We start from the raw sequence: 72,089 nt of genomic DNA, 5'->3' as shown, positions 1-72,089 counted from the left end.
CAAGACACTTACTTCTAATACATTACAGTTTGTAAGTTGCAATCATCTGGGAGATGCAATCTCATAGTTGAGAAATCAATGGAAGATTGAAAAGAAAAATTTGACAATACAAATAGTTAGACATTAAATAGGACAGTTTATGAGACTAAATTATTGTATTTCAGGAGCTATTTTAAAGACTATAAGTCTTTTTTTTTTTTTGGAAAACTGAGATATATAAGTTTAATTTATACATGTCACTAACGATAAGATCTAGTTTTTTTTAATTCATTAGTAAAATATTCAAAGGAGTTACTTTTCTATGCTAAAGTTTTACTTTAATGCAAAAAGATGAGTTTAATCATGTATATTATTTCATGCAACTATTAAACAGATAAAAAAATATCAGGTTTAAGCATAGCATTAGAGGTTCAAATGCCAAGGATTGAGGAAAATTAACTCGAAACTTGGAGCTTTTATGTGAATTCACAGAAGGCAATAGTTTATAATATATGTGCATACATTGCATTTTGGTAGTTCGTACATTAGCAAAAGCTGTTTACTATAGTGTACAAGACATGCAACTTCAGAAACTCCCAATTGCTTCCACGTAAGCTAACAACACCATCGTATCTGTCTAACACCCAAACATCAAAGTGAAATTCCATAATTAACCACCTATTGATGGTGCCCATACGGGACCATCACTTCTTATGAGATATCAGCCCAACTCCCCTTTTTATACTTCTTAGGATATATATATATATATATATATATATATATGTTAGCAAAACAATTACTGCAAAAATCAATTCTCGTTTCTTCCAAAGCTATTCATTCATTTATGGACTAACCTTGACGAGTAAGAAGCGGTAACCAGGAGTAAATTAATGAGCATCACGGGTTAAGTTATTCATACTAGCACAAGGCTTTTTAAATTAACAGTGGATGAAAAAGATTAATCTTAGATTGTCCTCACCTCTATTAAAAGCTAAAAGCAATAGCAGTTTGTTATGCAATGTGCAGGTGCAGTTAGGTGAGTCGATGAAAATTGTTGTTTTCCTGAGAAAATGTGCAGTACAGCACAGTACTGAGCATGTTTCTCACAGCTGTCGGTGTTCTGGAGTTTGAGGTTTTTGCTACTTGTGGTAAACTGGTAGGGCGTCTTTTCTAAGTTCTAAAAGGTGTTATTATTAGATACATGCTGATTCGAAAAATTTGTTAGTTCAACCATGACTATAAAAGCCGTACTTAGCTTTTTTAAACCATGTTTAAATGCAACATAGAAATATATATATATATATATATATATATATATATATATATATATATATATATATATATATATATATGTATATATATATATATATATATATGGGTTTGTTTGGATAGGAGTTTATTTGAATGATTTATTTGAGATAATTACTGTAATATTTTTTGTGATGTGATGTATGTGAGATAAAAAGGTGATTGAAAAGATAAAAATATGATTGAAATTTGTGAAGCAAATTATGTTATCTGAAATTATTTCAATCCAAACAAGCCCTAGATTTTCTTAGGGGAAACAAAGACTAAGGGCCTGTTTGATAACATAAAAAAAATGTTGAATCTGAATTTTTTCAGACATTCAAATGTTTTGAATATTTGATAAATAAAAATCCATTTGCTGAACTTGTTAAGTAGTGTTGAACTTGTGTATATTTTTTCAGCACAAAAATCCTAACTAAATGCTTAATTCTGATAAGAATTAATAGAATTATTTCAATTACCTTATCTTATCTACCAAATCTACCCTTGTTAGTTAATTATGTTCAAAATTCTTATCTAATTAAACAATCTAATATTCTCTATCTAATGATTTTCTATTTCTTTTTTCTCCCTTTTGAATGATTTTCACATTTTCTCCATACTCCTCATATAATATATTTAATCTTTTATATTAATTTGATTTAAAAATAAATATTATCATTTTCATACCAAACATTTTTAGCTAATTAAATCATATGTTCTATTTCTTTTTTGGATGAAAAGATATAAGGGCAAATTTGTCAAATTTAACATATTAAGCATTCAGTTATAAATGTTTATCAAACAGTATAAATAAGTTTAACATTAAAATTCAGACATTCATATATTTCTTTTCAATACTTAAAATTCAACAAATTAATTGTTTCAGTATTCAGATTTCAAAATTCAAATTCAGTTTTACCAAACGGAACCTAAGTCGCACATTTCAGTGGTTGAACTTGCGCATTCTTCCGTACTTGGTCTTCAATGTGTTACGACTCGTGTTGAAAAATGGTTTATTAGTCTCATTAACCAAAGTTGACAAATTATGGTCATTTTGTCAACTATTCAACTTCATTCCTCTTTTCTATATATGTATATATTTATATATAGAAAAGATTTCACAAAAATTTTGAAATGCATGGGTGGCTTCAAACATAAAAGGGACTACTATTCTAGGGAAAAATAAATAAATAAATCCGCAGATAATTGATGTCTTTAAAATATCGTTTATTTATTTTTATTTTTTTAAATAAATCCAGATGGTGTATTTTGAAGTTCTTTCTAAAAGGTTCTTTAGACATGTGAATTTAATGTCAAAACGATCAGTTGGATAGCCGTGTTGAGATATTATTAAGGAGCGATTAGGACAACATCATAAAAAATTAAGGGTTAATTACATTTACCTCCCCTAAGGTTTAGCCAAACTACCAGTCAAACCTTGAGGTTTAATCAAATAACAGTCTAATCCCTTGACTAAGCAAAAGTTTATCAAAGACCCCCTTGCTATCCTAAGACGTTAGTGAAGGTATGAAGTCAGCAACAAAACTATTATGAGAGGCCAAAAATGCCCTTATAGACCCATGTGTCATCACTAATTCCTTTGACTTTTTCCTGAAGTAATAGTAACATTTTTTTCTTTTCTTTGTTTCCTAAAATATATTAAAAGATATTGACTACCCAAGAACCACAAGAGAAAAAGAAAAGAGTTGCAAATTTTTATGAAAAGTCAATTTCACTAATTGTTACCTCATAGAAGAAAGATTTGAAATAACATAACAATAATAAAATATTAGGAAAAAAAGAGCTTTGGAATAACAAACAGAGGAGAAATTAATTAAAAATTATGAAAAAAAGAAAAAGAGAGTATACCAAAATCAAGAAAAAATGAAAGTGCTTTCGAGTTGAGAACTTCACCTTGTCGTGGTTTAGATTTAAATAGCCTTTTAATTTAATGGCTAGAATTGAAGCTAGGATTGTCAATTGGGATAACATATAATTTACTAGCAATCTTCGCTCGAAAGACTTCTTCATAACCAATAAGTGTGTACAGGGTTCAATTGGGATAATACCATGTGTTAGCTTTCAAGCACAAAAAGGCACATAATTGCATGGACGATTTGTCACTTTTCTACTCCAATGGGTACAAATCAATAGTTGCTATATGCCCCGTGCCAATTTTCTACATGGTAAATATGAGGAATCTGCGAATCTAAAGTGAAATGAATTCTTTTTGTTATTAGAGATCTATAAATTTAAAATGAAATGGCTTTCGTCCCTTTGGCTCTTGAATAGAGGGATCTTGATGTTTTCATGTTGGCTGGTTTGTGTTCTATTTGTCATGAACATAATTTTCATACAAATTTTGTGGAATATGGTTTGAGTGGTGATGAGAATAGGAGATGCAGCTTTTTGGTTTTTATTCTATTTATCATAAATAAATTTTTCATAAAAATTTTGTGGAATTTGGTTTGAGTAGTGATAAGAATACGAGATACAGCTATTTAGACTTGTTTGGTGCTTTTGTGGTCACTTTTGGCCAAAATTGATGATCAAATCATAATTTACACAAATTTCAAGTCCCAGTTGCAAATTTGACAAAGATCCACCATTGAATGTTAGTGGCCGGTAGTGCTGAGCATGGCCAGATGGGCTGGACAGCCTTCGACTACTGCTGCCATGGTTGCCATATTCAAGCTTTCAAAAAGTTAGAGATGAAGAAGATTAAAATAAAAGGAAGAATTATGATTTTCTTAGAGTATAAAATTATATCTGAGTTTTTGAAAATTCGTTCCTATTATAAAATACAATACAGGCGCTATTCCAACTAATAATGCTTATGGTTATCTTGTCTTTTCACCAATTCCATCTATGATACTTAACGGAAGTTACTAATAAGGGGGCATTTGTTATTTGACCAAACTTCAAGGATCATTTGATAGTTTGGCCAAACCTTAAGGGAGGTAATTGTAATTAACCCAAAAATTAATTGTTTAGTCAGATTTGACTGCTGTTTTTTCCAAAGCTGAAGTGACTTTTTGGCATTTTACATACCTAATTCCACAGGAAACCACAAAAGCCGGCAACTCTTGTGGTTCCTGAGGAGACTTATAAAGTACGTCAAACCCCCTCCAACATTCGATGTGGGATAACAATCTTAAGCAGGCGAGCTGCTACTAAGACCTAAAGAGACCTCACTCAACCCGGACAGGCTGTTGTCTTTTTTTCAAAGCCGAAGTGACTTTTTGGTATTTTACAAACCTAATTCCACAGGAAACCACAAAAGCCGGCAACTCTTGTGGTTCCTGAGGAGACTTATAAACTACCCCAAACCCCCCCCCAACATTCGATGTGGGATAACAACCAGGCGAGCTGCTACTATTGCTGTTGGAAACTGAAGACTAAGTCGCACTTTTTCAGTGGGGTTGCACATCTTTTCCTTTTCTTCCGTGCTCGGTCCACTGACTCCTCCTTTAGAACTCCAAATTAGTTAATGTCTCCGGTTATTGACTATAATCATGGATGATTAAATCATACTAATGGAAGTTATTCAATTAGTATATATTTCAGTTTGGACAACATTTCTCTTCTCTTCTCCTTTTTTTTTTTCTCTGATTAAGGGGATGAGAAATCTCTTTTATTTGGGAGAAAGTCAAACATAGAGGGAACACTTGGCATCGGATTCCTAGTCAATTGAAAATTCTTTAATAGAACTGCCAACCAGCCAATTTGTGGGCAATCACATCTTAAGTACACCTTGTTTATGATCTGTTTACGCAGTGCAATATTATAATACTGGTGGACTAAATCATTTAGCTAACTTGATTAGGTGGTTTCATAAATTTGATGGAACCTGACTTGGTACTTGGGAGGATTGAGAGAGACGTGGAAATAGTTGTGCCAGTCAGTGGATTCCACTGCCTCTTTGCCTCCATGGGATACCAAATGCAGATGCGGTTAATTTGTGGTCCGAATCTGTTTACTACTGGGATAGACAGTTTTGTGAAAATGGTGGTGGTACGTTGCTATTTAGTGCAGTTTTGAAACCCTTGGTCCCTCCTGCTAGTGCTAGCATGGTTCAAAGACTCGGCCGAGGAGTCACTAGAACGGGGCTTTCCGATTTGATACCGGGACGAAATGACTCCGAAATAATGAATCACCGAGAACTTGGCCGAGACGTCTCTGAGACGGATAGAAATGTCTGAGTCGTCCTGAGTCGTCTCGAGTCATCCCGAATCAGCTCGAATTTTTATTATTTTTGCTAATTTTTAAATTATTTTTTTATCATATATTTTTTTTAACTTTTAGAATATTCAATATTTCAAAAATTTGCGTCTCACCGAAACTGCGACCGATATGCCGGGACCGATATGGAACGATCTAGACCGCGACCGCAACCGCAACCGCGACCACGACTTTGAACCATGAGTGCTAGTGGTAGCTGGGGTGGTGCAATCTGTATATTGTGGCAGTGGCCCAAAAGCTTTTGCTTTTACCTGATATGCAATGTGACTTATTCAAAAGGAGTACCAACCTTAGATCGAGAAGTGGTTGAATTATTGAAAAATCATTTCTTGGGCTGGCTAGCTTTCTATTTTCCTATGCCCTTTCTCTAATCCACGTCATGGAGTTGGCACTCTGTTTTGTTCAGCACCAACTGATCATTATTGGATTCCACATCATGGAGTTGTCTTGATTAAATTTGGTACTTACCATTTGTTTCCTCTCGGAGAAGGCATTAGAAAGATGAAACAAGGAAAACAACCCCAAAAAAAAAAAACAACACCAATTGTAATTTGTGTTCAAATTCCTATGCGATGTGATGTCTGCCGCTCGTAATTAGAAGCCATTATGCTCCACAAATTTAAAGGCATTGTACTGAAGAAAGTTTCAATCATGTTACATTTAGCCTAAAGTTTGCATCGGACTAGAGGACTTAAATTGATTGATGTGAAATACCACCACCTGATTTCCTTGTAGTGGTCCAGGCGTGCGATGTTTCTGTCTTTGTATTGTATGAAGAAAACTGAGGAACCTATGCAGAGAATGACAGCATCTCGTTGTAACACAAAAGTTATCATACATGAAAGTGCTTAACCTCTAATTTGAGTTGTGATAGACTAAGAGACTTTGAGAAGTTTTTGGAAGAAATGGAAACAGAAGGCATTTTGTTGCAGCAACTTTACTTTGAGTACTACGTCTTGTTGAAAGCATATGCTACTGATTATTATACTAAAGCCACAGGAAAACTCTTGAAGAAAATCGAGATGGAGGCTCTAGTTCACGCGGGATACAACATTTCTTTTTCATGGTAGCAAAGGAATGCTTAAGAGCTAGCCTGGTAAAAAAGTCTTCTGAGATACTAAACAAGGCAGAGACACTCAAGGGGGGAGCAAAGTGTACGGTATACATTCATGAACTTCTCCTTGGTATGCATTTGCATTCGACTAGCAAGAACTAGAATAAAGTCGTCAACTCTGGCATCTGTGCAACAAGAGGGGCTATGTAAGCACCTCAGAGCATCATGACATGATACGATTTTCAATCAGTTTGGATGACATTCAAGGAGCTGAAAACATTTTCCAGGAAGGTGAATCTGTGAAAAACCACCGCTTATGACTTGGATATTTTTTAGGACAAGTTTAATGCTTATGCTAAAATGAGACTGCTGGGAGAGGCAGCAGCAGTGGTACGAAGCTGTTGTGAGTGGAATGAAGGCTCCTGCGGAGGCATGGGACCAACTAGCATATCTATACTACAAAGATAATCAGATCAAGAAGCCTGTTGATGCAATGACGAAGGCCTTTCTATTGTGAAGGCATTTCTATTGTGAAGGCATTTGTTGGACATCAAACCGCATTAACATGTATTGCATGTTTTGAGTATTTAAAAGAAAATGGAGATGCAGAAGTTTACTGATATTGATGGGGAACGATATCATGATTGCCAAGGAATTGGGTAGATTTAAAATTGTTACCTTAGTCCTAAAAAAGGAAATAAAAGACTAGCTATCTGTTACTGTGTTTGTATTTTTATTCTATCTTGGTTTTCAGACATAATGTTTCATTATTTCTGGCGGTAACCTACTATAGCTAACTGAAACTTTAATCCTTACCCAAAAAAGGATGATTTGGTTGTTGAATTGCTTTGAGTGTATAATGCAAAAGGATAAAAACCATTTCAGGCCAATGGACATCTTTGGGGGTTATGAAGAATTGCGAATGGATAAAACCATTTCAGGCTAATGGACCTCTTTGGGGATAATGACCTGAAACTGCGTGTTACATAAAAAATTCTTGATATTCAGAACATGAGGTCATGCAATGAATCATCTGGGGGCTTTCCTCTGGTCGGTGATCACAACTTACAAGTTACAACCGTAAGTAGGCACAAAAACAATAATAAATATTTTTTGTTTTTAGTTTTTGAATATTAGACTTACCTGCCTTCATTTGAATGCAGTAACTTCATGGCCAATAACTCCACATAATTAGATTCTAACAGCAGATGAATGCAAGAAATCATTCATAATGACCTGAAACTGCCTGCTACATAAAAATATGCTTGATATTCACAACATGATTTACTTGCTGCAAAGGCCTGTCATGCAATGAATCATCTTGGGGCTTGATTAGTAGAGTAGCAGGGTCAAATCCCTTTTAATCAGCCTAGGGGCCCTGAAATAGGGGAAGATAGGGTTCTAAAGCGGTTTCAAAAGTTTTCTCCTCCCAAGTTTCTTGGAGGATTAGATCTTGAGGTAGCCGAGAGATGGCTAGAAGCAATGATCAATATTTTCGCTGCATTGAATTATACGAAGGAAAGACAGGTGAATTTTGCGGTATTTCAAGTTAAGGGACCAGCCAGAGCTTGGTGGAGTGTAATTAGAGCTAAGTGGGAGAGGGAACGGACAGTATGGACTTGGTTGAACTTTGTGCGAGAATTTAACGAGAAATACCTTCCACCAATAGTTTAGGAGAAAAGAAAGAATGATGTCATTAGGCTACGTCAAGGAGGCTTAAGTGTATCTGAATATGAGACTCAGTTTACCCAAGTTATCAAAATTTGCTCCTGAATTGATAGCTACGGAGCAAAGAAAGGTGAGGCGGTTTGTGTAAGGGTTGAACGTAGAGATACAAGAGGCTCTAGCGGTGGCACAAATTAATACTTTCACGGAGGTTCTTGAGAAAGCCCAGAGGATAGAAATTGCACGGGCTCAAGTGAAGGCTTTTCATGCAAGAAAGAAGGGTGCGTCTAGTGGAGACCAAGGGCAATAACAAGGTAATCTAGGTATGCCACCCTCTAAGGTAGGTCGAGGAGCTAGTGGTGTGAGAATTTTGGAAATATCCAAGGGAGTTACTCTGAGAGGAGCCCCAGGTGGAGAGGACAACAGAGAGGTGTCTCACAAGGAGATCAAACATCAATCCTTTATGGATATTGTGGAAAATCAACCATACTGAGGATAATTGTTGGAGAAAGACCCGAAAATGTTTATGATGTGGTAGTGCTGAGCACTAGCTTGCAACCTATCCCCTCAGGTCAAATCTTAAATAACCAAATGTAGAAGGAAATAAACGCAGAGTGCTTGCCAGAGTATACACCTTAAACCACTAGTCAGTACTTAATCCGTCTACAGTGGTAGAAGGTACGATTCGTGTTTTCCATTGTTATGCAAGAAAAATTCCTTTAGTGATTTCCAAATAAATGTATGAATTTCGAGATCGAAATTCTTTTAAAGGGGAGAGTGTGTGATGACTTGAAAATTCATCTATATTTTTCTTATAATTCCCTTTTATTTTGATTAAATTACTTTATATTATCTTTACTACTCATTTACTCCCTCAATAGTTGTAATAAATAATAGAATTAAGAGTTTTACCCTTAGTTTTATAGTTAGGGTAAAATAGGATTTTTGCATATTTTGTTAGTGTGATCACTTGGTGAGGTACGTATACTAAATTTGGTGGATAAGAGTGAGTATTAGATAAGAGGAAGTGTATAATTAGAAGTACTAATAATAAGTTAGTGAATCATAAGTTAAAACACAAGTACGAGAGAGTTAAGGAAAATAAGTTTGAACCGACGTGTACCGTTTGTTGTCGATTGAATACACCACTTGACGACTATTTTCTTATCCTAATCCTCTTGTTTTTATTTCAGCTAATTAACTCTAGATTAAGCCCTAAACCAGCCGAAAATGTTGACTAAAAAAAGGGAAGAAAGAAAAAAAAAGAAGAAATCTTGAAGTGGCAAGTGTTGGCAATCCATGGAAGCTTGACCAAGACATTTTCTTTTCTTCTTATCTTTCCTTTTGGCTAATTTTTCTTCCATCTCTTCATGTCTTGGCCGTGAGTTTAGGAGAGAAAAGAGAGGAAGAAAACCTCTAACTACAACCTTGAATCTTGTCTTGTTTGAGTTAAAACTACAAATCTAAACCGATTAAACTTGTGTCTTGGCGCTTAGGAAGCTAGGTGTGGTGAAAGTTTTGAAAGAAATAGTTTGGTTCCTTACTTTCTTCAAGTGTTTTGGAAAATATAAGTCCAAAACTCCCTTTTTCTTTCTTATTTTAGCAAAATATGGGATAGATGCCTTGAATCTTGAATTATGTTGAATGATACTCTAGTTTTGGTGAAGATTAGCGAATTTCAAATAGGGTTTGTGATTTTTCAGTTTTGATTTATGATGTTTATCTCTAATATGTTAGTATTGAGCTTTGATATGGATTTGTGAGGTGATTAGTAGCATGATTGTGCTTTTTTAGCTTCAAAAGATGAAATTTTAGCATTTGGTGGCGAATTTCAGTCAATTTCCTGAGCTTGCCGGTAGTTGTAGGAGATGAACTAGAACCTGATTTTTATATCGTTGGAACTGTGACGGTCCCATCTCCTCCTAGGGTGTACCCCAGGGTTTAGCGGACCGCTTGCCCAACTCTCGCTAGAATTCACTCACTCGTATCTCAAGAGAAAAAAAAACTAAGAACGTACATCCATAGAAAATGAATAACACATCCACTTAATATATACATTGATACTCAAATCCAGATACAAAGCTTCTACACACCAAAATACTCCAAAATTTTTACAAATCGAGTACAATCAACCCTAGTCGGGTACTAGCGTGAGTACATATTCAAAATTCAAAACAACTAGACTATGCTAGTCTGTACATGTCTCATGCCTCGCTCGTACCCCCTGTAAGGAAAACAAATGGCGTGGAATGAGCTAAAAATCCAGTGAGGTTCCAAATAACAAGTTGACCATTTTGAAAGAACGAATATCAACGTAGCAAGTTAATGGCATCAAAAGTTCATAAAAGTGAACAATAATATTTCAAGTAGCAAATCTCAAAGTGAGTGAGTGTAAAAGTTTTTCAGAAGAAACAATAATCCAATAAACAATAATCATTCCAAAGTATAAGGATACGGATGGCTCTCAGGAGCCAAATTCCCATCGCATCACCAGAGTTTGATCAAGTAATAGTTGACACTCCGACAACCTTCAAGTAAGTAACCAATCCAGTAGAGCACCACTTACACTACTCTCCGTCCACCATTCACACCCCCTACTGGGCCCAAAATCCTCAATAAACACGGATGGTAATACTCGAGTATACCGATTAGTCGAGAAGGTATCACTCCACTCGACATAACTAACGACCCATGGTTCGTTATCTAATCGACCAAGCTCTTGCCGGCTCGACTCGATTAACTAGCCAATGGGGTTTGGGGTCCCCAAAAATCGATGAAATAACACTCCAATCGACTGAATTAAAATAAAAGTACGGAGACGGGAATGAGAGGCACCTCCCACTCGGATTGAGTGTGGTACATACTGCCGCTCCACACTTACAACTTAAGTACAAGTATATCAAATTAATTGCAACATTAAACAAGTATAGATCATGTTAGGGCAAGTGCGATAAAGTACACTCTTGCCCGATCAACAAATCTCATATCAATTATGTACAAGTATTGGGAACAAGTGCCCAGATCAACCAGATATTTGGAAGCACTCACCCAAAATGCGGTGCCTTTATGAGTTACGTTTGGGTATTACTCCGTGTGCGGAGTCCAAATCTGCGATAGAACATTGTTTAAGAACTTTTAAAAATAACTAAGGTTCGAACTTAAACGTTTCGTTCAATAAGAATCAAGAAATTGAAATTCACTTGGAGAATATTAGTTAAACACTCGCTCGCTTTTCAAACTATATAACTTTGTAACATTATACTTGGAAATGTTATTTGAGTCAAAAGTGCAAGAAAAACGTATTCGGAGCAGTCATTATTTTATTTCTCAATGGTACAAGTTCGGCTAAATCCTTACTGATATACCTCGATAAAAGAAGACGCAAATATCCTAGATGGTTCAAGCAGTAATCACTCTTAACCCTTACTCAAGTTGCAGGTATGTCTACCTAGCCCTTGAACGTAAATTTGGGCAGCACACCCTTTGTATTTTCCTATTTTTCAGCCATTTATGGCTTCATTCTTTTCCTCAAATCTAACCCAAAGTTACACACTAAACAATCTCATTCCAATAGCCATTTAATAGGCTCAAGGTAATCCAAGTACAAAATCAAACTAACAACATGTGCGGAAGTGAGGTTTAGCAAAATACAGATTTGACGCATTTTTGCGTAACGAACACAACCGAAACTACGCTTATCGGTTTGGGATACAATATATACCGTTTCGAAGCTAAGACAAAGGACTAAAATTTTGATGAAGATCACTTTGTCCAAATTCCAGTGCAACCTAGTCAAATTCCCAATTCATAGAACCAATTTCCAACTAATAGACCAGTTAACCGCACTACCTTCAAATGGCCATATCTCAAGCTACCAAAATCCGTTTAAGACGTTCTTCGAGGCGTTGAAAAGCTAAGAAAAGTACTAAAACTTTCATGTTTTGACTAAAAGCTAGTTCAATATGTATCCAGGTGAGCAAATGCAACCAACTTAGTGTACTGGCAAAATTGTTCATTGATTTTACTCCTAGGGCAGTCAGGGTATTTTCATTTTTTCACAGGCTACGTTGCTCCGATTGAGTTGAAATTTTGTAGGCAACTATAAAATGTTATTCTCTACAACTTTCATATTTTGTGCCAAGCTGATTCGGCCTCTAACATGATGAAATAGAATCGGGCAGAACTGAAGCTAAATTTTCCAGAAATCTGGAATTTTTGTTATTTCAAGCTATAATTCACATTTTCACCTTGAAACTACCACTACTATTACCTTCACAAGATCATATACTATACATATACATCATACCACACCTAACTCACAAGAAACTCTAACTCAAAAGTCATTCATCTAATCATCAAAATCACTTGAAACAAGCATCACAAACACAATACCAACATTAACACCCAATTTAATCATGATTAATGGAGAAAGAATGGTTGATCAGCCATTATACCTCAAGACACAAGCTTGCAAGGATGATCTTTCACCTCTCCTTGAAATTCTTGGCTCTTTAAGCTTCCCAAGCTTCCAACTAGTGATTAATCGGTTTAGTTTTTCTTGGTTACACTCAAATGGTTGGATTCAAGGTAGAAGATTGAAAACTCTCCTCACTCTCTTCCCTCTCCTTGCTCTCTGCCAAACCAGAAAAAAAATGAGGAAAAATGAAGCAAGATAAGAAGGCAAGACAAATGGTTGGTCAAGACACCATAGGTGGTTGACACTTGTCACCACCAAAGCCATCCAAATTTCTTTTTCTTTTCCTTGCATTTTGGCCACAATTTTCAGCCATATGGATGAGGATGAGGGGGGGATATTTTTGCAAAAATATCAAGGGTATGTGGTGGTAAAGAAGTGGTGGTCAAGTGGTGGGTTTAATCGGTAGTGATCGATACCCATCGATTTGAGCCTATTTTTCTTAAATCGCGTATACTAGGGTTTTTAACTTCTAATCACTAACTTATTATTATTACTTCTAATCATATAATATTTCCTCATCCAAAAGTCACTTTTACCTACCAATTTTTATCCTAACTCCGTACTGAATAATCATACTACGAAAAAACGTGAAAACCCTAATTCGTGCTAACTTAAAAATCGAAACGTGAAACCCTATTTTCTAGGTTGATTTGCACTTATTGTGGGGTGATTGAGTAATAAGGCTATTATAAATTAATAATTTCCAGATAAAAGAGTATTTTTAAGAAAAACGTGAGGGTTTTACAATTCCATAAATTGAATTTAGGATTTCGGTTGAAATATAAAAAATTTGAGAAAACAGTCAGTCACAAGTGAAACTAGAGTTTTGATTAGATTTTTAGGGTTTCTAATCTTTTAAAACAAAACAAAATTTTAAATCAAACCCAAAGAAATAACTTTAGTTTCTTCTTTAAAACAAAATAATATTTTTTTAAAAAAATAAAAATAAACTAAAGAAACCGTAATATCCTCTTTGAGACTAAACAAAAGATGATCCTAAAAGTTGGGGTATCACAATCTCGCTTCTTTCAAAGAATTTCATTCTCGAAATTCATACATGCACTCTTAAATAACGTAGGGTATTTTCCTTGTATATCCGTTTCTAACTCTCAAGTCTCACTATAGCCAAAACTTAGTTAAACAATAGAAATCATGAATCGTATCTTCTACGTTCTCTTCCCCCTTCGACGGTCCAGGGTTGGTATTGGTCGAGTTTTGGGCCCCTTTCTTTTCCCGTAATAGAACTGGACAATCAGCAATCCAATGCTTGGTGTTCCCACATCGCAGGCATTTTCTCCCTCTTTTCCAACAATTTTTCTTAGTATGATTGGTTTTTTCACAATAGCCATAAGATAAGTGGAGGATTGAAGTTTGATCTCCTTGTGAGACAGCTTTTAATTGCCCTCCTTCACTTGAGGCTCCTCTCAGAGTACCTTCTTTTGATGTCCCCAAAATTTTCACACCACTAGCTCCTCGACCTACTTTAATGGGTGGCCTACTTCGTTCACATTGTTCTTGACTTTAATTTTCACTAGGTGCACCCCTTTTCCTTGCATGAAAGCCCTTCACTTGTGCTCTTGCAATTTCTATCCTTTGAGTTTTTTCTGGATTTTTCGTAAAAGTTTTACCTTGTGCCATTGCTAAAACCTCTTCAGGAATCCCTTCGTATTACCTTTTCAGTTCTATGTTCTCGTGCAATAACTTAATTTTCTCCGAATATTCGTGTTTCCATCGTTCTTCCCAATACTCGGCTAGTCTCTTTTGGACCTCTATTTCATTTCGAAGAACCTCGATTTCCTTATATATATATCATCCAATTGTGCCATCTCATAGATTCACTGGAACTCAAGTGATAGCCTGTCAGGCATATCAACGGATCAGGGTAAGTAACTAAGCACAAGTAATAATCTAACCATATACCGGTTGGTTGAAAAATCGAATGAAATGGACGGGAAGGTAGTACATAATTAGGGCAATATCTTAAAATGACATCAAGGGAGCATAACCAAGGGGAGAAGAAAGAAATCGGTTTTCGAGGAGACTTTCTCGACATATACTACAACCTAATCATCCTCTATAGGAACCCTGACCAGACTATTACTCGATTCGTTCATGATAACACTCCTGGGTGTTCAGGTACAAGAATATATAATAAGGTAATTCACAACTCGAACCGGCCGGTCCCAAGAGTAAATCACCCGTATTAGAGATTCCTACCCAGCATACATATCTAAGATCTCCAACAATAGATCTTTGTTTCACACTTAGTAAGCCAATCCCCACAGTTCGAGAACCCTCTCCCAGCACGAGCTCAATAAGAGTTTCGATACCATCTGTGACGGTCCCACCTCCCCCTAGGGTGTACCTCAGGGTTTAGCGGACCGTCTGCCCAACTCTCGTCAAGACTCACTCACTCGTATCTCAAGAGAAAAAAAAACTAAGAATGTACATCCATAGAAAATGAATAACACATCCATTTAATATATATATTGATACTCAAATCCAGATACAAAGTTTCTACACACCAAAATACTCCAAAATTTTTACAAATCGAGTACAATTAATCCTAGTCGGGTACTAGCGTGAGTACGTATTCAAAATTCAAAACAACTAGGCTATGCTAGTCTGTACATATCTCATGCCTCGCTCGTACCCCCTGTAAGGAAAATGAAGAGCGTGGAATGAGCTAAAAGCCCAATGAGGTTCCAAATATCAAATTGACCATTTTGAAAAAACGAATATCAACGTAGCAAGTTAATGGCATCAAAAGTTCATAAAAGTGAACAATAATACTTCAAGTAGCAAATCTCAAAGTGAGCGAGTGTAAAAGTTTTTCAGAAGAAACAATAATCCAATAAACAATAATCATTCCAAAGTATAAGGATACGGATGGCTCTCAGGAGCCAAATTCCCATCGCATCACCAGAGTTTGATCAAGTAATAGTTGACACTCCGACAACCTTCAAGTAAGTAACCAATCCAGTAGAGCACCACTTACACTACTCTCCGTCCACCATTCACACCCCCTACTGGGCCCAAAATCCTCAATAAATACGGGTGGTAATACTCGAGTATACCGATTAGTCGAGAAGGTATCACTCCACTCGACATAACTAACGACCCATGGTTCGTTATCTAATCGACCAAACCCATGCTGGCTCGACTCGATTAACTAGCCAATGGGGTTTGGGGTCCCCAAAAGTCGATGAGATAACACTCTAATCGACTTAATTAAAATAAAAGTACGGAAACGGGAATGAGAGGCACTTCCCACTCGGATTGAGTGTGGTACATACTGCCGCTCCGCACTTACAACTCAAGTATAAGTATATCAAGTTAATTGCAACAATAAACCAGTATAGATCATGTTACGGCAAGTGCGATAAAGTACACTCTTACCCGATCAACAAATCTCATATCAATTATGTACAAGTATTGGGAACAAGTATCCAGGTCAACCAGATATTTGGAAGCACTCACCCAAAATGCGGTGCCTTTATGAGTTACGTTTGGGTATTACTCCGTGTGCGGAGTCCAAATCTGCGATAAAACATTGTTTAATAACTTTTAAAAATAACTAAGGTTCGAACTTAAACGTTTCGTTCAATAAGAATCAAGAAATTGAAATTCACTTGGAGAATATTAGTGAAATACTCGCTCGCTTTTCAAACTATATAACTTTGTAACATTATACTTGAAAATGTTATTTGAGTCAAAAGTGCAAGGAAAATGTATTCCGAGCAGTCATTATTTTATTTCTCAAGGGTATAAGTTCGACCAAGTCCTTACTGATATAGCTCGATAAAAGATGACGCAAATATCCTAGATGGTTCAAGCAGTAATCACTCTTAACCCTTATTCAAGTTGCAAGTATATCTACCTAACCCTTGAACGTAAATTTGGACAATACGCCCTTTGTATTTTCCTATTTTTCAGCCATTTATGGCTTCATTCTTTTCCTCAATCAAATCCAAAGTTACACACTAAACAATCTCATTCCAATAGCCATTCAATAGGCTCAAGGTAATCCAAGTTCAAAATCAAATTAACGACATGTACGGAAGTGAGGTTTAGCAAAAGACAGATTTGACGCATTTTTACGTAACGGACACAACTGAAACTACGCTTATCGGTTTGGGATGTAATATATACCGTTTCGAAGCTAAGACAAAGGGCTAAAATTTTGATGAAGATCACTTTATCCAAATTCCAGTGTAACCTAGTCAAATTCCCAATTCACAGAACCAATTTCCAACTAATAGACCAGTTAACCGCACTACCTTTAAATGGCCATATCTCAAGCTACCAAAATCCGTTTAAAACGTTCTTCGAGGCATTAAAAAGCTAAGAAAAGTACTAAAACTTTCATGTTTTGACTAAAAGCTAGTTCAGTACGTATCCAGGTGAACAAACGTAACCAACTTAGTGTACTGGCAAAACTATTCACTGATTTTACTCATAGGGTAGTCAGGGTATTTTCATCCTTTTCACAGGCTACGTTATTCCGATTGAGCTGAAATTTTGTAGGCAACCATAAAATGTCATTCTCTACAACTTTCATGTTTTGTACCAAGCTTGATTCGACCTCTAACATGATGAAATAGAATCAGGCAGAACTGAAGCTAAATTTTCCAGAAATCTTGAATTTTTGTTATTTCAAACTATAATTCACATTTTCACCTTGAAACTACCACTACTATTACCTTCACAAGATCATATACCATACATATACATCATACCACACCTAACTCATAAGAAACCCTAACTCAAAAGTCATCCATCTAATCATCAAAATCACTTGAAACAAGCATCACAAACACAATACCAACATTAATACCCAACTTAATCATGATTAATGGAGAAAGAATGGTTGATCAGCCATTATACCTCAAGACACAAGCTTGCAAGGATGATCTTTCACCTCTCCTTGAAATTCTTGGCTCTTTAAGCTTCCTAAGCTTCCAACTAGTGATTAATCGATTTAGTTTTTCTTGGTTGCACTCAAATGGTTGGATTCAAGGTAGAAGATTGAAAACTCTCCTCACTCTCTTCCTTCTCCTTGCTCTCGGCTAAACCAGAAAAAAAATGAGGGAAAATGAAGCAAGATGGGAGATAAGAAGGCAAGACAAATGGTTGGTCAAGACACCATAGGTGGTTGACACTTGTCACCACCAAAGCCATCCAAATTTCTTTTTTTTTTCCTTGCATTTTGGCCACAATTTTCAGCCATATGGATGAGGATGAGGGGGGATATTTTTACAAAAATATGAAGGGTATGTGGTGGTAAATAAGTGGTGGTCAAGTGGTGGGTTTAATCGGTAGTGATCGATACCCATCGGTTTGTACCGATTTTTCTTAAATCGCGTATACTAGGGTTTTTAACTTCTAATCACTAACTTATTATTATTACTTCTAATCATATAATATTTCCTCATCCAAAAGTCACTCTTACCTACCAATTTTTATCCTCACTCCGTACTGAATAATCATACTACGAAAAAACGTAAAAACCCTAATTCGTGCTAACTTAACAATCGAAACGTGAAACCCTACTTTCTAGATTCATTTGCACTTATTGTGGGGTGATTGGGTAGTAAAGCTATTATAAATTAATAATTTCCAGATAAAAGGGTATTTTTAAGAAAAACGTGAGGGTTTTACAATTCCATAAATTGAATTTAGGGTTTCGGTTGAAATATAAGAAATTTGAGAAAACGGTCAGTCACAAGTGAAACTAGGGTTTTGATTAGACTTTAAGGGTTTCTAGTCTTTTAAAACAAAACAAGGTTTTAAATCAAACCCAAAGAAATAACTTTAGTTTTTTCTTTAAAACAAAATAATATTTGTTTTAAAAAATAAAAATAAACTAAAGAAACCGTAATATTCTCTTTGAGACTAAACAAAAGATGATCCTAAAAGTTGGGGTATCACAGGAACGTCTATGAATCAAGTTTTAAACACCACTGACGGAGCTCAATTTTGATTTTTCTACACCAAGTTATAGCCATTTTACCAAAACTGTTCAGTTATCCTGTTTTGGCTCCGACAGAATTTTTATGTGTCTGTTTTTGCCAATTTCGACCATGATAATGTTTGAACTGGTGTTTGATGCCTTCATTAAAGTTGTAGGCCTATGTCTTATCTTCGAAACGCCATAAAATTTACCTCGATCCGATGTACCTAGCTACAGTTATGACCAAAACGCCGAAGTATGACAAATCTGCCACTTATAATTTCTTCTTTAAATTGGTTTCCAGCTTTGATATTGGATGGTTACTTGTTGGAAATGAGTTATCATTTAATGGTTTTAGCCTAGTAGAAGGGCTATCTTGATATACTTGCTTATGTGTTTGAATTAAGCTGATTTGAGGAAAAAAATGAAGCCATAAATGGCTGAAAAATGGATAAATACAAAGGGCATGCTGCCCAAATTTTTGCTCGAAAGATAAGCAAGTGAACTTGAAATTTGAGAGACGATTTGAGGTCGAAGTGAACTTGGATTGGCTATGGTATTCAAGTTTCTGTTAGTAGAGGTATATAAGCTGAAATTTTGCCAAAACCGGTACCCTTTAAAAGACGAAAGTAGCGACTGCTATAAATATGTTTTTCTCGTCCTTTAAACCAAGTTGTGAACTTAAAAGTGTTAATCGCTTCTTTATCGAAACCAAATGAGCGAGCATGAATTTTCTAGAGTTTGATAAGTGAAATTAAATACTACTTTAACGAGTTTCATTTACTTGATTTTCTTTAAACGAAACTCTTATGTTTCGAATCCTAGTTGATTTCAAACTCTTAAATGATATTTTATCGCAGATTTAGACTCCAACTGAGAAGTTGCACTTGAGCGTAATCTTGAAAAGCACTAAGTCTTTGGTGAGTGCTTCCAAGTGCATGATTGAATATGATATTTGAAAGAAATACTTGATTTGTCTGAGCGGGTAAGAGTGTACTTTATCGCACTTGCCCTAATGTGATTTCTTACTGTTTACTGGTTATTATTGACTTGATATACATGTTTATAACTTGAATACTACTTGAAATTTTGTACTTGACTTGTAAGTGCTGAGCGGTAGCATGTACCACACTCAACCCGAGTAGAAGGTGCTCTCATCCTGTCTCATTTCTTGGATCCACACCCTATTGGTTAGTCAGTCGAATCGAGCTAATAAGGGTTTGGTCGAGGAGACTGGCGAACCATAGACACTACTGTTTATTGTTTATTGTATAATCCTTTGGATTAGATCCACTGGATTCGGTATACTCGAGTATTACCATCACTTTTACTTTGGATTTCGGGCCTGGTAGGGGGTTGATTGGTAAATGGAAATTGGTGTAAAGTGGAGATCTACGGTCATGGTTTACTTTTTCAAACGTTGACGGAGTGTCAACGGGGCAGCGGGAATTTGGCTCTTGAGAGCCATCTGTATCCTTATACTTTGAAATGATTGTTACTTGCAGTATTATTGTTTCTTTTCAAAAACTTTACACTCATTCATTTTGAGATTTGTTAGTTGAAGTGTTATTGCTCACTTTTATGAACTTTTATACTCGCTACTTTGATTTTATATAATGGTCAACTTGCTACTTGGGTCTGCATGAAGTTTTGGAACCTCACTGAGTTTTGACTCATTCTATTAAAATCTTTTGTTTTCCTTACAGGGGGTACGACCAAGGGCGTGAGGCTGGTACAGACTAGTATTGTCTAGTTTTTGAACTTTTGCTATTGTACTTGCGCTAATGCTCGATTAGGGTTGAATGTATCTGGAATGTTAAAAATTTTGGGATATTTAGGAATGTATGGGCCTTGGAGCTTAACTTAAGCATCAATGTACATTTTAAGTTTGGAACTGTTGTTTTATTTACTTTCAAGGTTATAACTTGTTTCATTGAAGTAAGTGAGCGAGTCCTGACGAGAGTTGGGTAGGCGGTCCGCTAAACCTTGGGGAACGCCCTAAGTGGAGGTGGGGTCGTCACAAAGAAGGCACTATAAATACGCGAAACAACAGTCGTCAAGGGGAGCCAAATAGGGAGATGGCCTATGGCCGCTATTTTCTCATATTCTATATTCTTAGGAATAGATTAGAATAAGTAGAAGTAGAGTTTGGTTATGAACTGCTCTGTTTCTCTCTTAAAAGAAATATCTAACCTGTTCTCTATTCAAGCCAAGGATTGAAGTATTTATTCCAACGATTGTAAGGGTGGGTTTGATCTTTCCAATCTTTAATTTGCTATCTGTGTTTTCTTGATTTTATTCTATATTGATGCATGTATAGTAGAGTAAGTGGCCAATTATTCTCTCTACATGTATTCTTCATGTCAAAATACTAATCTCTTGATCCGTTATTGTCATGTATTGGTATTTCTATGTAGCAAATAAGGGTAACAACCCTTTTGTGAACCCTTAAGGCGGATTATGGTGTTGATTAAATAACTGCATGTGTCATGGGTTATTGTCATCTTTGACTGATTCTTGGTTCTTAATGCTATTATGAGAATAATCGGAATTGCATCAATATCTGGATTGTCTAATAACAAGAATACAATTTGAGTGCGTCATTCTTATTTTTGAATTCAGAGAATCTACGAGTTATTATTGGCGTCCTGGCTAACTTAGGCCAAATAGTTGATTAAAGGTTGAGTCTTTAGGAGTTGGTGATCAATTGGAATAAAGATCTTCATGTCCTTGGTTTGGTTTGTTATCTATTAATTTTATCTTCTATTTTTATTGTTCCAGTTCTAGAGGTAGTTGTTTTAGTTCTAGCAGTAGTTTTAGGTTTGGCTCATTATCTATTAATTTTATCTTCTATTTTTATTGTTTTATTTTTAGTGGTAGTTTTAGTTATCCCTGTTTACTATTTACTATTTTAACAAAGGAAATTGAAAGTTTCAACTGTTCCCTATGGGTTTGACCTGGACTTCCACTACTACAGATTTTGGATTTCTAGTAATTAATTTTTGACACTCATGACAAGTGATCATTGCCCCTTGTAATGTTTCTTTAGTAGCAAATTGCCCATGTGTTCATAAAACATACAAATTTCCTCATATAAATTATGAAAATAAAGTCATGCCTGCATATACTTATTTCTTTGATAGTTTAACTTTACCACACCAAAAGAACTAAATTTGTATACCAAACTTGTAAACCAAATTTAATCTTTCTACTCCAAAACTATGTTCTTTTAAATTTTATTTTATTTTTTCATAGTAATAATATATGATATGTTTCTTTTCTTTAGCATAGTTAGTCTGTGAGGACTCGCAAATTTCTTGTATTTTTCTTTCTCAAAAATACCCTTTTATTTGGAAATTATTATTTATTAAAGCCCTACCACCCAATCTTTTCACAAGAAGTGCAAATAAACCTAGAAAGTAGAGTTTCACGCTTCGGTTTCAAGTTTGGAGCAAAATTAGGGTTTTCGCGATTTTTCGCCGGATGAATTTTCGGTATGGAGCAAGGATCGAATTTGGTGATCGAATTTGATATTTGAGCAAAATATCTCCTAAATTCCAGCTAAGCTTGACCGAAATTAGAGGCTGAAAATACAAGAAAAGAAAAGGAAATTTTACTTGGTAAGGGTTGTGACAAGTGTCACACCATTAGAGGCCATTGACCAAGACATTGTCCAACCTTCTTATCCCCAAAACTGCACCATTCTTCCTCATTATTTCTGCTGAAGAGCCGTGAGAGAGAGAGAGAGCAAAAACAAGAGAAAAGCTTCTCCTTTTCTTCTTGAATCAAGTCACAAAGTGAGGAAACAAAGGAACTAAACCGATTAAAGGCACCCTTGAGTGTTTATTGAGTGAGCTATTGGTGAGATTTTGGAAAGGGAAAGCTAGGGATATACTTGGTGGACACTAATCAAGGTAAGGATGATGATTTCCCCAATTTTTACTCTTAATCTTGTTTAAATTAGCTTAGCATCTCAAGATTGTGATGAATTACGGTTGTTATCATGTTTTGGGTAATTTTTCCTTTTGTTACATGAGTTAGGGTTTAATAAATTTCTGCCTAAACTTGATGTATGATGAATATATGTTGTATCCAAGGTTATATAGGGGGTTTTGGAAGCAAGTGGAGTAAGAAATTAAGAAAGTTATCATTGAAACCAAAAGATTTCAGATTTCTGGAAAATTGTCACTAGGTTCTGCCTGTTTTTATTGCCCTAGGTTAGAGGCCGAACTGGACTTGGAATAAAACATTAAAGTTGTAGAGAATGGTATTTTATAGGATCCTACAAAATTTCAGCTCCATCGGAGCAACGTAGCCCGTGAAAAGACCAAAATACCCTCCCTATTTTAGGAAATTTCCAGTGTTCCGTTTTGATCAGTTTATCCAGTTTATCATGTTTATTCACTAGGATCCGTACTGATTTAGCTTTTTTCTAAAACATGAAAGTTTTAGTATTATGTCTTAGCTTTTGAATACCACCAAGAACACCTTAATCGGACCTTGGTAACCTGAGATATGACCATTCCAGTGCAGAGCGGTTAAATAGCCGACGAGTGAGATTTTGGTTCTGTAAATTGAAGATTTGACTAGGTTGCATTGGAAACTGGACTAAGTGATCTTCATGAACATTGTAGCCCTATGTCTTAGCTTCGAAATGGTATAAGTTGTACCTCAATCCGATAAGCGTAGCCTCGGATGTGTTATTTCCGCAACCACACGTCAAATCTGTCTTTTGCTAGATTGTATTTCAGCACTTGTTATTACTTTGATTCTTATTCTTATGATATTATGAGCCTATGGAACGGCTTTTGACTTGAATTATGATATGTGTGACTTTGGGTTGTGGCTGAGGAAAAATAATGAAGCCTAAATGGCTGGAAAATTAGGTAAACACAAAGGGCGTGCTGCCCAAATTTTCGCTCGAGGGCTAGGTTCCTATTTGAACTTGAATACTTTTGTTTGGCCAATACCATGACCGGCTTTCCATTTTAAAACATGATTTTTCATCCTTGGGTTCAAACAACCCTCTTCTTACTTGAAAGTGATCTTTACACGTTTTATTCCTAATTAGTCGGGTTTCTTTGTTTCTCTTAAATGTTTTGCTCGATAAACTGTAATATGTTCTCTTGTTCAATCTTAGGTTTCATTGGTGACTAAGGGTAATATCCGGAAGGATATTTTGCACGTTATTTTGCATAACTAGGTGAGTGTTCCTTGTTTGTTATATTCTCCTTGACTTCATGACTTGTTGTTGTTGTTTGATAATGTGTTAAGTGCTTTCAAGGATTTCTAAAACGAGTTTTCTAGGCGAGCGTGTACTTTATCGCGCTCGACCTTAATGAAACGTGAAATTTTCAATGATTTAATGATGGAAACATTAGTTGCGCATGATGTAAGCCTTTTGGCTGAATTGGGCCCTGCCCTTCGTTACCGATCGACTCGAGCCAGAAGCGGACTCGGTCGGGCGATATGGTGACCCTGGGTGAATTTGGTATACTCGAGTATTACCTTGTAGTCCGGCTACGTCCGGATGGGTGGAGTCCGGTCAATGTCCGGAAAGGGATGAATGAACGAACAAAGGCACGAGGGTTTTATTTCTCAAAAAGGAAATTTTCAAATAATTGGAGGAATAAGGGGAAATGTCAGGGGAACGAACGAAAGAACGAATAGCTCCATGTGAGCCTGTATCCTTTTAATGAATGTAACTATTGCTTTCCATTGTAAATGTTTCTTGAATTATTGATACTCCATGTTTAATGTATTGAATTGATTGTTGATTATCTGTTCGGAACCTCACTGAGCTTTTAGCTCACCCCTTTAGTTTTGTTTTCCTTAACAGGGGACGGCGAGCAGGATGAGAGCATAGACTAGCCTAGTCTAGGTATTTTGTTTCTTTTGTAATGGTTCTCGCCCTAGTGCTTGGCACGGGGTGGTTGTATGGTGAAGTGAGAATCTTTGTACATTTGATGGCTGTACTTCCTTTTGAGATAGCAATGTATATAAGTTCCGCTTTAAGTTTGGATTGCTGCCCTATTTATTCTTGTGATTTATTCTGGATTTGATTAAGGAACGACTGAGTCCCGGCGAGAGCCGGGCAGGCGACTCGTCAAACCCTTTGGTTCGCCTTAGGGGGAGGTGGGGCCGTGACATAGTCTCAATTAATTACTTGAAATGAGTTTAATTCTAATGATAACTAAACAACTTAATTAACTTTCCCTTTAAAATATAAGGAATATATAATTTTTGTAAATTAATTTTTTTGTTGGCATTTGAATAGGTTATCAATTGAATTTGAAATGAATTTGGCATTTCATACACATTATATGAACCACTAAATGATTATCAACGTACGTAGATATTAAAATAAGTGCTTTAAAATTATAATATTGGAATGTTAGTTTTCAATTGGTAGGAAAGACAACAAAAAATAAAAGTTTTTTTTAAAAAATTTCCTAAAATCACTTCACATTGATACTTACTTTTACTATTTTTTATAAGTACAATGGCTAACTACAAGAATTTGAAGTTTTACGTACACAAGACATGCAATATTTTTTGTAGCCGTAACTCTAATAAACTTATATTATACAACTAGAATTCTCCTTTTCTTCTACTACTTTATGTTTTATTTATTTTTTTGAATATTATCATCCAAGTATAACTTATTTAACGAAGATGTGTTATTTAGAGTATGATCATGATGTGCATATAAAATGTTTTCATTAATGGTGAGAAGCATACGGTGCGACATATGGTTTGGGCTTGCTGGTTAAGGAGGGGGAATAATGTCTTTTTGAAGTTTTTACATAATATTCTTCCTTCGGTGATTTGCTGGGAATTGTGGAAGGCAAGGAATGAGGGGGTTTTTGAAGGTCAGAGGATGAGGGTCAGGGAAACGGTGAGTCGGATAGTCTAGCTACTGCATGACTTCCTTCAGGCACAATTCCCTGGGGTGCAGCGTTCGGCCTCTACATGGGAAGGGACGAGTTGGGTAATTGCCAAAGGAGGATTGTTATTAGGTCAGTCTGCTAGGTAGGCCCGCAGGGAGGCTATAAGTTAAATTCAGATAGGTGCTCTCAGGGGAACCCAGGATGGAGTGGTGGGGGTGGTCTAGTGCAGGATAGTCAAGGAGATTTTGTGTTCGGTTATTCGGAGCACTTCGGGATGATGACCAGCATGCAGACGGAATTTCGAGCGCTTCGGCTGGGCGTTAGACACTGTGTGGCTCGGGGGTACTTGGAGTTACACTTAGAGGCTGGCTCTCTCTCCCTGATTCAAATTGTTCAAGGGATTAGTGCTTGCCCATGGTGATTGCAGAGAGATCTGGATGAGTTGCTTATGTTCAAGCAATTTTTTCACGCGACATCACACTGTTACAGGGAAGCAAACGCATTGGCTAATCGTCTAGCAAATTTTGGTGCTGACTCTAGCGCAAGACAGGTGTTCAATAGGTTTTCGGATCTTCCACGATTGGTCAGGGGGGATATTAGAATGGATCGGTTAGGGTTTCCATCGTTTCACACACGGGTCTTGGGCTGTATATGAATGCATCCATCCAGTGTAACCATGGTTTCATATTAATGGGAAGTCCGTTTTGATTTAAAAAAAATTAATGGTGAGAAGCAATAACATACATATATTATACCAAATTTGAGACTAACTATGCAAAAGAAAAGAAACATATGACATATTATTAGCATGAGTAAATGAAATAAAAAGAAGAAAAGAAGAAAAAGAAGTTTAATTAGATTTCTTATTAGTCATTTAATACTATTTCATTCTAATTTGTATCTCCATTCATTCTAAAACTCTTAATGTCACTATTTAAAAATTAGAAAAATATAATGATTCAAAATGAAAATACTGGGGACCAAAAGTACAAAATCAAAATTGTTGCCTACCAGCAATTTGATATGAACCATTCGTCATGGTTCTATTCCTATTAATTATCCTAAATCTACCTAAAATTACAAACTTCAGAGACTAGATTTGTCTTGGCTAAATATTGGGGGATCAATTTGACGTTCTAATCAAATATTGGGGACCAAAACTACGATTCTCCCAAAAAAGGAAAAAGATTATAGTTTCAATGTTTGCAAAATTTGTCTCTTGCTTTCTCAGGTTGAAAACTAAAGAAAAAAATTTAAATCAAGATCTACTCGAGATCAAGATCAGATGGGCTGATCTTAACTGTTAGAAGTGCAGATGGCCTAGATCCAACTTTTATGGATTTGGAGCAGGGGCGGTCATTAGGCAGACCGTCCTTGAGCAGTCCTCTCACAAAAGGAAATGAGAGGGCTGCAACAGGCCACGTATAATGGGGGCAAAAGCAAAGGAAAATGACGTTGTTTCAGTAAGTGAGTAGGGAAAAAAAAAAAAAACATTTGAGGGGCTAACGGGCTCCGTTAAAATACCTCAGTTGTCCATTCCAAAAATTCCCGCTCAAATTAATGAGGCACGACTCTTCATGTGAAATCATCAAATGAAATAGAATTTTGATCTCCCTCCAAAAACATATCTTGTGAACATTCATTCACAATTCCAGAGTATCAGCAAAATAATATTCCTACCCCAAATGGGAAAGTTTCAGATGAGAGGTTTTTGGAGAAAGTGTTGCAGAAATATAGTGTTACCAATTAGTATACCGCGGGGACACAAGAAGTAATTGTTGTAGGACAAAAATTTTTCATAAAGGCTGCAAAAAGGTGAAAGTTGGTGAGATCTGAAGCAGAGATAGACTCAATCGAATTGGACTAAACCCCAAAGGTAAGAATATTGCAAACCCATTGCACTATTTGGCTTGTTTTGTGACAGAAGGGGGATGAATTTACTTGCATGATTTTGTTTATACAACTTGTTTAAGACAGTGTGACATGAACAATGAAATTGAAAGTTTGGCGAAAACTCCTAAACAAGGAAATCATATGGGTAGCACGAGTTAGATACACTAAGAGCCAACTTGATGGACATATGCACAGGGAACTTATGCATGCCAAGTGTTTGTAAATTTGACTCAATAAACGAATTAAATGACTTAGGATATTTATTGGCATATAAAATAACAGGGAGAGTGTGAAGGTAATTGTTACTTGCTTCTTTTTTTTTTATTCTTGATGCAGGATAGCAGTGACACCGTACAGTTTAAACTGTATTACCAACTGTGTATGGACGCTCAGATCACAGTAGATTGACACATACAAAGATAAAAGATAAGTAAAGTGAGTTATTGTAAATTACACGAATGAAATAGGGAGTACAACACTTCAATGCCTGACTCACAATGCATATATTTATGATTATAAACCGTAACTGTCATCTAACAACATGTATATTATCAGAAACTTATTGTGAACAACTGTGACATTATGCGACCATCGCTCACATATATGGTTTTGTCAAAGGTCTCAGCATTCGAAAAGTCTACCTAGACAAGGATTATGATGGCTTGACAACATCAAAAAGGTACACTTGTTTCAAGGTATCCCATAACATGATTACAATGATATTTGCCTACTCGTAGTTGCTTTTAAAATATGGTGTAACTTATTGCAAGGTATAAATTTTACTACTTGTAATTGCTTTTAAAATATGGCGTAGCTTTTGATAACTTGCAAGATTTTGCCTAGACAAGGTATGTGATGTACACCGTGTTTATTGGAACATATAGCATATTAGTCATTAATAACATTTATATCAGATGTTTTTACTAGATAGTTATTTGTTCCAATCGTCTATGAAATTGACCATTAGTGCTTATGAGAGTACATTAAATTAGATAGATAGTTTACTTCAATGAATGGCAAGTACATACATACTTAGTGAATGTACAATCTGATTGAAATAATATACATCATATAACCGACCAAATACAATGTGTACAAATTATTGAATATACGGTTAGTTGTCCACATGCATATTGCAATTAGCCATTGCAGCCACAACTTGTACTGATTTTTAGTAAATGTTTTTTACTTGTATGAGCAGTACTGATTTGTCTGTAAACACCTTATACAGTGTGATGTATAAATACAATCAGTTTATGAAAATGTACATTATCTTAGGTATAAGTTACTTAAATGTGTATATCTATAAAAGATGGTGCAATGGTATGCATACCTTTGGAAAGGTTATTGGTGCTTTGACCAACTTGGGCATCTCCTTACAAGCTGCAGTAGATGTGTAATTTTACTTGTATAAGTAATACTAATTGCCTATAAGCACCTTATACGGGGTGATCTATGAGGTACAATCAGTTTATAAAAATGTACATCATATTAGGTATTAGTTACTTGACTGTGTATATCTGTGAAAGGTACTACAATGGTATGTATAACTTTGAAATGGTTATTGGCCTAGATAAGGTGTGTGAATATCACCATATTTATCAGAATGTACAATATGTTATTCATCAATACGATGCATAGAAATTATTAAACATGCAGTTATTTGTTCACATGCATATTGCAATTAGTCATCACAGCAATGTGCATAGTGCAATGGTATGCATACATTTGGAGTGGTTATTGATGCTTTGACCCAGTTGTGCATCTCCTTGCATGCTGCAGTGGGTGTGTAATTTTATCTATATGACTAATACTAATTTGCTTATAAGCACCTTACACGGGGTAATCTATGAGGTACAATCAGTTTACAAAAATATACATTATGTTAGATATTAGTTACTTGATTATGTATATCTATAAAAGGTAGTGCAGTTGTACACATAAATTTGGAACAGTTATTTAGTCCTTTGATCAATTTGTGCATCTCCCTATAGTAGATGTGTAATTTTACTTGTATGAGTAGCCTTTGTTTGTCTGTGAGTATCTTACACAGGGTGATCTATGAGGTATAATCAGTTTACAAAAATGTACATCATGTTAGGTGTTAGTTACTTGACTATGTATATATGTAAAAGAGAGATTAGATATAGCGCAGAAAAAAGTAGTTATGTGAGTTGAAATGTATTCTACAAACTTTGGTATAGTTGATATTAAAATGTCTCTGTAGAGTGTGCACGTTGTTAGTGGGTATGGAGTAGTGCTATATGTTATGTACGCTTATATGGTCATAAATTTACAGAAGTTACTCCATCGTTTAAATTTGTAATTGGTTGTTAGCCTTTACACACTATCACATGCATACACATAATGTAAGAATGAATTTAATATATAGTTGTTCATTGGTTACATAGAATTCATATAGGCGTACAAATTGGGGGGGTTTGATTAGCTATATCTTGTATATAATTGTTAACACATTATATCGTATTCACCTTATTTTGTAGCATGTCATGGGCAAAGATAGCGTCTTTTGACAAATCAATGGATATCAGTCAATGCTGGTGGAGCAAAGACATTAGATTGCATAATTAGATAGTTTCATTGTGCCAGACTCGTAACACTCATTAGAATGTACTTACATTTAGTTCTTAATGTATTACCACAAGTTCAATCTATTTTACAATGTCCAAGAGGGAAAAAAAAGTTAAATTGCTAATTTTAGATTCTAGTTATTAGTATTGTACATTTAGTTAGTATTTAAGTACTATTTATTGCTAATTTTTTAGTGTTAGTTCAATCTGTTTTACAATATATCCAAAACAATAATTTCTATTCTATCAATTGGTAAAAAAGAAATTAGTTAATATGGAACAAGTGAAACTCAGTTAACAGCATTGTATAACTCTTTTACTTTCTTTTTATAGATTTTTTTTACCATAACATTTGTAAATTCTCAATTTTGATATATACAAAATGTTATGTAGTGATAGGTAAGAATTCTTGTAAATATCATTGTAATCATCGTAGATTTTTGTTCAATTTGTATATTTGTTTGAAGCATTGTATATATTATTAGAATTGTTGTACATATTGTTATAACTAGAATGTTCATTTGGTTTATTTTTATATGAATCACAGCTAATAAACTTAAGGATATTTGTTCAAAGATCAATTAAATGATAGAAATATGCCAAAATTGACATTCCAACCACGTTTTTAAGGCTTTTAGCTTGAGGTTTCATAAAAACGGAAACGAGTGACACTATGATTGGGAGTTACAAATTTGCTGATGGGCAATTACTACTTTTTGAGATTATAATATATTGACAATTAACATTTTACCTAAAGCTACTATTTCTATAGTAGTGGGATATGACTAGTTAATTTTGTGTTTAATCAACATTATGTAACTCATAAATAATCAAATGTAATTAGTTTTCACCAATATGTAAAACAAAAATTTTTATTTCCTTAAACATATCATAAAATGGACTAAACAGTTTGTAAGGTGATAGCAACAGAAAGTCAATAAATACTAACATAGGGATGTTACTAATTAGCAATAGAAATTAATTTTTTTTTTTACCAATTGATAGAATCGAAGTTACTATTTTGAATATATTGTAAAACAAATTGAGCTAACAATAAAAAATTAACAACAAATAGTACTTAAATACTAACTAGATGTATAATACTGATAAATAGAATCTAAAATTAGCAATTTAACTTTTTTTTCCTCTAGTACATTGTAAAATAGATTGAACATGTGATAATGCATTAAGAACTAAATATAAGTACATTCTAGTGAGTGTTACGAGTCTAGCACAATGAAATTATCTAATTATCCAATATAATATCTTTGCTCCACCAGCATTGATTGAAATCCATTGATTTGTCAAAAGAAACTATCTTTGCCCTTCACATGCTGCAAAATAAGGTGAAAAAAATATAATGTGTTAATAATTACATACACGGTATAGCTTATCAAATCTCAATTTGTACGCCCATATGAATTATATGTAACCAGCAAACAACTATATGGTAAATTCATTCTTACATTATGTGTATGTACATGACAGTGTGTAAGAGCTAACAGCCAATTACAAATTTAAACAATGGACTAACTTTTTGTAAACTTATGACCATGTAAGCATACATAACATATAGCACTACGTGTATACTCCAAAAAAGAAAATGCCAATATCAATTATACCAAAGTTTCTAAAATATATTCCAACTCACGTGGCTACTTTTTATTGCACTATATCTAATCTCCATGTTGCAGATATACATAGTCAAGTAACAAACACCTAACATGATGTACATTTTTATAAACTGGTATTCTATTTCATAGATCATCCCGTGTAAGGTGCTCACAGACAAACTAGTATTACTCATACAAGTAAAATTATGCATCAATTGTAGGGAGATGCACAAGTTGATTAAATGGCCAATAACCATTCCAAAGTTATGCATATCATTGCACTACCTTTCATAGATATACAAAGTCAAGTAATTAACATCTAATATGATGTACATTTTTGTAAACTAATTATACCTCATAGATCATCTCGCGTAATTTGCTTATAGACAAATTCGTATTAGTCATACAAATAAAATTATACACCCACTGCAGCCTGCAAGGAGATGCACAAGTGGATTAAAGCACCAATTAATCATTCCAAAGGTATGCATACCATTGCACTATGCACGTGGCTGCGATAACTAATTGCAATATGCATGTGGACAAATAACTGCATGATAAGAGTATATTTTACATATTTTTAGTGTGCTTTATTGGTTAGTTTTGATGTGTTTTATTGGTTAGTTTTGATGTGTTTTATTTAATTTTATAAATAATTAACTAAGATTCTAGTGAAAATATGCATTTTGTGGTTTAAAGTGTGAAAATTGCATTTCTATGGATTTTTATGATAAAAATTTCATATTTTACAGGTTTATTGATTCAATCATCAAATGGAGTGCATTGAGAATATAATTTGATGATTAATGATGGATTAAAGTGATAAAAATAGAATATGAAGTGTGAAAGAAGAAATGCAATTAAAATCAAAAGGAAGCAAGATGTTCAGCTTTGACACGTTTTTGTATTTTGGCTATATCTTGAGCTACATACATTGGATTGAGATGATTCTTCAACCATTTTTGAAGCTAAGAGACAGATCTACATTTGGTATGAAGACATCAAAGTCTAATTAGGCTGTTTTCCTGGTCAAAATATCGAAATACAGAAGTAAAAGTCTGCTGCTAAGAGCTGAAAATGTGGAATTGACCAGTCAGTGGTATTTTTATCATATCTTGGTCCTCAGAATTCCAAATTGGATGATTCTTAATGTATTGGAAAGCTATTTCAAAGGACTACAACTTATATGTTTTGCATAAGAGGCAATTCAGCCGCTATCATAGAGAAAATAGTAGTTGAAGTAGCCAGATTCTAGTCAGAAATAGCTGCTCTCCATTGGTGCATCCTATTTTCTTTTTCAATAATTCACAGCTATGGATGAACGTATGACAACCAATTAGCAGCTGTAAAAGGGATGTTCCAAGCCTTATTTCTTGACTGCATTCATCTATATATAGCCATGGACTTGCAAGATTCAAAAATAACTTTGCAAGGCTAGTAAAACTCACAAAAAATGTAGTGTTCACTAGTTTTTCTTAGTTCATTAGTATAGTATAGGTAGAGTAGTTTGTCCTTCTTGTATTTATAGTTAGATTTGGAGGAATATTGGAAGAGCAAAGATGGAGAGTTTGAAACTTATGTGACAAGGGTGACTTCTCTCCTATCATTTTCTCTTTTGTACTTGAATTCATGTTTAACTATAATACAAATTTGGTGTTTGTTTTTACCATGTTTGGTTAAATTTTATACTTAGAGTATGGATGAACTTTCTACATCTTGTTTATGATCTTTAATTGGTTATTTGATGATATTTTTTTGAGCAAGTTATTTATCATTTTTGCTTTTCTAATCATGATTAACCGGCCATTAATTGTGATTATCTAAAGGTGTTAAGTTTGCAATGAAAATTGGAATTTAACACTAGTTCAAGGAAGCGATAAACCTGGGGAGTACACTCACGAGAGTAGAGGTATACCTATGTGGCTTAAGTGACTTGTTCATGTAATTTTATAGAAAAAATGAGTTTGTAGTTAATATCATAACCACGAGAGTAGGTATGGCTTAGTTACAAGTATAGTTGATTCACTACGAGAGTAGGTTTCATATATATAAGGAAATCACGTCATAACTAACCAAAATAATAGCATTCACTTAATCGGTAATTTCATTTGCAAGAGTAGTATGGAATTCCTCTAGGAGCTTTCTAGTGTTAATTTTCATTACTTTTATATTTATGGTAGTCTAGATAATAAAGGAGTTCGAAAATCACCGATAATTGCAATCTTCCCTGTGAGATCGACCCTTAATATCCTATACTCGCTCACGATTCGTATACTTGCGATAAATCATGTGTAGGGTATTTAGGAGTTTATAAATGTAAAACTTGATTGGGATGAGTTTAATGTTATATGTATACCCTGCGCACGTCAAGTTTTTGACGCCGTTGCCGGAGAGGATTTGTCAATATCGGTGCTAAGAGTAAGTTTATTAATTTAGACATTTTTACTTGTTTTTCTTGTGTTTGTTATGTCTATTGTCTCAATTTTTGTTTTTAGTGTCTTTGTGAGTTTTTGTGTTTTTTTTTTATTTTTTTTTATTTTTTTTTATTTTAGGATTATCTATTCTTCTTGGTTAAACTTGTTTTTGAGTTATTTTAAAGACATGTTTAGGGGATCAAGGAGACTTGAAAATATGGGGAGACAATACATGGGAAGTGGAAGATCGGCAATGGATGGTTACCGAGTGTAAAACTCCTTCGATAGAGGTAACCAAGAAATTACCGAAGGTATATCTCTCGAAGGTGGTTTAAAGTGTTTAAAGACTAAATTTGATGTTATAATGTTAAAAGTGCAAATGGACACCATGATGCATGAGATTGAGGAAAAGAGGAATGTTAATACTTTTAATTCTAATCAAATGATTTGTGACTTGTGTGGAGGTTATCATACTATTCATACATGTAGACAAGTACAAAATGTGGATTATTATGATGAATTTGGGCATTGCAATCCTTATCTTGATCAATATGGTCTTAATTGGGACAATTCTTGTGCTTATGGTTGGGATAATCAATGTGCTAATAGTGTTTCTTTTTGTTTATATGATTACCAATCTGAATCAAAACCATCTTGGGAATTGGCACTAGAGAAGTTAGCTAATGCACCTCTACCTTGGGAATTAGAAAGTGAACCATTAGCTAATGATTCTAATGCAACTTGGGAGCTAGCTGTAGAAAATTTTTCTAATCAATTTGATTTAGTCATAGAAAAGCTAGCTAATGTGACTTCCGATCGTCTTGATAGGATTGAGGAAAGATTAGATGAATTAACCTCTCACTTTTGTAGAATACAAGAACAATTATATGTATTGTGTGAAGTTATTTCTTCTAATAATATGTAAAATGACCCTATTATGAATGGTAGGAATGTTGTAAGTGAATATGGATTATATTTTGATCAAAATGATGAATCTAATTTGTGTTTCAATGAAAAAATGTCCATTTCACAAGATAATGCCTTTGGAGCTAACATTGAATCTCAAGAGGTGAGTCTTAACGATTCATTTTTCACCCCTCTTGAGGAATGTGTTGATTGTATATGTTCTAAAGGTATTATAGCCCAAGAAAGATATGTAGATGTTCCTTTGGTGAGTACTCAAGTGGTGCATGTTCAAGGTAATATCTATGATTCACTTAAGACAGGTAAGCTTCTTCCACCTCTCATATCATTTGAACATGTGGCTTTTGCTATTAAGCCACCTTTTAATGATCCACCATGACCAAATTTGGTGGATTATTCATTAACAAAGCCTCCTTGAGAAATGAGATGCAAAAGTCGAGCCAACGATTATAAACAAAAGCGCTTATTAGGAGGCAACACAATGTTTTGACTATTTTATTTTGTGTGATTTCATGTTTAAATTATGTGTTGAGTTATTTTGTTGTTTTTCATTTGTTTCTCATTTTTCATCTTTAGGTTAATATTACTAATGGTTATAAATGGAATGCATGAAGCATTGGTGATAAGTAGCCAATGGTTCATGAACTTCATGTTTTGACATTTCGATCGCAACAATAGGGGAGTATTATTTTTCTTTATCTTGATTTTCCTTTTTACACATTGAGGACAATGTGCATATTAACTGTGGGGGAAAGAATTGAGATTATATACATTGTATGTGATTGACTTGTTGGTTGCAAATATTGGACTTGTGTTTAAGGAAATTACGTCATAACTAGCCAAGATAATAACATTCACTTAATCGGTAATCTCATTTGCAAGAGTAATAAGGAATTTCATACCTCTAGGAGTTTTCTAGTGTTAATTTTCATTACTTTTATATTTATGGTAGTCTAGATAATAAAGGAGTTCGAAAATCACCGATAATTGCAATATTCCCTGTGGGATCGACCCTTAATACCCTATACTCTCTCACGATTCATATACTTGCGATAAATCGTGTGTGGGGTATTTAGGAGTTTATAAATGTAAAACTTGATTGGGATGAGCTTAATGTTATATGTATATCCCGCGCGCTTCACTACATATTAGCAATATCGATAAACAAAATTTAAAATTAGCAATTTAACTTTTTTTTCCCAAGTACAATAGGAAAACTAAGTGTAAATACATTCTAATGAGTATAATGAGTTTGGCAAAATAAAAAAAAAAATCTAATTATCCAATCTAACTTCTTTGCTCTACCACCTTTGATTGATATCCATTGATTTGTGAAAGAAGCTGTTTTTATCCTTGGCATGCTGCAAAATAAATTGAATAAGATATAATGTATTAACAATTGCATGTAGGATATAACATATCAGATCCCAATTTGTACACCTATGTGGATTCTATATAACCAGCGAACAACTATATAGTAAATTCATTTCCACATTATGTGTATGCACGTGATAGTATGTAAGGGCCAACAATTAATTGCAAATTTAAACAATAGGCTAACTTCTATAAATTTATGACCATGTATGCATACATAAGTGTTATGGGATACCTTGCAACAAATGTACCTTCTTGATGTCGTCAAGCCATCCTAGTCCTTGTTCAAGTAGTCTTTTTGGATGCTGAAACCCATGACAAAACCATATGTATTGTAAAATTTATAAGCCTCATCTTCTACATCAAACCCCATTCCTATTTTAAGAATCCCATCCTCTGTCAACTTGTTGCTATCAACAACTACATTTTCTATCAATTACCACGTGTACATCAGTCATCACAATGTGAACCATTGCACTTACTCGTTCCATCAATAAAAAGATTGCACATAAGTCATTAATTATGTACACGTTTGGCCCATTTAAACACATATATAATGCCATGAAGTCAACATAATTACTAACCATCTGTATAGCAACTTTATTATCGTATTATGTACCATGTAGACAACATTACCTATGAACCAATACCCAATTGCAAATTCAAAGAAATAGCTAAGTTATGTAAGTTTCTCGCCATGCGGTTGTAAATTTTGATAGACATGTACTTATCAACTACCCTGATAGTTTCTACTATGCAAGCCATCCCACTCAACCTCTTTTAACCAAGATATATGTATACTATGCAACTGGATTTTAAAAGGTGAGGACTTTGCTTTCCTTGTACTAATGAGTTAACTAACTGCAATGCCCGACTCATAATGTGTACACTTATGACTATGCATAGTAATTGTCATCTAACAACATGTACATTATTGGAAACCTATTGTGCACAACTGTGACACTATGTGACCATTGCTCACATACAATACCCATGCTGCCAACAACGATGACAACTATTTCAAATCAATATACTATACGCTCACATTGCCTACTTTTTACACATTTATAGCTCATGGGCAGAATGCCTAATTCTTACACATTTTCCATGAAATAACTGAATGTATTACCTTTGTTGGTCTCCGACTTAGTGTCCGTCAACCATCCTACTTCCCTTAATCACTACTGTTTGCTTTACCAGGGATGATAGGGACGACTAAGTACTGTACTTGGTTTCTTCTCTATTCCAATTCACTCTGCATATGCAGTGTCATTGGATAATGTAGATCTTTTACTTCTACTTCCTTGTTTTGCTCTGCAAACGCCTGCTTAACACACCAGCGACATTGTACGTCTTCATCCCTCACACACTTTGTGCCTTAGAGATCTCTTTCTCAAACCTATAATCTCCTGAATGTATGCAAGCTTGTCTCTCCACAACTATTTCTCCCCTTATCTTACTATTGAATGATATTTTGACTACTAAATGATGTGGCTGGTGATTTTCCCGAGTTTCATTTCAAATAAATCCAATTCTTTTCAATTTTTGAACATTTGAAACCCCTGTTAAGTTCCAACGGCATCGGTTAGGTTCACAAATTTCTTTTTACTCTACTGATTCACGTGACATCATTTTTGCTCCTTCCCAAAACTAAATGACGTGGCTGTTTCTGGTCCTTTCGCATGGGATTGTGAGGAGACCGCTTGGAAACTGTCCGTCTGAGGACCGTTCCTGCCCTTAATCCAACTTTTATTGATGCTTCCAGTAGTTTGTGCATCTACTTTAGTTGTCAATGATTGCAAAAGAATTAATTCAGAAGCAAAAGATTTAGTTGGCTAATTTCTGGTGTTCTGATGGCATTTTTGGGACCAAGAGTTCATTCAAATATTTTGCCCTTCGGTCCTCTATTTTGTTTTAAAATTTTAGTCCTACTCATATGATGATTGTCATAACTAGTTTGGTTTTCGGTGTTGCAGATGTCGGTACAGGAATTCCAGCAAACTCGACCGTCAAGGGCCATGGTTGAGAGTGCAGATTGGGGAGCTCTTGATTAGACACACTATGGATTTCTCCCGAAGGAGGAGCTTAGGCCCCGACTGAAACATGCAACTACAACCCCATGTGCAAGCTAAAAATGAGGGATGTTGTGGAATCAACTCCAGCAATACCAGATAAATCATTGATGGAGTACAGGGAGGAGATTTAGCGCATGTACGACAGAGGACTCACTATACCAACTTCTCGTAGTTCAATAATTGGCTCGAGCAGCTGACCCGTTCCGATACTTTACATGTAGTAATAGGGTACCATGGACAATGTGACGCTTCCACTTCTCCCAAGGACGAACCCTAGGGTATCGGCGGGACGCCTGCCTAGCTCGCACCAGGACTCGAAACACAAAGCTAATAAAACTATAATAAATCAAAGAGTACTATTTATAATATATACAACCGCCAAAAGTTCTATTTACATCTTTAAAAGTATCTGGTCAAATCACTATACTACAGTGTGATAACAACCAGCAGGAACTAGACCCTAAGGAGGGTCCTTATACAAATCACCAAAACAAAAACATACATCTTAATTGTTCAACAATTACAAGCAAACCTAACTATATTAGGGAATGTGCCCAGGCGTTCCCCGTGTCGCCCCCTGCTAAGGAAAACAAAGGAAACGGGGTAAGTTATATGCTTAGTAAGTAACAGGGGTAAAATCGTAAATTTCACATTTAGATAAGCAACTATTTCATAAAAGTGTCAAGTCAAGTGCAAAAGTAACAATACAAAGGAAGGATACAGGTTGGCTCCAAAGCCAAGTAGTTTGCCATGCGTGACCTCCTGCCAACACTCCGTCGACCATAAACAAGGTCCGTAGAACTCCACTTGTACTCCTACCTAACACCTTATCACCCTCACTGGCCAGTCACCTCACAAACTTGCTCGAGCGAATGAAATTGAGCTTGGTTCACAAGTTCGGTTCACAAACTTGGTTCACACGCTCGGTGAACCAGATTCACGAACTTGGTGACCTCAGACTAGGCTGGACTGACTTCGACCAAGCCCTAACCGGCTCGAATAGTCCATTTAGGTCTTGAGATCGATCTCAAACTCACAAACTTCACAAAATTATCCAAAAATCACCCCGAGTTACAAGCTCGAGGGTTTTAGTTCCAAAATGGTTCATATATATATGCCATGTACAAATACGTGTGTAAATTAGGGTTTAGGTCGAGTGCGATAAAGTACACCCTCGCTTAGGTACCCTTTTCATACATATCAAAACACATAAGTGACTAACGCATAAGAATGGCCTGAATACTTACTCAAAATACAAAAGTAGTACAAGAGCAGAAATCACATCGTGCATTTTAGCTAGTAGGCCCCACTAGCTCCGCCTAACCCGTCACCGTCTGAAATAGAAGATTGCATCACATTATATCACAAACGGCTACTAACATGCCCAAAACAGGCCAAATGGTAAAATCGGCACATGCAAGTGCGGAAACGGCAAAATGCACACGCGCGCGCGCGGAACGGCAAACGGAAACGGCCGAATCTGCCATCTCAAATCGTTTTGATCAAAAGTTAGGCTAGAAATATCGGATCAAGGTGGAGGAGACACCGTTGCGAAGCTACGAGGAAGGGCTACCATTTTCGTGAAGATACCTTAATCTAGATCTGAATGGAAGCAGGTCAAAATTATGGAAAACAGTACCAGAAATTTGTGTCTTAGGGTGACAAACAGGGTTTGTCTGCTGGACCGTAACTCACAGCTCACAAATCTAAATCAAGAAATTCCAAAGGCGTTGGAAAGCTAGGATATAAGGCTATAACTTTCATGAAGATCACTTAGTCAAATTTCCAGTGTAACCTAGTCGAATTCCCAGCTTACAGAACCAAATTCCAATTAGTCGGCTAATTAACCGTACTACACTTAAATGACCATATCTCAGGCTACCAAAGTCCGTTTAAAGTGTTCTTGGTGGCGTTGAAAAGCTAAGAAGTGTACTCAAACTTTTATATTTTGGCAAATGGCTAAATCAGTACGGATCATAGTGAATAAACACAACCAAATAGATGAATTGTCCAAAACGGAACACTGAAATGCATCCTAGGCAGTGAGGGTATTTTGGTCTTTTCATAGGATACGTTGCTCCGATTGAGTTGAAATTTTGTAGGCAACTATAAAATATCATTCTCTACAACTTTCATGTTTTGTACCAAGCCTAATTTGGCTTCTAACATGGAGCACTAAAACCGGACAGAATTGAAGTCATATTTTCCAGAAATCTGGAATTTTTGGATTCAATGATAACTTTCTTCATTTCTTGCTTCAATTGCTACCAAAACCCCCTATATAATCTTGGATACAACATATAGTAACCATACATCAAGTATAGGCAGCAATCCATCAAACCCTAATTCATGTAACTAAAAGGAAAAACACCCAAAACATGATAACAACCATCATTCACCACAAATTTGAGATACTAAGCTAATTTAAACAAGATCAAGAGTAAGAAATGGGGAAATGATCATCCTCACCCTGCTTAAGTGTTTACCAAGAGCAACCCTAGCTTCCCCTTCAAAATTTCACCAACACCTCACTAAATAAACACTCAAGGATAGCTTTAATCGGTTTAGTTTTCTTTCTTTCTCACTTGGTAGCTAGATTCAAGAAGAAATGGAGCAACTTTCCCTTGGTGTTTTTCCCTCTCTCTCTCTCTCTCGGCCAAGGAGCAGAAAAATGGAGTGAAATGAAGCCAACAAGATGATAAGAAGGTTGGAATTTGGCTTGGTCAAGGAGCCATAAGGGTGTGACACTTGTCACCACCAATGCCAACCAAAATTTCTTTTTTTTCTTTCCTTGCATTTTTAGCCTAAAATTCGGTCAAAGCCAGCTGGAATTAAGGAGATATTTTGCTCAAATATTAATGAGCTTGTATGGTAAGAAAGTGGTGGTCAAGTGGTGGGTTCAATCGGTAGTACACGGTACACGTCGGTTCACACTGTTTTTCCTTAAATCACACGTACTAGGGTTTTTACTTCCTATTCACTAACTTTATATCATTGCTTCTAATCACATATTATTTCTCACCTAAAAGTCACTCTTAAGCATCAAATTTGATCCTTGCTCCGTACTGGATAATTACACTACGGATACACGTGAAAACCCTAACTTGCTCCAACTTGAAAACGAAAAGTGAAACCCTACTTTCTAAGTTCATTTGCACTTATTGTGGAAGGATTGAGTAGTATTAAGGGTTTTAAACCCAACTTAGAATTCTAACGAATCATATCACTAGAAACTTTTCTAGTTTAGGGTTTTCCTAACTTTTAAACTCACTTTAATCACTATTCGAACTTATAATTAATACAAAACTAGGGTTTCAATCCTAACCCCAACTTAGGGTTTTCGAATTAGTCCCAGAACCTAATGTTACCGCACAAATAATGAATATAATCTAATATCAAACTTAAGAACTGACTGGGGCCTCACAGACAAATTACTCATTCTTTTGTGTGTGTGTGTGTGTGTCTATATGTATATATATATATATATATATATATATATATATATATATATATATATATATATATATATATATATATATATATATATATGCCTTACAGTTTTGTTAGTCTGCACGACTTGTTCACCACTAACCAAAACTAATAACAATGTGATGCGAACGTTCATATGTATTGTAGACAAGTAAGGTAAGATTATCTATCGCAACTTTACCTTGCAAGAATTCTCTGTCATTTTTTGGCTCGGGGGTATTGTTGCCTGATGAAAATTTTGCAGGGCAGGAAGTAAAAGGAAAATGAGCATCAAACAGTTATTTGTTCTCGCCTGATGATCTAGGTGAGAAATTACTAGAGCTAGGTTTTCTGCCCTAAGGGAAGGCAGCCGTAATATACAATGGAATATGGATCTATGGTTTGAGGCGTGAGGTAGCTCTTGTTGCTACGTGAGGCCGAAACTTGTACTAGCGAGGTTGTGAGAACGTGAAGTACCTTCTCGCTGGTTTCTACTTGTATCGTGGCCTGAATTTTCCGTAGAACTTTTTTGTTTTACCAGGTGACTTTTTCCTACTTAACTATTGAACCACCGCAGAAATCATCATTTCTACTCAAATATAGTTCTAATTGAACCTAGAGCAGGATACACGAACCAGCCCAAAGCATTGCCGATGATTATGAACACAAATTCGAAAAAAGTTTTTTTTAAAAAAAAAGTTAGAACTTTCCACTGGATGTGAGCAAATTTACTGCAGTGTTAGTAACATTAGAAGAAGGACCAATCGATGAGCACAAAACAATCGTGCATCCAGGATACATACAATTCTCCAGTTTGTCGTTTCCCAGTATGAAAACATTTTCAGAGTCTCATTTCAGGGACGAATTTTACCAGTCAACACTGCTCCGGATTGCATCACCAACGGTCATAAAGCCACAGGTTAAACAACCCACCACTGAAGCCTAGCTTATGAGAAAGGAGTCAAGAAATCGAGATGACAAATGTCAATCTTCCTGGGAACTTTGAAGCGAGAAGAACTATATATAAGCCCAAACATACAATTGACCACTATATGATTTTTGGCAACTGCCATTGAGATTAAAATGCTCATTTTGATCGTTTGGGTCCAATTGGAAAAGATACACGCTGAGCAGCGCCTTGTGAAGCATCTATTCTTTGCTCTTGAGAAGGGTTTAGGTTTGGATCAGCAGCCTCTTCATCATCCTCTGTTTCCTCAACTGCTTCCTTGCTTTGTTTCTTTGTAATAGCAAATTGGTAGTTGGGACTGATTAGGGTATCCTGTTCAGGAGGAAGTGGAGTTCCAGGCCCGGCAATTGATTTTGGTAGCGGGGTCTTGTTTCTATTCCTAGCTAGCTCTAGTAGGACCCGAACAGTAATCAATACAAAATTGTTAATAAGTACAGTGCAAGGACACAAGACAATGCATGATATTTGCATGGCAGTTGGGAAGAGGGCTTTCCCTAATGTTACAATTTTAAATACTGCAACTTCACCTCAAAAACTCACATATCATTTTCCAGGTTCCATAAAAAGAATACATTGCTAATGACAATAAAACAAAAAACATTCAGACGAATCAACAACTCAATGAAGGAAAGCTAATAAAAGCAGCAAATTATAGGAAATTGACACTGCATCTTCAGCAGTGTGGTGCTTCTGAGCAATGGTTTAAACGCGAGGGCGTTGGACAGAGCGATCCATGTTCGCCCAACCGGGTGAAAGCCCTATGATATGGGGCGTAACCCCACAAATTTTGATTTTTTAAAAACATATAAAAGTATAAAATATGCAATAATATTACAAAATTACAATATTCATAAACATATATCTATATATAGATATATATATAGACACACACACACACTATATATATATAGACACGTACTTGATAAAATTAAGAAAAACTACAAAAATATTATTGTTGTCTAACAAGTAAAATCATAACATAACTCTAACCCATACATTCACCATCCATGTTAGCAAAAAATAAATAAATCTTAGAACAAATGAAAAGGGACAAAAATATAGGGAACAAAGTCTTGGATGGATGCTTCTACTTAGTATTTTCTCCAAACTCTCTCCATAGAGATGATAAATGGAACCATTCTTCAAGTTACTAAACAATAACAAGGACAGAAAACAAAGACAAGGAAGAAAAAATAGTAAAATAGAATTTCAAGCTTGCTTTTGTATTTTCAATTTAAATTTAATTTTCAGTAACAAGCTTGAATTATGTTTAATCTTATTTAATCTGAATTCAATCAGCTTTGATGGAGTGAATAAGCACAAAACTTGAAATTCTCAACAATTGATTAAAAATCCTCTCAGGGAAAAAGGAGGAGAGAAAATTACTACTGCTACTACCAGTAATAATGGCTATTAGGATAAAAACAGGGTTGTGGGTTAACCTAATGAAGAATATACCTCATGTGGAGGAGGCTGTGAGAAGCTAAAATTGACTTTGGACTGAATGGGAAGCTCAACATCATCAGGATCACAGATTTGCCAGCATGGTCTGAGTAAATTTTCAACCTCCTGCCTTCCCTCTTTTCCAAGACTGATCAACATTAAGTTTCAACCTTTTCTCAAGTGGCTTTACCATGTCCTAATAAATTTATTCGGTGTCTGAACACTAGTAGCCATCCCTCAAGTAGTGGTTTTGAAGTTTCTTTTATTGGTGCAAAAATAAATTTTTTCTGCTAAAGTACTTAATTCAAGGACTATGTGATAATTTTAAAATTTTAATAGATTGTAGATATGCTTATCGTGTGCCACTAAATATAAACAACCTTTGCACAATGATGCTATTTACCCTACTAAATGTACCTTTATTTAAAAAATTCTTAGAATCTACAATATTTATAGCTCTTCTTAAGGATGTCATGCTAATTATCAAGTCTAAAACCAAACTGATTAATACAGTCGAGAAACCAACCAACTAGTGATTTCAATTTTCTAGTCGGTCTAGGGAGGGAGATCCCCTAATTTGTGGGTCGCGGGCCTCCTATAATTATTACTGGTATATGAATGGGTTGCTATGACCCTTTTGTTTAAGTAGTAGGTTCTGAAAGCTGTACCATACATAATTGAAAATTCTTTTTAAAAGTAAACAGAGCTTCAAATCGAATAGCAAGAAAAGAGGAGATTTTCAATGCCAAATTCAAATCCAGTGCAAAAATGATTGATGAATTGGTACAGCATTCATCCCTAAACTGAGCTGATTTTGGGGGAAAAGAAAATTTCACTAAGCTGATTTTGGGGGCAAAATAAAACTTCACATGCACATGGAGGAGTTTTTGGGTTGCAATCAAAAGCAAGTACAATTAGTTGTTGGAGGAATTGGTAGAAAAGTGAAGATTTTGCATGCTGGTAGGCATCTATCTCACTAGAAGAAAGGGGAAGGAAGTTCTCCATCTGAAACCTAAACAACGAATAAAAATGATGATTAAGAGAGAATCTCATTAGGGCTAAGTGTTAGACTAACCTCTTGTTAATTTGGATGTTTCACTAACTAACAGGCCTAACATGACTTACACTAATTTGACTGGCTCCATTATCTTAATTAATCCAAAAAAAAAACCCATGTAATAAAAGTAGCCCAAAATAATCTACAACTATTTGCATTTGACCAGAAAATTATAAAGCAAATAATTTCAAGCATACAAAAATAATCCTAAATAGTTAGCAACTATTTAAAGAGCTAATTTTTATAAAATGACTCAATTGACCTTTCCCATCAATTAAGAAGCAAACAAAAGAAACAAATGAAATAATTAAATCATTGTTTCCAATTAGCCCCAAAATAGTAAGGAACTATTAAGCCTATGAATTTGGATACTAAGTCTCAAATAGACATTTCTCACTCCTTAAACCCCAAAATTGAAAAACTAAACTGTTTCCTCCAATAACACATTGACACTTGCCGTTCAATGGAGAACTTCAGGGTTCTCTTATCTAGTTGGCAGATAACTCTTTGATCATGCTATCTTTCGGATGCAAAGAGTAATTTTACTTAACAAATAAACTCGTTGAAACTTAAATAGTATTAACCAGTTAATATTATACAACCATTTGCACTTTTTTTTTCCTTCCCTCCTTTTTCGTTATCATACATCTCACCACTGTAACAAGCAATCAATCTCAAAAATGGAAACATTGTTAACAGTACAACAAGAACAACTACGAGTACACACATTCAGTACTAATACTAGCCATTTCGTAGTTTATTTCAATATTAATGATTTTTTTAAAATGTAAACAATGTTGACACTAACCATCCGGAACACCTGCTAGTACACACATTCAGGATCAGTATTAGCCACTTCATAGTTTATTTCAATTTTTGCGTTTTTCTCAAATTACAAGTTCTGCAATCCAGTTAAATGTGCCTCTAATTACTCCGATTCTAGTCTCCTTAATTAGTTCCTCAAAATTCTCTATATTTAATTGTTTAACACATTCACTTCTACCGATTACTGTAATACTTTGTCAACTTCTAAGACATATTTAAACATACTAGCAACCATATAATCCGGTTATTAACATATGTATATATATATATATATATGAATGTATGCATGTATATATGTATGTATATATAAAGAATTAATTTTTCCTACACTAACAGTATATGCACTATTAGTTTTGGATTAATGATAGTTATGAAAAATGTAAATTTGAAATCCAACTTTTGCACATGTATCATGGATCAAATAGTAGTAGTATATATATTATCCGCAAGATTTACTCATATATAAAATCCAATTATTTATTTTTTCCCTAACAATGTTCCTTCCTATGTGCTTTGCTGAATGCACCTTCCGCCTTAGTATTTTCCTCAATTAAACTTCCCCTGGCTCTTAAACTTCCCCCGTCCCCTTCTGTTTATTACCTTGTACCTATTCTTCACTATAATTCACATGTCCTACTTAATTACGTTCATTATTTTTTTTTCCTCCTACCACGGTTGGTATAATTAGTTTAAGACATTAATCGTTATCATTAATTTCCCTATCAACCCTTTTTTTTATCGACACTGTAAGTATTTGGGTCTCCACCCGACTAATTTCACAATGCCTGGGTAAGTTGGACCCAGCCATTGCCCAAGACGGTAACTACTGGGATTCAAACTCGAGACCTTGGAATAAGGATCCTAAACGAAACCAGTCCAGCTTCTTAGCTCGGGCAATTTCCCTATCCACCCTATTCATCAGAGGTAACAACCTCCGATTAAAAAAAAAAAAAAAACTACTACTAGCATAATCAACAACCAAGTACTGAGCTATTCCAAGCGAAGAGCTGAGCTATGTGGACCTGGCAGAAGCCTAGATCGCTTGTTTCTTGGCGTTGGCTCGGATGGTTTTGGGGTAACCTAATTAGGTTCCGATATCGTATATTCAAGTTACCTTTCTACCGCTTATATATTCTTGGAGGGCGGGATGCATAGGTGCAGGGAGATTAATCTGACAAAGTTGGGATACTCCCTATATGGAAAAAAAAAAAAAAAGCGTACTGACAAAATTTTCACTTTCAATCATGTCAATGGGCTTCCAATGTGGTCCTCACATTTTCTCTTAATAACCCGGGTCCTTGCCATATTCACCTGTACGGATTTTTTAGACATCCGGTAATCAATCTCCAACACGGGGCAGGACAAAACCCCCTGCATTTCCGTGTTTGGTTTCCCGTCTACATTCCATCCCTCCGTACACCTTTACCATTCCATTGGTATAGACCGCTGTACCAATCTTTGGAATTCTCGTTACATTGCTCGGATATAGTGCCCTGTTTAAATCGCGCTTAATGCACCACAAAGAAGTACTACAGTGCTTCCCTTCTTTCAAAAATTAAACAGTTCTATAATGTAATGGTGGTTCGCCTCTTAATGTCTATACGAGCCTCTTTGAATTCTCTTCTTCTGTAATTTCTTTTTTGCAAAATTTAAAAAAGTTCAGTAGTGCATTGACAGTTCACCTCCTAACATCTATACAAGTTCCTTTGAAATTCCCTTCTCTTATAGTGTAACTTGTTATAAGAGTAAGATGGATGGTTGCTGTTATTGAAATAAAAAAAGATGGTAACAAGCTGATCGTGCAATTGCAGGGGACAAATTTGTATGGTTGCGAGATGATGAATTTGAGCCACTGGACGACCTGTAGGTGCTGTCTGAATTTTTGTGATTGCGGGATGATGAATTTGAGCCACGGGACGACCTGTAGGTGCTGTCCTTATTCAGTTAAGCTACTAGCAACTTCCGTCAGTCTAGTTTTTGCACTAAAACTTCTGTTACGTGTCGATCCTTTATAGACTTTCGAGGCAAACAAGCTATCTGGACCGGATTAATGCCTCTTGATCGATTTTGGCACCACATTTTTCTTGTGCGATTTAGGCACTCTCGAACCCCATGCCTTAAGGCATAGCATCTCAGCCTGTTGATGCAACCACTAATTGGATCTGGTATGGTTTCCAAGTCCTCAAGGACAAAATCGCTTCGACACCATACAATGATAGAGGTAGTATTTCCTTGTGAGGAACTACTACCATCAAAAATTTGACACCTATATTATATCGTTCTATATATTGGAATTTCTTTTAAACATGCGATGCAGACTTGAGGATCTGCACAATAATTCAACCAAGCTGATCACGGGAAATGCTCTCCTGTATACACAGAAAGCAAAAATGTTAAAAACGAGCAAGCAAACAAAATTGAGATTAGTATGTTGATTAATTGTTTAAATTAACTTGAACATAAGTTCATTTCAAAAGGGGTTCGCGAGGCGAATCCTAAGACGAAGTGTTCCAATACTACTCCGAAGTGATCGGATAAGGTGAAAGTATTATCGGGGCGTACGCCCAGGTGCTTGGACGCGCCTCTGAAGTGGAATGTTAAAAGTGTATGCCCAAAAACTGTCTTAAAGAAAAGATTTAATTTCATCAATTAAGTTTTTAACTTTTTAATATGGGCAAATTATATTTTAGCTTCCTGTCATTTTCGCAAAAATCACATAACCCCCCCAAAATTTAAAAAGCTATACATAAATCCTCTGTGGTTTGGGTTGAAGTGTCAAATAGACAGAAAACACTCACCGTGACGATTCGTGGATTAAACACGCTTCAACAACTGGTAACAGTAAGAAACATTCCCATATGACTCTGACCATTTTATTGCACCCAATAAAGCCTAGATCTCTGCTCCTCATTAACATATCTAGTCTATGCGGGAATGGGGAAGTTTTCAATTGGGCTTCAATTGCTGACGTGGCTGGCTTCCATTGGATGATTGGTGGTCGTCCGGCCCGTGATTCTTTCCTCTTGATGGTTGTCCAGCCCGTTTGACAATTGGACAGGCGCCGAACTTGGTTATATCAACCAAGCATAGTACAAGAGACTGGGATTTACCAAAGATTCCTTTTCCGTGGTGTCAGGTGTGCACATGGCTCGAGAAAGAGAAACATCAGAGCTCAGACCAACGCCTTTTCTTCTCCTTTCTTTCGATGTCTGTCTCTTTCCCCCAAAAAGCTCTTCTTCCTCTCTTCTTGTTCCTGTTCGTCATCACCAACGGTGCCATTTTCCCTCTTTTATCCTTCATTTTTCCGATCGACAACAACGAAACCAAGATATGGTTGGTATTTTTTTTTGTTTCAAAATTTTCTTCTTCCTCCTCCTTTCTAGAGCTTCTCTAACCTTTTGTTTTTCCCCTTTTTTACGGGTTAGATTGTCTTATTTTTTTGCTGTCTGTGATGTTGCGATTTTGCAGGTACGAAATTTGGAGATTTTCTCTATCGTTCTCATGCTACTTTGTAAGTCTATCTTCCCTCTTGAAGCTGCTCCTTTTCCTATCTTATCCTTCATTTTCTCTGATCGACGACAACAATACCAAATATATGGTTGGGAATTTTTTGCTTCGCTTCAAAATTTATTTTTCCTTCTTTTTCTAGAGCTTCTCTAGCCTTATGTATTTTTTCCTTCTTTTTTAATTTCCTTTTTTTTTTCCTTTTGCAATGTTTAGATGTTGCAGTTACGAAATTTGCAGATTACCTCCATCATTCTCATGCTATTTTCTGAGCTTTTCCCCCCTTTTTTGAAGGTAGGTTTTATATGGTTATTTTCTAAAAGAAGAGTTATTTTTGCTGTTTCCTCCCCTTACTTTTGCCTGATTTCCATCTTTTCCGTCCGTGACTAAAAAACATTAAAATGCAGTTAACAAATTTGATTAAGTTATTTCTGGTGGATTTAAAAAGTTCCTTATCCATGTTTGATTATATAATTTGTATATTTTGGTGACGTTGCAGGTCCAAAAATTGGAATTTTCTTTGATTCTCTCAAAAACTACTAATAAGGTGGTATGGATCAACATATTCCCAACCTATTTTGCATAATATTGGTGAATGTTTTGAGCGAGCCTTCTTCTATTTGCGTATATGTGATTACAGTTTATACTCTGCTTTTCTTTATTTTTTTCTCTGCAAAAGAGATTGCTTTGGATTTTTTTGTTATTTATTTCTTGTTATGACATATTAGATGTAAGTTTCAATTTTGGTTATCATGAAGTGTTTATCCTCTTAGTTGTGTCTTGGAAAGTTTAAATTTATCATGTTTCCTTGAGCCTTTTAAACTTAAAATTGATCAATCCTCACTAGACGTTGGATTCATTTGTGCATTTCATAGGTCTCCACTTTTTGGGTCTTTTTGTACGTGGGGTTACTTCTTTCCCTTTTCCCCTTTTCTGTTTTAAAGTAATGTAATGATATAATCATGTTTAATTTATCAAATGTTTGACAAAATGTTAAAACTGTTAATTTGTTAAATAGCAACTAAAATTGGAAAAAAGTTGTCCCCTATAACCTATTTTCTTGATTTTCAACCGAAAGACTTTGTTCCTCTATCCATGAATTTCCTCTCTCTTCTCATGGTCTTCACTTACTGATAAAAAGGAGAAGCTTTATGTGCTTATATAATCTCTTCTTCTATTGTAGTTTTACAAAAGGAAAAATATCTGTTTTTAAATGCTAATCTCTTAGAGAGGTCTTCTATTTAAGATTTTTCCCCATGAGTACGAATGTGTAATCTTTGTCATGGTGCAGGTTTTTTACCCATAATATTTTGGTTGGTCTATTTATTTAGACAAAAGAAAAAGTGTGAGGTTGGATATTATATAGGTGCAATCTTCTGATGATTTTTTCCCTTCAGCCTTCTGTTTTATTAAAATACCAGATTTTGAACAAATATCATGAATCAGAAATGTCTATGCTCAATTATATATGGTAGAAACTGATATGTGAAAATCGGCTCTAATAATTTGAAATTCACTCCTTTAATTCATTAGTGAACAGTTTGTTAATAGTAGCCTTCCTACCTTTTTTCATGCAACTTATTTTAGACGGGTTTTCCTTCTGGGTTTATATTGTGTATGACATGTGTTTTTAGCAATTAGAGGATTATTTTTGACTAATTAATATGTTAACAGGTTACAAAAAATAAGTTAGAGTGGGACTAATTGGCAGTGGAGTGAGAGAAGTCTTAACATGGGAAAGAACAAGCATAAAAGGCATGTTAAAGATTTGTCAATTGACAGAGCAACTCTGTATGAACATTAACTAGATGCTGCCTAAGGTATATGTAATTTGGTGATAAAACACTACATTCTGCTGATTTATTTTGGTGGTTCTTGATTCTCATTTTGCAGAATTTAAGTAGTGAACTCTACCACAAATCCTTGAAAGATGCTGCTAAGGTATAATTTGTTCATTATCTTTCATTTGCTAATCACCGGATAACATTTTGTTCCATGTGTGTTTCTTGTATTAGGAACAAAAAGAGGTTTACTTGAAATATCACACCTAGATAACTAGTTATTACAAAAATGGCTGGTCTGTGTGTCTATCTATTTTTTGCATATGATGTTTTGATTTGGACTAAAGATTAAAATGTTTAGTCCAGATTATTATAGAACAATGGTGAAGTATGTGTATGTGTGTGTATAAAAGACTATTACATGTGGTGAGTTTATTCCTAGCATGTATTTAGAGACCATTAACAGGTATAAGAGGAAATTATGGCTGCATATTTGCTTAATGCAGCAGTTTTGCTAGAGAAGTTTAGCTTAGTTATACTTGGCTTAGTGCCTTTAGATCTCGACATATTGCTGTTGCTTGGGTAAATATTTTTGCTTTAGGAATCAGTGTTTTTTTATTGCCTTGAAGACTGCAGGTGTAAAAAACATTTACTCATGTTGATTTATTCACCAAGATTTATTTCTACCATTTTTTTGGGATGTCATTTACTTTATGATCATATAGAAGAGATTTTTATTATGGCTATAGCAAAACGTAGGGTAGCACAGGCGTGATGTGGACATGATTTGCTTCAAACAAGCAGATTTTGTTTGGGAAAAAATCATATGATTTGCTTTAGTATTTGTATTTAACATGTATTTGCATTATATAAGTTGACTTTTTTTTGAGATTTTAATATTTCAGGTTCCAATCTCGGTCCTTTATGTTTTGCATTGCTGGTCAAGCAGAACCACCCAAAAGAAACAAGAGGTCTAGCTGGTTGAAATTTATCATATGCGGAATTTGATAGTTTTCTTTGATGAAAAAATCTGGATTTGTTTTTTCTTTACCTTTTTTCGATTTTCAGTTGGCTTTTTCTTTAATTTTGGTTTCTTAATCAATTTGGATGTGAAACTTTGGAAATGCATTCAAATGTTTAGTGCTTAATGCCTATTTATGGTTTGGCAAACACAAGTTCTTTGCTTCCTGCTAATCCTCAGGCTTTGTTGCTATTGTTTTGCTTCGTATCCTTTATGCTCTAATATGTACCAAATGTTTATTACAAGATATTAAGATATGCAACAAAGGATTGGAGAAATTCTTTTCTCAAAGTGCACATTATTTAGACTCTATGTTTCTTTCCCTGGAAAAAAGTTTATCTAATTTGATTTTGACTTTTCTTTTTCCTAATTAATTTGTTTTTTTCAGCATTTGTTTGTTCTATATTATTGCTAGATAAAGGAACAAGGAAAAAGGAGGCTGCTTTTCTCCATTCAACCATGAAGGTGTGTTTTAATGTTTTTGTGTTCTCTTCATTTCCCCCATCCCTCCGTAGTAGTTTATTGTAAATTTTTTCTCACTTTGCCCTATTTATTGGTCTTGAAAAAAGTGGAGGATGATTGTTTGGGAAGGTTATCCTATTTCCTCTAGATTTAAAGTTAGTGGATTACCTATTTCATTTTTATTTTTTATGTTTTTCTCTTCTCGTATTTTTTGCATCATATTGAAGCATTCCCTGAAACTGCAAAATGGATTGTGGGAATAAAAAGATTAACCTCCAAGTGAAACTTCATATATAAGGGAATATCTGACTGTTTTGCTAGCAATACAAAATAAAAAACAATTGGTTGCGGCCAGATTATCTTTGCAATTTTTCCATTGGTGAGTGTTTAGTTGTAAAAAAACAAGACATATTGTAGTAATGTTGGAATCTTATTGATTTTGTGTTAGTATGACTAAATATAATGTATATTGATGATATCTTGGCAATGAATACTCTTTCTCGGCTCTATTTGATGAACCTCCTCTTGTTCCCATAATGATTCTATTGTTTGGTGATTTCTCAAATCATTTTCTTGGTTTTGTTCTTGTTCTAGCTTTTATTTGTTTAAGCTATTATGGGACATCCTTTTTGATCATTTTTTCCTCATAGTTGATGGCTACCAAAGCACATAGAAATAAGGTAATTTCTTCCTGACAAAAAAGAAAATGGTTATGACTTAAGATATGCATGTTAGTAATTGTACTTCTTGCTGCAATTTAATTTGTTTGATTGAAGCGTATATAAGGTTCCTAAGCAAGACACAAAGGGCATCATCCAGAAAGCTAATTCTTTTGACTCTTGAATCTTTGAATACCTGTGCATCGTGGCTATGGTAAAAACTTGGTTCTAAATTTCTTTTTTTTTCTTTTCAAAATAGAAGTAAGAAAATTGTGCCCAAGATAAAGGTGCAAAGGTGCAACTGTTTATGCATACGTGGTCTACTATGAGAGATAGGTAGCCAGCTATTTCACACTTTTGGATAGCAATTTATAACTCAAGTAAGTGAAATTAAATTCTTGGTCTCTTGTTTTCTTAGTTTTGTATCAATATGTTTGATTATGCCCACAATGTGCTACTTGCTTTAGTAAGATGTTTGGCGTGTTATGTAAATAAGTTTTTTAATCATTGACTTTAAAATTTTGGCTACTAAAATAAGCACAAAAATCAAGACGAGAAAATTCCTATGGTAGATTTAATATAAATTAGGAACTTAAGTGGCATGCCACTTTTGCTGTTTCATTGGAGCACAAGGACTTGACAATTTAGGAAGTGGTTTAACTAATTAAATGGCTGAAACGGTTTAAAAAATGTCTTTTTAAAAAAAGGTGAAACATGTTTAAATTGTAGCACTAAAGAAGTTGTCATTTTCTTTTTTATTGATTTTTTTATACAGTATGTATTATACAAAAAAAAAATTTGTCTTTCTTCTTTTCTCGAATTCAAGTAAGAACTTATATACAACCCATAAGTAATGACAAAAAGGTGCAGAATATTGGCTGATTAATATCTTGTCCTTTTTTGGGAGCACAAGTGGGAATGCAAAATTTGGTTTAAATCCATTTGACAAGTGTGCAGTTTCAAACCTTTAAACATGAGATACACAATTTTTATACTTAGTCTAACTCAGCCAAATAAATAGTTGTGTATCTACTTGGTGGTGTAGAGATGTTTTATTACATTTGATGAAACAAGAGTATGAAGCCTCCTTGGTGAGTTCTTACTTTATGTTATTTAAATAGTCAAGATTAGTTCAAAAAATAATATTGCAAGTTTTCTATTCTACAAGTTCCTGTATTCTTTTCTTTATGTCTCTACGTTTTATGAATTCCAAAGAAATTGAACTTCTTTCGTCTTTTGGTGATTTTAATTCCAAGATTCAAAAACATTTTTGAATAAGTTTCTACTGTTGTAGGAAAACAAGATTAAAGTGATAAAATTTGTTGGGTCAGTGGATGAATATTTTGGCCTCAAATGCCATTTTGAAAGGTATTGATACCTTTCTTTGTTGTTATCATGCACCCAAAATATTTCCATTATATATCTATTTCATTTGCTTTATCGTATCTCATTTGCTGTATCAACAAGGTTCTAAACTTGAGATAATGACTTGTTTATCTTATCACAGATTGGAAGCATATGCAGCTCTCCACTCCCGATTGTGTTTGAGTCTTGTATCTCTTAGTATTTACATTAAAAAAGGGAGTCTTCATGGGTGTTAGTAGTTGAGAGAAAAAGGGCATTTCATAGGCTTTTTGTATTTTTATAATTTATACCTTTTGGAACATTAAGTATATTGTACTGATACTGCTTTCTAATGGTAAAATCTGGTGGAGAAAGAAATCCAGTAAGTCCGTAACTTACAATTATACTTTTCGTTTTCTTTCTAGATGAGAGTCTATTTTCTCAAGTCTGCTTACATGGATCCACTTCACAGTTACAGTATCATCGAAAATTACTCTTGCTAATTGCTTTAGAAACTTTTGAATGGATAAATACGACACAGCTTTATCTAATTTTGAATGGGTGAATACAATATTTATGATTCAGCTTAATATAATTTGCAACAATTATGTACTTTGTATAACTGGAAAAACCTAAATAATTGGACAAACTTGAAATTTAATTATGTACCATGCATAACTGGGCAAACATGAAAAGTGTTCCCCTCCTAGTCTCTTTTCATCAACCGAAAGAGCTTTGAAGTTAGACTTTCCATTGAATGTTGGTGAAGGCAATACATTTAATGGAGAAACCAAACCAGAAAGCCTAGAACATATACATTGAGAAAAAATCAAAAGCGGTGGTGGCCGGAAAAGCTTTCGCTAGCAATAGTAAGACGTGTAATTTGCATCAGCAGGGCCGCAGCAGGGCCGTCATGAGTCAGCTTCAGCACCACAGGGGTGGCGGCCATGTAACCATCATAATTTCAAATAGGTTAGGCAAAGCCGCTTAGGCCACCACCCACCTCTCTCGTCTGTGCTGGATTTTAGATCTAACCAGACAATGACACAATTCCGATTATAATTCGAACAACATTGAAGCTGGCTTCTTTTCATTTTCTTTTCCTTTTTAAAGTAACCTTTCTCAAGTAGTGTACTTCGCAAGTTTGAGATCGGCTGTAATTTGGGCAAATTGCAATTAATAAGGTAGTGATGTCATATTGCTAAGTTTCGGTAGACCAGAATTTGGGCAGGAAGAATTACGTGTACCACCTGCATCTGCTTGCTTTCCCACAGCCCACCATCGGTTGGATTGGTAAGGTGGTGCCAACCCTCCATTTTTCCGTCCTTTTCATCATCCTCTCCTTCTTTACCTTCTACTGCTAGTACAGGTTGTCCCAAAGCAGCAAAATCTTAAATTAATCAACGCTTAAGCATTATAATCACTGATTTATTAAATTCCCAAAGCCTGACAGCTTCTATTCAAAATGCTCAAGTTCCATCTCATATGCTAAGCTGATGTCGAAAAACTTACCGGACACAACAATAGCTTTCGTGATACTCTTTCACAGCTACTTTTTGATCTTCAATGGTAGATCTATGGTTTTAATTTTCTGGATTAAATTTTCTCTCCTTCATTCTCGGTAATGTTTTTCTCTCTCTTTCTCACGACAAAGATGCAAGGGAAAATTAGAAAAATCTGACTTCATCTGCTTCCTTTTTGTATTTATATTAGGGTAATTTGGACATTTTGCCTACGAAACGTCACGGTGGGTGCTTTCCGTCTATTTGACACTTCAACCCAAACCACAGGGAGTTTATATATAACTTTTTGAATCATGGGGTGGTTATGTGGTTTTTACGAAAACCACATGAGGCTAAAATGTAATTTGCCCTTTTAATATTCAACTTTATTACTAATTTACTACCTTTTATATTGAGACATTGAATGAGTTAGATATGAATTTTTTTGTAATATAATATATGGTTAGGCAAAAAAGATAAAGGAAATGAGGTTGTTACCTGTAGATTAGATCCTGTGATAGGATGAAAATTTCAAAACCACCACCAACTATTGAAAGAAAAGTACCTAGTGTATATACACTAGATAAAGATGATGACATGGATGATATTGACTTTGATGAATAGTATCATTTTATTTGTCAGTTTATTTCTAATTATTGGTGTTATTCCTTGTTATGTATTATAAGCAATATGGTTGCTAATTTGGTATTTTATTTTTTATACTAGTTAAGTGTGTTTGTTGAAACAATTAACCTTTGAACTTTGTGTCTACTTCAATTTATGCATTTGTAATTTAAGTGCTTGATAATGTGGTGACTTTTGAATTGTGACTAGTTTGTTTTTAAGATTGAACTTTTTGTAATGTTACTTATTTTGCTTTTTGGTGCAGCTAATGTTAATATGCGTGTTTCTTAAATTATCAGTTGAAGTTATACAATAATAATTCTTTATTTGTACAAATTTTTTTAATTTTATCTAATTTTATTATATTTATTTATATCTTCAAATGACTTTTTAATAATATATATCATATTTATATATTTTTTTCAAAATAAAAATTTGCGGGGCTTATTCCTCGCGCCTTGGGCCTTTCGTGCCATTTGCAATGCCTTTGCCTTTTAAAACGTTGATTTCAATTGACCATTGGCCGACAGACCGTTCATAATAGTAAACAATGAGTTCTTGGCATTAGTAGTTAATTACTCGGCTAGTTCCTTCAAGGCTCCGTGCTCATTAAAAATTTAAAACACCCTTCCACACACACACCAAAAGAAATGGAGATTTCTTTGACCCCCACCACCAGTTGGGCCGCCTACGCAGTCGCATGGCTTGCCACGATGGTCATCGCGCTCTTTTGTAGGCGTTTTCATCAGAAAAAACTCAACCTCCCACCAGGTCCAAAGCCCTGGCCTATCGTTGGAAACTTAAACCTCATTGGCAGCCTCTCCCATCGTTCACTCCATCAACTCTCCCTAACATACGGTCCCCTAATGCACCTCCGTTTTGGCTCCTTCCCCGTTGTGGTCGGCTCCTCCATGATGATGGCCAAAGTTTTCCTCAAGACCATGGACGTCACTTTTGCTGATAGGCCCAAAACTGCAGCCGGAAAGTATACTAGCTATAACTGCTCTGGCATCATGTGGTCCCCTTACGGAGCATACTGGCGCCAGGCGCGTAAGATGTGCCTCATGGAATTGTTCAGCGCAAAAAGACTCGAGTCCTATGAACATATTCGTGTGGAAGAAATGAACTCACTTCTTCTGGGGCTGTTCCAATCGTTAGGCAAGCCTGTCTTGTTGAAAGATTATCTCACAACTATGAGCTTGAACGTAATTAGCAGGATGGTGTTAGGGAAAAGATACTTGGACGAGTCTGATCAGAACTCAATCATCACGCCTGAAGAGTTCGTGAAGATGATGGACGAGCTTCTTTTGCTGAATGGCGTCTTTAACATTGGTGATTCGATACCTTGGCTGAATTTCTTGGATTTGCAGGGATATATTAAGAGGATGAAAATCCTGAGCAAGAAATTCGACTGGTTTCTAGAGCATGTCCTGGACGAGCATAACGTGGCCAGGATGAGGAATGACGAACAGAATCGGGTAAGCAAGGACATGGTGGATGTCCTTCTGGACCTTGCGGAGCATCAGACTTCGGAGGTGAAACTGGAGAGGCATGGAGTCAAGGCATTCACACAAGTATAGTGGCTCTATTTGTACTATATATATATATACATATATATATATATATATATTTATATATTATTCTAAGAACTTCAATAACTGCACTTTTGCGTAATGAATGAACTCCAGGAACTACTACTCAGTGGAACTAAAAGTAGAAATTATTCCGAGAACTCTAATAATTGCACTGAAATCTTTTTGAATAATGAATGAACTCCAGGACCTACTTGTTGGTGGAACCGAGAGCTCAGCCATGACAGTCGAATGGGCCATTTCAGAGTTGCTGAAAAAGCCAGAATTATTCAAAAAGGCAACCCAAGAACTTGACCGGGTTATCGGTCAGAACCGATGGGTAACAGAGAAGGACATCCCAAACCTTCCTTATGTAGAAGCTATTGTTAAGGAAACAATGCGTATGCATCCCGTAGTACCAATGCTGGTGCCAAGATGTGCCCGTGAAGATTGCAATGTTGCAGGGTACGATATCCAAAAGGGAACTCGAGTTCTCATTAATGTTTGGTCAATTGGGAGGGATCCCGAATTGTGGAAAGATCCCCAGGAATTTTACCCTGAAAGATTCATTGGAAAGGAAATTGATGTCAAAGGGCAAGACTACGAGTTGTTGCCTTTTGGTTCTGGAAGAAGAATGTGCCCGGGGTACAGTTTAGGCCTTAAGGTTGTCCAATCCACTTTGGCCAATCTTTTACATGGATACAACTGGAAGTTGCCAAGTGATATGAATCCTGAGGAGTTGGACATGGAAGAAATCTTCGGGATTTCAACACCAAGGAAGTTCCCGCTTGTTACCATTGTTGAGCCTCGGCTTCCTCATCATCTTTATTCACAACGATTTGATATATATGCTTAATTCTCAGGATCGCGATCAAATTGTGTTCAAATAATTCAGCAATGCAAGTTCTAATAGAATTTGTATGTAGCTGCAATGCACTTATATATGGGCAAATTACACTTTATCCCGTGGTTTAGTGTTTTTCTACATAATCCTCCTATAGTTTTAAAAATTATATATAACATTTTCATAGTTTGAATTAAAGTGTCAAAATGACGTAATTGATCATTCGTAATGGAACATTTAAAAATGTCGATATTACCCTTATAAGTACATGACACACTAACCTGTATGATTTTATATTTTACCATATAATCTCCATATGATTTAATACTTTACTATATAACTCCCTTATGATTTTCAAAATATACACATAACCCCCCTTGATTAATAAATAATTTTCAACTTTACATAAAAAGTATTTTTTATATTTTTGGTGGCTCCATTACAATGATCAATTCCATCACTTTAACACTTTAATCCAAACCATGAAGGGGTTATGTATAGTTTTTGAAACTATAGGAAAATTATGTAAAAAAGTACTAAACCAAAGGGATAAAGTGTATTGACCTATATATATATATATATATATATATATATATATATGTTTTGTTTGTTGTTGATGGCATTATATTGAGCTTGTTATCCCCATTTTGTGCAATTAATGTGTGAATATATCTGTGTGTAATGTGTTTCTTTCCTTTTCATACACTTACATGGTGTGTGTTCCAAATAAATTACAGTTTCAATGTTTACAAAATTTGTCTTTTGCTTTCTCATGCTGAAAATTAAAGAAAAATTGTGAAATTTGAATTGATAAAAATTTAAATCAACAATCTAGGTTTGTTCGCGATCGAGATTGGATGGGCTGATCTTAGCCATTAGAAGTGCAGAGGACCCAGATCCAATCCAACTTTTTTGATGCTTTCAGTAGTTTGTACATCTATTTTAGTTGTCAATGATTGCAAAAGAATTAATTCAGAAGCAAAGGATTTAGTTGGCCAAATTTCTGGTGTTCTAATGAAATTTTTGTGTGACGCAGCTATACCAAGAGTTCATTCAAATTTTTTGCCCTTTGGTTTGAAATTTTAGTACCACTCATATGATGATACAAATTGTCATGACTAATCCATGGTTCGCAGTCGCGGTCACGGCTCGGACCATTTCATATCGGTTTTAACATATCGATCGCAGTTTAGGCGAAACACAAATTTTGATATATTTAATATTCTAAACATTGCGAATAATATTAAATAAAATATATGCTAAACAAAGATAATAAAAATAGCTTTTCTTCCTTTGGTTTTTAGTTGGATTCGATTTGACTCGAAATAACTCGGGTCGACTCGGTCATTTTTATTCATGTCGAAGACTTTTCGGCGATTCATGTATTTCGAAATCATCTCGTCCCGATATTGGAATAGAGAGTTGCGTTCCGATGATGATTCGGCCGAGTTGTCTCGGACTCGGCCGAGTCTTAGAACCATCAAGGGCCGAGTCTTTGGGGTTGCAGATGTCTATATAGGAATTTCGAGCGAACTCGATCATCAAGGGCCATGGTTAGGCCATTCAACTATAAGCGAACTCTACTGGAGGAGCTTAGGCCCCTATTGAACCATGCAATTTTTTTTTTTTTTTTTTTTGGGTAAAGAATCATGCAACTATAAGCGATCCCATGTGCAAGCTAAAAATGGGAGATGTTGTGGAATTAACTCCAGCAATACAGATAAATCATTGATGGAGTACAGGGAGGAGATTCATTGCATGTACGGCTGAGGACTCACTATACCATTGATCATCATTCTCGTAGTTCAATGATTGGCTCGAGCAGCTGACCCGTTCTGAAAATTTACGTGTAGTACATGTAGTAATAGGGTACCATGGACAAATTACTCATTCTTTTGTGTATGTGTCTGTATATATATCATAATATCTGTACAGAACAGCTTCAGATAAATAAATAACTGAATTGGTAGGACGTGTTGCTTTGTGCTTAGATACTAGCACCAGGTTGTTAATCATGTTGCCTTCCAGTTTTGTTAGTCTGCACGACTTCTTCACCAATAACCAAAACAAACAAGAATGTGATGTGACTTTCTGGAACGTTCACGTGCATTGTAGACAAACAAGGTAAGATTATCTGTGCAAGCACTCTCTGGTCATCTTCTGGGCTCAGGGGCATTGTCGCCTGACGAAAATTTTGCAGGGCACATGAAGTAAAAGGAAAATGAGCATCAAACAGTTATTTGTGCTCGCCTGATGATCTAGGTTAGATTTTACTCGAGCTAGGTTTTCCGCCCGTATATTTACAATGGAATATGGATCTAGCTTTGAGGCGTGAGGTACCTTCTCACTGGTTTCTATTGGTATCGTGGCCTGAATTTCTGGTATAACTTTTTTGTTTTACCAGGTGACTTTTTCCTACTCAACTATTGAACCACCGCAGAAATCATCATTTCTAGTCAAATATAGCTCTAATTGAACCTAAAGCAGGATACATGAACCAGCCCAAAGCATTGCCGATGATTAAGAACACAAATTCTTAAAAAAGTTATAACTTTCCACTGGATGTGAGCAAATTTACTGGAGCGTTAAAACAATAAAAGAAGTATCATTCGACGAACGCAAACAATCACGCATCGAGGATACATACAATTCTCCAGTTTGTCTTTTCCCAGTATGAAAACATTTTCAGGGACGAATTTTATCAGTCAACACTGCCCCGGATTGCATCACCAACGGTCATAAAAGCCACAGGTTAAACAACCAACCACTGAAGCCTAGCTTACGAGAAAAGAGTCAAGAAATGGAGATGACAAATGTCAATCTTCCTGGGAATTTTGAAGCGAGAAGAACTATATATAAGCCCAAACATACAATTGACCACTATATGATTTTTGGCAACTGCCATTGAGATTAAAATGCGCATTTTGATCGTTTGGGTCCAATTGGAAAAGATAAACGCTGAGTAGCACCTTGTGAAGCATCTATTCTTTGCTCTTGAGAAGGGTCTAGGTTAGGATCAGCAGCCCCTTCATCAGCCTCTGTTTCCTCAACTGCTTCCTTGCTTTGTTTCTTTTTTTTTTTTAATAGCAAATTGGTAGTTGGGACGGATTAGGGTATCCTGTTCAGGAGGAAGTGGAATTCTAGGCCTGGCAATTGATTTTGGTAGAAGGGTCATTTTTCTATTCCTATCTAGCTCTAGTAGGACCTGTTGTAAAATATATAGTATTTCAAAAATATTCTTTGTCCCACATCGGAAAAATGAGAAGTATTATTTCTCTGTCCCACATTGTCAAGTGAGAAGGGTTGCAGTCTTTGTCCCACATCGGAGGTGAGAAGGGTTGCACCTCACTCTGAAGTCTATAAATAGGATCCACTTCTCCCTCAGAAAATCACCCCAGCAGCTTCAGTTAATATCTTTTGATAGCTGCTCTATCTCTCTCTCTCTCTCTCTTTTATTTTTTGTTAGTTGATATCTTCCTGATAATTCTGTTCTCATCTTCCTTTATATATATATATATATATCTGCTGGTTTTAATTTGCTAGTTCTGGTCCTTCTAGTTTGCAACAAGAAGAAAGGTTGTCTTTCTTGTTCGCAATAAATAGAAGAAGGCTTGTTTAATCCTGGGGAAATATTTCAATACTCTGAAATAGTTTCTTAGGACAGTGCTACGCACGACTCAAGCAGATAGTGTTAACATTGTTGTAGTCATTTATCCAACAATCTAAGAAACTATGGCATCTGACAATGTTAGCACCCCACAGTCTTCATCAGCAACTGTTGCAGTGACACTACCTTTTGCGAAGCCATTTCCTGACGTCTCTAGAATTGAGGTTTTTGTTGACGAAAACTTCAAAAGGTGGCAAGAACGTGTCTACTCTCTACTCGACATACATGGAGTGGCCTATGCACTGACGGAATCTCAACCTGCTGCCACCATAGATGTTAAGCTACAAGAGTCGTGGAAATATGCCAATAAGGTATGTCGAAATACTATTTTACAAACACTTTTAAATGAATTATTTGATGTGTATTGTAGCTATGTGCAAGCCAATAAGTCCCAGTATAATAGACCAAAAAATCCCAATTACAAGCCTAATATTCCCAACTTTAAGAAAAAGAAAGGCAATTGCCATTATTGTAGAAAATCAGAACATTATGCTGCCCTGTATAGATACGATAAAGGTGACAAAGCAAATGGTAATCCTCCTAAGGTTAATTTAACCAAAGGAGATGAAATAATTGCTACAGTCATCTCTCAAGTGAACATTGCAGCTAATGTTAAAGAATGGGTGGTAGACTCTGGGGCTACTCGGCACATATGTGCAAATCGAGAAGCGTTTTCCTCCTATATTTCAATAGGGGATGATGAAAAAGTAGTCTACCTTGCAGACTCACGAACTGCTAAAGTTTTGGGTAAGGGCAAAGTACTATTGAAACTCACTTCAGGAAATACTTTGGCCCTTAATGATGTGCTGCATGTTCCAAATATTCGGGCAAATCTTGTTTCTGTAGCTTTGCTTGGAAAAGTTGGGGTGAAAGTGTCATTCGAATCTGATAAGATTATAATGACAAGAAATAATGTGTTTGTTGGGAAAGGCTATTGTAATCAGGGACTTTTTGTACTTAATATTTCCAATGTGATCAATGAAAATGCATCTTCTTCTGCTTATATTGTTGATTCCATTTCTTTATGGCATTGTCGCGCCCCATTTTTTGATAAATAAATAAATAAATAAATGGTTTAAAAAATGTATTTTTTTTTGTGATTGGAAAATGAATCGTGATTTAAAAGAAAAATGGGTCTAAATGGGACTTTTGAAAATGCGACGATTTGACCCAAGAAAAATAGTTCAAAAAGGGTTTTTTATATGAAAGAATGGAGTCGCCACTTGGTATAGAGTTGGGGTGTACCAAGTCACCCAAAAAAGTGAATTTTTTAAGGAAAAAAAAGTAAGAAACCCTTTTGAACGACTCCTAGTCCACGCAAACAAAGAAAAAGGTTCGGGAGTCACATTTGACGAAGGGGAAGGCAAGGATAAAAATCCAAGGCACCCCTTTGACCTAGCCAAGGCTAGTTGCGTGATTTAATCCAAGATTTTCTTGTTTTAACCAAAGAATTTATTACATTTGGATGCACTACATGAATGCAAACCCTAGACCTAGGGGTATTGGGGGAAATTTCCCTTCAAAGGTTGAGTGGTGCCACTCACATTAATTGTGAAGCCCAATAACGATCCTTTGAAGAAGTCACGAATAATGCAAGTAGGATGCAAATGAAGGGAATGCATGTATGCAATGTAAAGGCATAAATTTGAAAAAGTAAATAAAAAACAAAGATGCATAAGTGAAAATGTGCACGTGAGTAGGCAAGGTATGGTATGTGCAATGGTAATATGAAGTGCATGTGTGCAAGTGATGATAAAGGTGTTCGTGTGTAAGTGAAGGGATAAAATGTATACGTGTGCAAAATGGGACAAAAGTGTTAGTGTGCAAGTGAAGGGATAAAAGGTGTACGTGTTCAAATGGGAGGAAAAGTGAAAGTGTAATGATAGAGTGGATTTAGAATGCATGAGCCTAGGGAATGCATGCATATTGGGACGGGGAGACCTAAATCGTGACTCAATTTACCCTTTTATAGAGGGAATACAAGCGTGCTAAGGCTTAGAAAAAGCCACACTCGTCTATATCCCATATTTAAGGGGACTCTCAAGCAAATGAACCCTATAACTAGCATGAAATGCAAAAATCCTAAAATGGAGGGAAAAGGGGTTCGAGGGGCATGCAAAATGATAAAACTAAAAAAATGCATGACATGTAATGAACATGCAAACATGTACTAACGAGGGGAAATCCCTAAGGGTCTAGCGTTGGACTAGCCCATTCTATGAATTCCGACTAGCGTTGGATTAGTGGAAACGTACATTCATCCATCACATTCATTCATGGCTATGGAAAGCGAGTAGACATGTCAAACACCCATAAACACATAGCACATAACATTTAGCATGCTCGACTAGATGCAAGGCCCTAACAAAGCAAATTAACACGTAGCAACTAAGCATGCAAGACACATAAGACAATTAAAGCCCTAACTATTACATTTGCTAGCTGGGCACACGTCTTCGATAGGTCTTCATTGAATGCTTCTCCAAGCCCTATCTATTACATTCACTAACTAAAACAAAAGGGGGAAAGGGAAAATGGACCAAAGCCCTATCTATTACAAGCCAAGAGGTGTACACATACCCCATAAAAGAAAAAACTTAATAAAGCAAAAGTGAATGAAATAATGGAACTAAAGAATGGTAATGAAAGCAAATTAGGCATGCGATTCACACTTAGCACATTGGGTCACATATGGTCAAATAAGGCCAAAATAAGGGATAGAGTATACCTCCCTTGAATCGATGCCCTAATGAAGCGAAATTACTAATTCACCCTCCAAAATAATAAAAAGGTCAAGGTACCACTTTAATTATCAAATAATCACATGAGACAAAAATTAAACACAAAAATGGAAATTAAGCATGAAATGAGCATTAAACATGGAATAAACTGTGCATGTGTATGCAAACTCGGTCTCAAATAAAGGTCTCAAGAATCTAAAGTGGAGTGCTAAATTGAAATGCTTAAGGTGGAATCCATCACAATCAAATGCAAAAATCACAAAAGAGAAAAACTATCACATAAATTATTTATTATGATTAAATAACAAAATTATCTAAGAAAAACTGAATCAAATGAAACCAAGACTACGAATTCTTCCAAGATTATTAAGCTTTCATGACATTTGGAATTATCCATTGAAATTTGTCCACAATTCACGTAAAAGCATACCGAGGCAAATTATCATGTGAAAAGGATCCAATTGCAAACATTAATCAATCATGTGAGCCCAATTAGAACATTTAAGCACTTCAAAAGTCCCAAAATAAATTAAAAAAAAACAAATAACAAATAACGACTCAACTTGCACCCACCTTGGGATCTAATTGGAAGGGAGAGGGAATATGAGGGGTCAAGGCATCTCGAATTAACCATTAATTACATGAATTTGACCCATTGAAAGTATTTAAGCAATTAAACAATCCATGATTCATAAAATTAGGACTCAATTGAAAGGGAAAAGAAAGGTTGAGGGATCACTTTGATGGGCTTTTCAATATACTTGGGCCATAGTGAAACAAAAGAAGACTTGAGGGGCCAAAGTGCAAGTTTGGAAAGTTATTTTGCATGCAAAAACCATGCAAATCGTATAAGGCCCTCTGCAATAAGATGAGCAAGGCTGCTGCATTCTTTGCTTCACTTTCCAGAACCGAATTCAGGCTCACACCATGCTTTAAACGAAGTTTTCTTGACCCAACCTTAAAACAGTAATTTGGCATTCAAAGAAACAAAACACAAAAGGAAATCATGCCACTAAAACATGAAGAAACTAATACATTCTGCAAATTCCAGCCTGCTGTGGCCTTGCACCTTACAGCAGATCATACTCAAACAGCCGAACAAACCAGAAAACTGGACAAACCAGAGCTTCATATGATCAAGCAATGCACTCGGTAATACTACTGTGACAAACAGTTTTCATGCAAAGAGGTGCTGCAATTTTTTTTAAAAGTATTTGCATGCATGTAAACTAGCGGAGGAAGAATTTCTGCAGGACTGAAGCTTTCTTTGTTTCTGCAACAAAAACCATTCAGCAACTCTTGAAACTTTCTGCAACTTTCGGCTTCCATTTACGCAGGAGAACAGCCATGAACACGAAATTAAATGAAACATGCAAGCTTGTCAACTGATTCCACAAAACTCAACTCAACACAAATCATACATGTTGGGTTCTACTAAATTCTAGCATGTTGGGTTCAAATTCTGATGGGTTGTTGGAAGCGTTTTATGCAAGTTCTTATGAAAACCATGAGGAAAACAAGCGTATGTTTCAGCCACCAAAGATGAAACCTGCTGCATTTTTGTTTACCAACACATATTTCTGGTTCGAATGCATGACTTTGATCTAAACTTTTGCACCAAACATCAAACCTCTAAGCTAGGCAACCAAATACCATTGTCTACTTCACTCTTTTCAACAAGGAAACCGAGCATAGAATCAGCAAAAGAAAAGGAACTTGGGGCATCGACTGATTTACTCATTCTATAAACCATGTTTAGGTTGTGGCCTGCTATTATACCACACTTTGCTGCAATAAATTACAACAAACGCACACAATGGTATCACCATCCAACAACGAACAGACCCAACAGAAAAATATCGAACCAAAACAGCATTTTAATCACCCAAGGGAACCAGTCTTGCCGACCTCGCTGCAATAAGCCGAAAACTCAAACCATATTATGAAGCTTTAACATCTTAACCCATCTCAAACCAAAAAATTTTAACAAACAACAAAAAAAATCTAACTCCCAGTTTATCATCAAGGTGTAATAACAAACACACAAAAGGAAAGAAAATCTGAACTGGGGAAAAACTTGCCCAGATTCATTCATGACCTTCCTACAAATTCCTGAGTTTTCACCTGACCGGCAGCAGACAAACAACTTGGAGCATCAGAGATCATTAAAAAGGAAACCCATGGATCAACCCATTTCATTTTCATGAAGGAAAGAAAACGCAAAAGCTGATAGCTTTTTAGCTGACGAATCCCCAATCAAACACGTTCAAAACACAACTACTGAAGTTATGCTAACAAACAATGCATTCAGCAGACAAACAATGCATTCTAATGGCCCAGATACTAGTCATGCTAATCAAACAAGAAGCCCACGTTTAGTTTTAGAAGAAACAAAACAAAAATAGGGTTTAAGACTACCTCTTTTCCTGCCTTTTGGAGCCGAATCACCGTGAATATGCTGGGATGAGCAAAATTCACCGAGTCCAGTTTGCAAGCTCCTATCTTCAGGTCCGAAGCCTGCCTCCTTCCTCCTTCCCAAGCTCTCGGCCTACGTTTTTCCTTCCTTGCTCGTCTAGTTCGTCACTCTCAGCTTTCTTTCTCGCGGTTTTCCCGTTTTCTGTTCTCCTCCTCACAGGCCCCTCAGATCTCTCTCTCGGTTGTTTTCAGTTTTCCCTTCAGCCACCAAGAGGTTCCTCTGGCTGTCCGCTATCTTCTCGGTTTTCCTTTTGTCCAACCCTCTTAGACCCTCAGCTGCCCACCAGATCCCTTCTTTTTGTTTCGGTTTCTCAGTTCTGCTTCTTTATCAAACTCCAGCCGCCTCCCCTGGTCTCTCTCTCGGTCGCTCCTTTCTTCACTCTATCTCTCCAATCCCAAACTCTCCAGCCGTCCCCCTCCTCTCAAGTCACAGACTTTTCTCAGATTTTTCTTTTGTCGGTTTTTCCTTTTCCAAACCCTCAACCCCAGATTCTAGCTGTCAACCTCTCTCCCTTTTTTTCAGTCGACTATCCCCCCTTTTTTTTTTGCGGCTGCCCTTCTTTTTGCTATTTATATGGGACTCCTCAACCCTACAACCCAGCCACTTCCTCTGAAATTACAGCCAAAGGGCTGCCAAGTCCTTCTTTGCAAGCTGCGGCAACACGCAGCTTTTGGCATGCGTGACTCTTCTTTTTTTTTTTTTTTTATAACTTAATTAAACAAAGTTGAAAACAGTAAAAATAAATAACAAAACAAATTAATTAACATTAGAAACAACAATGTGCATTTTTCATTTTTCATTTTCCATTTTCATTTTTCCCTTTTTTTTCTAAATGAACCAAACGAAAATAAAATAAATAAAGTAGAAATGACTAAAAATAGATAAATAAAGCCAAATAAAACAAAATTGCTATTTTTCTTTTTCCTTTTTTTTCTTTTTATGATTTTTCTTTTTTTCTCTTTTTTCAAGAAATTCTATGCTAAAACTTAAAAATAAAGATAAAAATAAAACTAGAAACTAAAAACTAACAATCGAATAAAACTAACACGATAAATAAAAAACTAAAAATAAACAGTAAATGAAATTACACCAAAAATTTGGTGTCTACAGTTTGCCCCTCTTTGTCTGAGTTTTGGAAAAACTTGAGACAAAGAAGTAGACACCAAATACTTACCTGCGTCATTCGGCTTCAGCCACTCGAACGACTGCTGTTATTGACATGAGGACTGACTCCTTTTAATGAGACTGACTCGGACGAGAAATTTAAAATAGGATAGACCCGAACTGGAAGTTTAAAGACGGGATTGGCCCAAACAGGAACTTAAAACGGGACTGACCCGAACAGGAATTTAAAACGGGACTGACCCGAACATGGATTGAAAACGGGACTGACCCGGACAAGAATGTAAATGGGATAGACCCACGGAATAGACCTGAACAGAAATTTAAATGGGATAGACCCAGACAGAAATTTAAAACGGGATAGACCCAGACAGAAATTTAAAATTGGGACTGACTAGAGAAGGAAATTCAAATCATGGGACTGGCCCGAACAAGCTTTAATCGCGGGACTGATCCGAATAAGTTTTGACTCGCGGGATTGATCCGAAAATGCTTTTGATCGTGGGACTGACCCGAATAAGATTTTAATCGCGGGACTGACCCGAACAGGCTTTGAATCGCGGGACTGACCCGAATAAACTTTGAATCGTGGGACTGACCCGAATAAGCTTTTGATCATGGAACTGACCCGAAAATGCTTTTGATCATGGGACTGACCCGAATAAGCTCTTGATCATGGGACTGACCCGAAGATGCTTTTGATCATGGGACTGACCCGAAAATGCTTCTGATCATGGGACTGACCCGAAAATGCTTTTGATCATGGGACTGACCCGGATAAGCTCTTGATCGTGGGACTGACCCGAAAATGCTTTTGATCATGGGACTGACCCGAAAATGCTTTTGATCATGGGACTGACCCGAAAATACTTTTGATCGTGGGACTGACCCGAATAAGCTTTTGATCGTGGGACTGACCCGAAAATGCTTTTGATCATGGGACTGACCCGGAAATGCTTTTGATCATGGGACTGACCCGAAAATACTTTTGATCGTGGGACTGACCCGAATAAACTTTTGATCGTGGGACTGACCCGAATAAGCTTTTGATCGTGGGACTGACCCGAAAATGCTTTTGATCATGGGACTGACCCGAAAATGCTTTTGATCGTGGGACTGACCCGAAAATGCTTTTGATCATGGGACTGACCCGAATAAACTTTTGATCGTGGGACTGACCCGAATAAGCTTTGACAATCGGTCAGTGGGATTAAATCCGAGCCTGCCGTGATAAAATTTGTGTTGATTTTTGATTGATGATGATTTTTCTTTTGCTTCTTTTTTTTCTCTTTTTTTTTTTGTCTTTTGAAAATCTTCCAAAAAAATTAATTTGCCCCAGTATGATGAATTTTTGCAATGTGAGTCCAGAGTTGATTCTGTATCGCCGTGCTGTAGCATTTTTCCGATGAAATTTGCTTGCGACATTTTCAATCTGCCTTTGTTCACCGGAGGACTCTTTCCGACACCGATTCCAGTGCGAGGTGTGCTTACTTTCATCTGTGTATGCAATTTTCTGCAAAAGAGAAAAAACAAAGAAATTGCCACCATCATTTGATCCGTTTTCCTTTGAGAATCGTGTAAACATGAGTCTTTCAAGGCCTTTATCAACTTTTGCTGCGGCAGTCGATTGAGTTGGATTTTTCACCCTAAGGCTTTTCCGATTTACAAACTGATCAGGTATGTGCTTTGCCATATTGCGAAATCTGCGTAACTGACTTTGCTGAATTTCAACTATTCCCAAAAGATGACTGAATCCAAGCATACTTTTGAAATAAACCACTGGGATTGTTATTCACCAAAATTCAATGATAAAGAATGGGGTATGCAAGAAAATTCACATGTCATGTAAGAAAGAATATGCACCAGAATGCACACATAACCATTTGTGCTTAAATTCTACAAAAATGCCATAAATGCAAGTAATTTGGAAAAAAATGAGTTTCCTAAGAATGTATTTGCAAAAGAATGTTTTTACAAAATGACACAGCTTTAGCCAACGGATGTCATATTCGATTCTCTGGACATCTTTGCTCTGGAATTCAATGTTGGCTGAGGTATGACAAAAATAAGGAGAAAATCCAAATGAACCAAGTCATCAGCTGTTCCTTTTCATGCTTGCTTGCTGCCAAAAACCTGCCTTGGCGCCCTTTCAGGTTTTCACCAAGGTTGCCCTCACCTTTTTTTTTTTTTTTCCCTAAAGAACAAAGAAATATCTCGACCATGATCGACTTAGAAACATGATTTGAAGATTTCTGGCATCAGTAAAATGTACTTCCCTTATGAGATTAGGCGAATACATTACGGACATCACCTGCCAGTTGATTAGCAAATTTTCTTGATAGAAATACAGCAAAGAACGAAGGCCAGGACTTTTGGGCTTTTGTAATGAGGTCAGGTGGGGTGTTTCAAGAAAAGTTAAGGCTTGAACGCAATTTGTTCTTATGAGAGGTGAAATAACCTGAGATTACATCATTTGAAATCATCTTCAATTTCGAACGAAATTGAGGGAAATTTGCCCCAGTTTGATTGAATTTTCTCTCTTTGCTTTTTCCATTGCATCTTCCTCACTTTTTGCAT

General features: G+C 35.7%; 2 protein-coding genes across 28 annotated transcripts; both read left to right on the top strand.

The window, feature by feature from the left end:
- The first annotated feature begins 49,283 nt into the window (after nt 1-49,283).
- LOC113741756 (uncharacterized) lies at nt 49,284-55,343 on the top strand. 27 transcript variants are annotated; one of them, XR_011839403.1, is made up of 10 exons: nt 49,284-49,527; nt 49,663-49,705; nt 49,915-49,992; nt 50,198-50,245; nt 51,592-51,639; nt 52,385-52,450; nt 52,916-52,965; nt 53,881-54,001; nt 54,916-54,989; nt 55,129-55,343. XR_011839403.1 is itself a non-coding variant. In XM_072075822.1 (8 exons), exons 1-7 carry the CDS (start codon nt 49,400-49,402, stop codon nt 52,961-52,963), a joined length of 462 nt encoding a protein of 153 aa, XP_071931923.1. In that variant the 5' UTR covers nt 49,284-49,399; the 3' UTR covers nt 52,964-52,965; nt 55,129-55,343. The 27 variants fall into 27 exon arrangements, 2 of the variants coding, with proteins under 2 accessions (XP_071931923.1, XP_071931925.1); XR_011839408.1 differs by having other exon boundaries at nt 52,889-52,965; XR_011839400.1 differs by having other exon boundaries at nt 50,198-50,248; nt 53,884-54,001.
- A 2,263-nt stretch (nt 55,344-57,606) lies between these two features.
- LOC113740552 (trimethyltridecatetraene synthase) lies at nt 57,607-59,636 on the top strand. The gene is made up of 2 exons (XM_027268100.2): nt 57,607-58,665; nt 58,871-59,636. Exons 1-2 carry the CDS (start codon nt 57,742-57,744, stop codon nt 59,516-59,518), a joined length of 1,572 nt encoding a protein of 523 aa, XP_027123901.1. The 5' UTR covers nt 57,607-57,741; the 3' UTR covers nt 59,519-59,636.
- Nucleotides 59,637-72,089: the final 12,453 nt, after the last annotated feature.

The sequence above is a fragment of the Coffea arabica genome, chromosome 2c (assembly GCF_036785885.1).
Source record: "Coffea arabica cultivar ET-39 chromosome 2c, Coffea Arabica ET-39 HiFi, whole genome shotgun sequence".
NCBI classification, from domain to species: domain Eukaryota; kingdom Viridiplantae; phylum Streptophyta; class Magnoliopsida; order Gentianales; family Rubiaceae; genus Coffea; species Coffea arabica.
The sequence above is the reverse complement of the archived record's forward strand: the minus strand, read 5'-3'. Positions and strand labels throughout refer to the sequence as shown.

Coding starts and splice junctions, on each gene's coding strand:
- LOC113741756 (XM_072075822.1), top strand. CDS start 49,400: ATGTCTGTCTCTTTCCCCCAAAAAGCTCTTCTTCCTCTCTTCTTGTTC. Junction 51,640..52,384: donor CCTTGAAAGATGCTGCTAAG/GTATAATTTGTT, acceptor TTAATATTTCAG/GTTCCAATCTCGGTCCTTTA. Junction 52,451..52,915: donor CCACCCAAAAGAAACAAGAG/GTCTAGCTGGTT, acceptor TATTATTGCTAG/ATAAAGGAACAAGGAAAAAG.
- LOC113740552 (XM_027268100.2), top strand. CDS start 57,742: ATGGAGATTTCTTTGACCCCCACCACCAGTTGGGCCGCCTACGCAGTC. Junction 58,666..58,870: donor GAGTCAAGGCATTCACACAA/GTATAGTGGCTC, acceptor AATGAACTCCAG/GACCTACTTGTTGGTGGAAC.